The sequence below is a fragment of the Abramis brama genome (genome assembly GCF_963993115.1).
Source record: "Abramis brama genome assembly, chromosome: 3".
NCBI classification, from domain to species: domain Eukaryota; kingdom Metazoa; phylum Chordata; class Actinopteri; order Cypriniformes; family Leuciscidae; genus Abramis; species Abramis brama.
In genome coordinates, this window is record NC_139965.1 from 1244001 (window position 1) to 1316089 (window position 72089).

Consider the following 72089-nt stretch of genomic DNA (forward strand, 5'->3'; position numbering starts at 1 on the left):
ATAAACATCAAAAACAAAGCCGGCTGCAATGAATTTCTGTGCAAAACAGCTTTTACTACAAACACTTCCACACAAGAACATTTTGATAGAAAACAAAAAATATTTAAAGTTTTAAATACTGTAGACAAAATTAGAATAAATAAAATGGAAATGTCTACATACAGTCCACTATTACTACTGTAAACTTTGCAAATAGGACATCAGCCCCTTCAAGTCTTAAATGAACAATAACAAAGTGGGCTGCAGGCACGCAGGGGTTTTTTCCACTGGAGTACTCACGTCGTGAAGGATGCGTGCACAACTATCATCATGCTGTGTTAGGCAGTAGCACCCCTGCGCTGGGTGCGCCCCTCCCCCTATAACTGTTCTGTCTCGCGGAAGAGCATCTGTGTGAAACACGCATAGGAAAAAAAGAACGACAGAAAGAACGGCTCCCCTCCAGCCGCGACTCGGCTCCCATCGTTCATGTTTATGAGCCGTTCAAAAGAATCGGTTCGTTCGCGAACGTCACAACTCTATTGGCTGCGCTTCATCACTCCTCCTCTCACTGCAGCGCTACTCTCCACTACACTTCAGGCGAGGCGCCTCTCAAACAAGCCTATTGAGCTGAGACACATGTATGCGGCTGCGTCATGGTAAAAAAATAAAGTCTAGTAAAAGACGGTCTACTGTCTCCTTATATAAATATCCGAAGATAGGTACACTTCACACTAACCATATATTCATATGATGCATCATCATCCTGTCCATGCTAGCTATGTGCTAATGTATTAATACATGCACGCAGTTGTTAAGGGGATGTCGTCTCGGTCGTCTTTACTCTTTATCATCGATCATCGATCATCTATTTCGCACACTGCAGGCTATTTCTAGTCGATCCATGACGGGAAAAATCCTTCTACACGTCACTGTCAAAGCTAGATCTGTATGGATTTGTTTCATTGTTTCATATTCAGTCGCCTCGTAAAAACAGAAAACACACACACGCATGTTCACACCGCAAAGATTATTACACAAAAACACATCTAACAGAATTAAACTGAATATAAGCGTTATTCGTCATTGATGACGTCTGTTTTATTGGGATCGCGCTATTTATAGAAAGTGAAAGTAAAGGAGGAAAATCGGGAGCACGCTTCATAGATTCTGATTTTCGTCTATTTTATCGTTTATTTCGACTCTATAATTGTGTTGAACAGCTCATATTCATCTAAACCAACCGGATTACTGTGATTTAACGGACGAGTCTCTGTCTCCGGTGAGTTTGTTTCCTCGTTGAACACGACAGTGACAGTCTGATCATATTTCTCTCATATTATTCGCGTGTTTGAGGGGAAAATCCCTCAGAGTTTGTTTTATTGGAGTCTGTCTGTATTTTCACAGGAATGATGTCGATTATTATCATCGCTTTACTGGTGAATCTCCTCATAGAGACTTCTGGTAAGAACAAAACAAACAGGGTTGGATTCATTCAGATGGCTAAAATACTCCACACAGGCCTGCTATTGTAGTGTGCTGTTCTGCTCTGGTTTAGTTTTCTCTCGATTTGCCTTTTTTTTCTAAAAAATATTGAAAATTGGAATATCCAGTGGCGGATGGTGAATAATGTTCGGTCTGTGGCTATTCCTTAATTACAGCCATGAAACAATTCCAGCAAGCATGGCACCTTGATACACCTGGTTATTCATAAAATCAACTATGATGAGTTAATTTACCAGTTTCGATTAAATTTTAAACAAATCAGACAGAGGACAACTATGTACAAGAAAAATAACACTTTACAATAAGGTTTCATTAGTTAACATTAGTAAACTACTTTAGTTAACATAAACTAAGAATGAACAATACTTCTACAGCATTTATTAATCTTAGTTAATTTTAATTTCAACATTAATGCAACATGAACAAACTATGAACAACTGGATTTTTATTAACTAACATTAAGAACGATTTTAACACTTTACAATAAGGTAAATTAAATTAAATTAACCTACCTAGTTAACATGCACTAAGAATGAACAAAACTTCTACAGCATTAATTAATCTTAGTTCATTTTAATTTCAACATTTACTAAAACATTATTAAAATCAAAGGTTGTATTTGTTAACATTAGTAGTTAATGTACTGTGAACTAACATGAACAAACAATGAACAGCTGTATTTTTATTAACTAACATTAACAAATATTAATAAATACTGTAACAAATGTATTGCTCATTGTCAGTTCATGTTAGTTAATACATTATTTAATGTTAACAAATGAAGTCTTATTCAGCAGTGACGGCATGTTTTGGTCTTCACTTGATCTACAAGTTGTCAGTACCACAATACTTAAAGATATTTAGCAGTGATATTGTCAGGCTTTTTTATTTACAGCAAAGTAAGCTGATTGCCTGCACAAAATATGATAGCATTATATTATAACAATATAATATATAACGATAAAGTTTACAGTGGCTTGATAAGTAAATTAAAAACATAAAAAAGCAAAACACACCTGATGCACATTCCTTGTTCTTCATTTTCTAGAACTAGAGTTTAAGAACTTTGCTGTATTTTTGTGTAATTAATTAAGAGGAAGTACACGGCCATCTTTCTCCGATGAAGTGACTTGTTATATTGCGTTCTGCCGTCGTAAATAAAACTTCCCACCTCATAAATACGAACTTCCCAGGAGGACTTGAACGCACCAAAACCACGCGTGTGCGCTAATGCTGTGCACATGAGCATGGCCTCTGTGGTCAAACTAAGATGTAAACAACTTTGAGCGCATACATGATACCTGAGATGCAACACCACATCAGTGCTTACAAGGAATACATTAGTGCTGTCAATCGATCAATTTTTTTAATCGGATGAATCGCACACTTATCGTGAAATTAAGCATATTTATCTTGTTTAACATTAATTTGTCATAATTTGCTGTATCCGGCAGAGTAAACAATCAGACTGAATGATGATTCTCACAAAACTGTATTTTCTGCAAGTTTCAAGGACCTTTGAAGACTTCAAAAGGACACCAAATATCCATATGATTTAAGGAGTCCATATAATTATTTTATATAATAAATGTATGCACATCAAAGATCCCATGAAAAAAACATTAAACTTGACAGAATTCACGGTTTAGTATGTGTACAGAGCAACAACACTGAGCTTCTTGTCATTTTTGACGAGTCAAGCTGCGATACCGAACAGGACCACAAGGAAACACCTAAATAAACCGCCTTGACTCGAGTGAATAAACCTACGATTACTAAACACAGCAACGTACACATGACAAATCAAACATTATCCTGAGTGTGTGCGGAAACAACTGTGTCTGTGCATAAATGCAGCGTTCGATCAGTGGTCGAGAGCAAACATACAGGGTTTGTTGTTTGTGCGTCAATATAACGTGCTAAGTCAGTGATAGTCAGAAATCGGAAGGTCTCCTTAATGATGCGCCCCATGCTCCATTCATTAGTGCCTTCGGTTTGATCTATCCTGGACAGAGATTTGGGGAAACACCAGACTACACTTTAATCTACTAGGAAAAATGATTTCAGAAAACTTCAGAATAAATCAAGATGTAACATTTATTTGTCAGGTAAAATGTATTGTGCCAATTACACAAGTGATTAAAAGCCAATTCAGAAATAATAAATACATGGCATCAATTACTCAAAGATGACTCTAAAAATAAGCAATGCATTCCTGAACGAGACACACAGTGGTGTGTGAGTGATTTTTTGACTTGGAAACATTGTTTTCACATTCCACAGAGACCGCACTGGTTAAAGTTCTTAATGATATTTTAATTTCATGTGATTCTGGTGATTTTGCAGTTCTTGTGCTTCTTGATCTAACAGCTGCTTTTGACACTATTGATCATACTGTTCTTGTTGATCGTCTTAAACACTATGTTGGTGTAAGAGTTACAGCTCTAAAATGGTTAAGATCATATCTAACAAACAGGAGCTTCTCAGTCAAGATGGGCGAACATTATTCGAGTAAAGCACATTTGTTTTGTGGAGTTCCTCAGGGCTCTATTCTGGCTCCATTGTTATTTTCCCTGTATATGCTTCCTCTCGGGTCCATCTTTGAGAAACATGGTCTATCATTTCACTGTTATGCAGGCGACACACAGGTCTATCTGCCTGTCAAACGTAATTCTGCAGGATTAGAGTCTCTTATGAGCATGCCTAGAGGAGGTTAAGGCTTGGCTTTCTTTGAATTTTTTAATTTTCAATGAAAAGAAAACTGAAATTATTGTTTTTAGCCCATCTGAGTTATCAAAATCTATAAATTTGGATTTGGGTGAGATGTCCATGTACCTGAGACCCTGGGTAAAAAAATCTGGGCTTTATTCTGGATGTTGATCTAAAGTTTGACCGCCAAATAAATTCTGTCGTTAAAACCTGCTTTTACCAGCTGCGTCTGCTTGCAAAAGCTAAGCCGTTTCTCTCCTTTAAAGATCTTGAGAAATTAATTCACGTTTTTGTCTCATCTAGACTGGATTATTGCAATTCACTATATTTGGGGATTGGTCAGCAAACACTATCCCGCTTGCAATTTGTCCAAAATGCTACGGTACGGTTTTTGTGTGGTGTAAAAAAGAGGGAGCATATTACCCCTATTCTACGCTCACTACATTGGTTACCTGTGCGTTTCAGAGTAGAATTTAAAGTACTATTACTAGTCTATAAATCTTTAAATGGCTTGGCACCAATTTATCTATCTGAACTACTGACTGAATATAAACCTGCAAGATCCCGCCGCTCATCAAATCAGGCTCTATTGTGTACCCCAAAATCGAGGCTCAAGTGTAGGGGAGATCGAGCTTTTTACATCGCTGATCCAAGGCTTTGGAATACTTTACCTATTAGCTTAAGACAAGCTCCATCTCTTCTTACTTTTAAATCCAGACTTAAAACTTTTTTATTTTCAAAAGCGATTCGATTAACACTGTATCTTGTGTTGTAAATGATGTGATCTTATGTGATTTTTAAGTTCTCTTATCATGTGTTTTAATGTTGTGATTTTATGTGCTTTCTATGTTCTTGTGTGATTTTTAGGTCTTTTTCTGTCATTTTGTCTCGTTTGTGGGTTAAATGAATTTAATTACATTGTGGAAAGCACATTGGTCAAGTCAAGTCATCTTCATTTATACAGCGCTTTTAACAATGTAGATTGTTTCAGAGCAGCTTTACAGAGATAAACATATAATTTAAGGTAAGATTGTTTTGGCTTTATAGCGGTTCATAAAGTTATTTTCCAGCTAAAGTTAGTTTTGCTTGATTCGCTTCCGTCGCAACAGTCATTAGTTATTAAATTAGGGGCCGCTAAGACGACACCATTCTCTCTACACAGACTTTAAACGCGAACCTGTGAGAAACGCTCATGGCGCTCATATGCGCATTAAGAATTGGTTCTATAGTTGTGCGTTCTATGTGCGTTTGAATATATGTGTGAATAAATTATAAATTTTGATACAGAATTTTATTTTATTTTGTCCCTTCAGGGTAGGTGCGCAAATTGTTTTTTCCCGACGACACTTTATCTGTGGAGTGGTAAAGGGATCCTCCATAGGGAGAGACTAGTTGGCACTTCAGCACTGCGTTGTCATCGGGTTCAGGCGAAGGTCCTTCGTCAGATCTGGATACGGCCTGGATCCGGCAGGCTGCGGGAAAACCTCGGGATAAACAAAGACACTAAAATTAGCGTAGATGCCATTCTTCTTATGATGTAACGAGTACATCAGGATTTATGGGAAGTGTTCCCGGTTCCGGCTGACCTGATCTATGCAGCCTAACATTGAATTATAGAAGTCTGTAGTGTGTTATGTGTATGCTAGGTCAAAAAGAAGTGTCTTTAATCTGGCTTTGAACTGACAGAGTGTGTCTGCTTCCCGGACAATGGTAGGAAGATTGTTCCAAAGTTTTGGTGCTAAATAGGAAAAGGATCTACCGCCAGCAGTCGATTTTGATATTCTAGGTATTATCAACTGGCTGGAATTTTGAGATCGCAATAGACGTGAAGGACTATAATGCGTTAAGAGTAGGGTTGGGAACCGAGAACCAGTTCTTATCCAGAACCGGTACTGTTTTTGAAAAAATACCGGAACCGTGTGAAATTCCTAAGTTTCGGTTCCGAAAACGGTTCTGTTGGGCGAAGTGCTGGAAGCTTATCCTTTAATAGCGACGTCTCACCTCATATTAAAATAGTAATGAATGCACTGAAAAGCCCTCGCGCTACTCAAATACGTTTTGCGTCAGATATCAACGCATAGAGAGAGAGAGAGAATTAAAGACAGTAGAGCTGCACGATTAATCTTTAAAAGATCTCGATTCAAACACCCACGCGATCTTATTCCTAAATTACAAAAATCTCACCCCTGAACATTCTAATCTGTTTGCGCTTTCGTTTACCGAGAGACAGCAGTTGTCAATATGAAACAGCTTTACAATCACACAGATATTTCTGTTACAAATATTCAAATGATCACAGAAGTACTGAGATAAAAGTTTATAATTCGAGTATAAACACTGATGTCTACGGTAGCAACCAAAATATTGTAAATCACCTTTTGAAAGTCGCTGCCTTCAGATAACGAGTGTATCGATTACATCTGATGCTTCAAAACATTCATAAAGACGCAGTCCGTAACTTCTTTGTGTTCAGAATTTACAAAATGTATACAATGAGCGAGTGCATCATGAATGCCTTTTTTTTCAAACCGTGTTTTTGTCTTATCCTGAATTACTACGTTAAGCCTGCAATAAGCGTTTATACTCGGACTATACTTTAGACTGGCGGATCGCAGCCGCTGCGGAGTAGCCCAGTGCCTGCGTGACTCGCCATAGACATAAATAGAGAGAAGTAGCTCCAGCTACAATGTTCTTCCGCAAGACGCGTGCAGTTCTGTTTATTAACTGCTAGAGCGCTGATTTATCCACTAATGAAACAAGTAAAGTCTTTATGAATCAATCATTCAAAACGATTTTAAAACTAATCTGTTCTACACACATCTTACATGGATGTTCAAGCATATTCTACCCCTTCTGAGAGGGTATTCTCCACTGCTGGAGATACAATAAGCTAGGAGAGGTCCCAAATTATTCTAGAGAATGCAGACATTTTTATTTTCCTTCAGAATTATTTTTTTTTTTGTTGCAAAAATTGCTTAAATAATATGTTGAATTTGTTGACATTACCAGTCTGTTAAACTCATTTGACAAGTATAAGAAATAAACACAAAAAGGATTGTGGATTTTTCCCTTACTACTATTTTTTATTAGTTGTTTTAATATTTTTTATTGAATGGGAACCGGAACCGGAACCGGAATCGTTTGGCGGAACCGGAATCGGAACCGGAACCGGAAAATTTCTTACGATTCCCAACCCTAGTTAAGAGCTCGCTCAAGCACTGCGGAGCTAAACCATTTAGTGCTTTGTAAGTAATCAGCAATATTTTAAAATGTATGCGATGTTTAATAGGGAGCCAATGCAGTGTTGACAGAACTGGGCTAATATGGTCATACTTCCTGGTTCTGGTAAGAACTCGAGCTGCTGCGTTTCGGACCAGCTGTAGTTTGTTTATTAAGCGTGCAGGGCAACCACCCAGTAGAGCATTACAATAATCTAGCCTTGAGGTCATGAATGCATGAACTAATTGTTCTGCATTTGTCAATGAGAGAATATGACATAATTTAGATATATTTTTAAGATGGAAAAATGCGTTTTTACAGATACTAGACACGTGACTTTCAAATTAATGATTGGTATCAAAGAGCACACACAGGTTCCTAAACGATGACGAAGACTTGACAGAGCAGCCATCAAGTGTTAGACAGTATTCTAGATTATTACGTGAGGAAGTTTTTTGTCCAATAATTAGAAACTCTGTTTTTCAGAATTTAGAAGTGAGAAATTACGAGTCATCCAATTTTTTATATCAGCTATGCATTCCGTTAATTTTGTGAATTCGTAAGTTTCGTCAGGGTGTGAAGAAATATAGAGCTGAGTATCGTCGGCATAACAGTGAAAACTAATTCCATGATTCCTAATGATATCTCCCAAGGGTAGCATGTACAGAGTGAACAGCAGCGGTCCTAGTACTGAGCCTTGTGGTACTCCATACTGAACTTGTGATCGATAAGACATCTCTTCGTTTACTGCTACAAACTGATAACGGTCAGATAACTGTGATTTAAACCATGCTAGTGCAATTCCACTAATGCCAACATAGTTTTCTAGTCTATTTAAAGGAATGTTGTGGTCAATGGTGTCAAACGCAGCACTAAGATCGAGTAACACTAATAGAGAGATACAACCACGATCGGATGATAAGAGCAAATCATTTGTGACTCTAACGAGAGCCGTCTCGGTACTATGGTACGGTTTAAAGGGATACTCCACCGTTTTTTTCATATTAAACTATGTTATTCCCTTAACTAAGACGAGTTGATGCCTGCTTCTCTCATCTCAGTGCGTGCACTTAATCGCTCTGGCGCGCGGTGACACTCTGATAGTACTTAGCTTAGCCCAGTATATTCAATGGTATCTAACAGCAATGAATTTAGAAGTGACCAAACACATCAGCGTTTTCCCTATTTAAAAACAGTTACACGAGTAGTTATACGACCAAGTATGGTGACACAAAATAAAACGTGGCGCTTTTTTTAAGCGGGTTAAAAAGGATAACTATAATGTATGGCGGAATAGCACTTTTGGGAGTACTTCGACTGGCGCAGTAAAAAGTCACGCCTGATCCTCTTCCTCTCAGTGGGAAGAGGATCAGGCGTGACTTTTTACTGCGCCAGTCAAAGTACTCCCAAAAGTGCTATGTGCCATATTACTAGAGAGAAGAGCAGCACCATCCCAGGAGGGATGAATACCATCTCTTTTCAACAGGTCAGGTTTGCCCCAAAAACTTTTCCAATTGTCTATGAATTCTATATTATTAAGCGGACACAACCTCGACAGCTAGCCATTAAGTGAATACAATCTACTGACTATCTCATCACTCCTGCGAACAGGAAGGGGGCCAGAGCAAATTACAGTGCTTGACATCGTACTTGCGAGTTCACACACCTCTTTAATATTAATTTTGGTGATCTCCGACTGGCGGAGTCGAACATCATTAGTGCCGACGTGAATAATGATCTTAGAGAATTTACGATTAGCATTAGCCAGCACTTTTAAATTTGCTTTGATGTCAGGCGCTTTGCTTTGATGTCTCCCGGCAAACATGTGACTATGGTGGTAAATAATTAGTCAGAAATTCACTGAATGCTTACAAACTAAAATTAATGAATTTGCAGTGACAATTAAACATAAAAACAGAAAGTGTTTTATTCCCTGGCTCAGTGATGATATCAAACAATTAATGAAAGACAGAGACAATGCCCTTAAAAAAGCCATAAAATCAAAACTATCTTGTGAGAGACAAAAATTTGCTTTGTTACGGAATAATGTGACAAGACAACTACGAAAAGCAAAGGCAGACTTTTTTATCACAATTAATAAAAACTGTCATGGAAACTCAAAAGCGATTTGGGAACAGATCAATAAACTAACAGGTAAAACTTCTTCTAGTAATAATTCAATACAGCTAAAGAACAATGGCATGCTTCTGCAGGATCCATCTGTTGTGGCACAGACAATAAATGAGTATTTTGTTGATTCTGTGGATACCATAGCCAAACGCTTCCCTGTGAAATATAACAACTTACCTGTCATTAGTTCAGATTTGTTAATTGAGCCCTCACTATATCCAAAATCTGTATCCATATCCAATGTGGAAAAAGCAATTACACAGCTTAAGTCTTCAAGAGCAAAAGACGTGTATGGGATGGACACACTCATGCTAAAACAAATAGGTCAGTCAATTATGGGTCCACTAACACATATCATTAATGTGTCACTAGATCAAGGTAAATCTCCTGAGTCATAGAAACTTGCTAATGTCATTCCTATACTTAAAGGTGGTAACTCCCTAAGATGGTAAGCCATTTTTTTAGATCTTCGCAAAGCATTCGATACTGTTAACCATTCAGTTTTACTGCACAAACTTCATGCATTTAATTTTTCCTTAAAATGTATTAGCCTTATTAATTCATACCTTTTATCTCGTTCACAAAGTATAAGAATTGACCAATATAATTCTACCCCCTTACTATTATCAACTGGTGTTCCACAGGGTTCAATTATAGGTCCAATTCTTTTCACTTTATACATTAACGATTTACCATCTTTGTGTAAGAACTGTGACACTTTGATGTATGCAGATGACACAGTTATCTTGGCCTATGGAAAATCCACAGAGGAAGTTGCCTCAAAACTAACAGAGGCCATGTCATTGATCTCAATCTGACTTGAGCAATCCTGTCTGCAATTGAACATATCTAAAACAGTTACCATGTTCTTTTCAAAAAACAATATGAATATAAAATCCGAAATTTCATGGTGTTTGGTATATACATGATTATATGAGTTGTGTAGTGAGTGCTGTCGAACTGCAGGTCTCCACTCACCATCTGCCCCGCTGAGGAGGATGTCACCGGTCCTGCTCCAAACCCAGATCCCAGCCAGCCATTCACATTGCCCAGAACTGACTTCATGCTTGAGCCCACCGCAGACACTGAGCCCCAGCCCGCCACAGAGAAAGAGCCAGAGCCAACACCTGAGCCACACTGAGCCACGGAGCCCGAACCCAGACAGTCTGACCAGGTACGCAAGTCGGCTACATCGTCCATTCCTGTGGGGTTGCTTGTGGAGTATGAGGGCATTGAGGGAAACCCTGCCCACACCTCCGCTGCTGTGGATTAGTTGTGCCTGGCCTCTGGAAATTATTTAGAGGAATTGGAGGAGGTCATTTTCACTGATTGTCCCATCCCCGCTGGTCCTGCCCAGCTCAAAGTCTTCTGTGTCTCAAGAGTTCTCACCTAGCCTCTCTCTCTCCTGCCTCCTCTTCCTATAACAGCCAGTTCCACAGCCCCACCACCACTGGTTCCCTTTAGTCCCTCGGCTCCTCCTCTGACAACTCTCCACTGTCTGGATTTATCCAGGGTCTTCTGATCTCCAGCTCAGCCCTGTAAAGAGGATACCCTATCTCCGCCTCCAGCCACTGATTCTGTCACTCCACCTCGGCCTGTCGACCTATCAGCTCTACCTTGGCGAATCCCTCCCTAGGCTCCACCAGAGACCATAGTCCTTGAAGCTCCACCGGGCTCCCTCATCCCTCCCGCCTCGCCTTGTTCAGAAGTCACCCTACATGGAGGGTCTTCTGCTGCGCTTCGTCTCTTCACCCCTTCGGCTCTGTTGGGCTCCACCTCGGTCCTCAGTCCACTGGCTTCTCCTCAGTCTTCTGGCACCCTGGCTCCATCCTAGACACTATTCACTGCGGTTACACCTCGGACTCCAGGACCATTGGTGTCGCCCGGTCCCATCTGCTCTCTGTCTTTGCCTTGGTCCCCACCTCTATCAGCTCCATCTCCATCCATTGTCTCCCTGGTGTCGACAACCAAGCCTTCACCATGCCTCCCTCGACTCTGCCGTGGGCCATTGTCCTGGCTGCACTCTGGGTCCCTGGCTGGGTACTCCTGCTCCTAGCTCCTCCCTGGTTCCACCCACTATCATCAATGCACTGGTCTCTACTGGCACAAGCGCCTTTTGGTTCATGCCTTTCACCTGCCTTGTTGCCGAGCCCCCACCCTCTCTCCTCAGTTGGACTGTTACAGCACGAGGATGCGCCTTCCCATAGGGCAGGGGTTTTCACAGTCTAAGACAGTGGGCCTCCCTTTTTACACAACTTGCCCAAGAACGTGTAAACGGATGGTCAAAAAAATCAGATAAAGGTAACAAATCAGAATTGGGCATCGAGGCCTGCAGTGTATTTTCAGTATAATAACAATTTAACTTTTTTAATTTATTAATTTAAACTAATTATTAGGCTACACATTTTTACCACTCTCCGCGCCTCCCCTGGCATGCTCTGGCGCCCCCCTGGGGAGGCGCGCCCCACACTTTAAAAATCCCCTGCCATAGGGAACAGCGTACTGTATGTTCTGTTCTAGTTTGTTTTCACTCTGTTTGCTATTTCCATTTTCCTTAGATCCATAGTTAGGCTCCTTGGATGTTATTCAGTTCTGTCAGACCAGTTCTGTTTCACGCTCCCCATCTATTTATGATAGTGTTGTATTACAAATGTATTAAATGTTTAATTTAGGTTACAATACAATAGTATATAAACTGAGAATGTTTAGTATACTGAATATAACATTTGAGGTATAAATTATGATTCTTTCATGGCTCTTGGAGCCCAAGCCCCAGCCCCAGTCGCTGAATGGTTAGACTGATTGGATTAGCATCTATGCATTTGAATAGTTATGCTGATTGGATTAGGATTGGTAACATGCTAGAGTCTAGGGCGGGTTCCCTGAACCTGTATACTTCGTTTACATGCTTTGTTCCACCTTGATGTAAATCCCTCCCCTCTAAATGTATATAAACTACAATGTACACTGTTTTAGTCAGACTTGATGACTGCAGCTACCAACAGCTCGTGTTATCAATAAAGAATCCTGCTGAAGAAAGAACCAAGTCTCCTGGTCTTCGCTTCTGAGTTTCCAACAATAGATACATTTCTGAGTTTTCCTTAGTTCTCCTTAGTTCTTAGTGCGTTATCATCTGTTTACATGGTTGTGTTTGTATTATTATTGTTGTTGTTATCTCCTGCCGATCCCCTTACTGTTTCTGTTGTGGATTTATTAAAGACTTGTTTTTACTCCTGTGTTGAGTGCTTCAATACGGCTACCAGCCGTGACAGCTATAGATCAACAAATTTTCATATTTATTGAGTAAATCATATACATCAACACTTTCCATTGGATATTATAGCATTGGGTTAGAATTACACATTGTAGGTTATTTAGGATAATGTGACACTAAACTAAAACCCAAATACTATAACTATTGACAACAAGGTCATAACAAAAAGATTATTTACTTCCATGATTTTAAAAAAAAACGAAAAAAAACTGAAAACTATCTCTTAACCAAATAACAATTATATGAGCAAAGAATAAGCAAATATGTTTGGCGCACAATAAACAAATCAAACACGTTTAAAATCAGTGGAAAATCAAATGAAGAATTACAAATGCTCATTATGTAAGATATACAAACAAATACAGTTTATGCATAGAATATTTGCACTAATGCATATGCATTATTGACCAAGGCATGGTATATTACATTGGGTGTGTCTTTCTGTGTCTCTCAGTGTCGTTCACTGTTGTGGTTCCTCGTGATCAGACAGTGGCTCATGTCGGGTCCACAGTCACTCTGCCCTGCTGGATCTCTCCTCCTGAGAACGCTGAAGCTCTGGAGATCCGCTGGTACCGTCAAGAGTTCAGCAAACCTGTTCTCCTCTATCAGCATGGGAAGATCCAGGACATCCAGGAGGAATCGTTCAGGAACAGAAGCTCACTGACTCTGCGCTCAGATCTGTCTGGTGGACTGAAGGATGGAGACGTCTCTCTACGCCTGGAGAAACTCAGGATTCAGGATGAAGGTTCATTACACTGTTATGTCACTGGAGAAAAAGAATATGACAGCGGAGAGATGTTTCTCAAAGTCACTGGTGAGTCAAAAACTATATTATACAATGTATTATGTTTATGTGGATCTACAACTCATTAAATTAATAATTCACCTATTGTGTTGCATGAGTAGGCTACTATTATTCTGAAACTAATGGAATATCAATCCCAGTTTTTGCTGCATAATGCTGCCATCATTTTTCAAAGAAACTGTCAACCCAGCAATCAGGGAATGTTCTCATAACTTTCGCTAATGTTCTGGCAATGTTCTCTCAAAATAATGAACAAATTTTATTTAAATATTCTTCTAGTAACATTAATAGAATATTTGTTAAACGTTATCTGGTCTAATAATGCTAATGTAAGGTTAGCACAAAAACGTTATTTATACATTGTTTGTTGAAGGTTTTATAAATGTCCTGATAATGTTGGGAGAAAACGTTCTTAGAACAAAAACTTTTGAAAATCTTTTAAACATTTAGAATGACAACTAACTTCAAATGAATAAGGCTGTGATTGCTGTTTTAAAAGAACATCCTTGGAACGTGGGAAAGTTGTATAGCTTGTCCAATAGTTATTGTTCCTAACTTTTCTCTTAAATTTATGTAAAGGTTATGCAAGTGTTAGAATTAGAAGAAAATCATGAAATCACCACATATTGTCATTAGTATTTGATGAATGCTTTCATAATGTTGGCAGAAAACATTCTTTGAACATCATTCTTCGAATGTCCATTAAATATCAAGCTTCACTAATGGCTACACAGCAAAACCACCTTTATTTATATAGTGCTTTATACAATACAGATTGTTTCAAAGCAGCTTTACTATGGAGCTCATAATATGACAAAACGATTTGAATTTGAATTCTGTAAATTTGAATTATTTGCAAGTGTAATCTAACAAAATTGAATTTTAGGTGGTAGTTTAAATAGTTCTGAATTTGATTTTTTTTAAACGAATATTGAACATTTGAAATTTAACAAATTGAAATGTTTTTATGGCTGAATTTTATAGACATGTATTTTCAAACAGCTAGTTTTTTTGTTCTGAATTCGTATACTGCAAATATTCAGTTAAAAAAATACAGATTCAAGTTTTCAAGATGAAGAAATTCGGAACTTCAAATTCAGTTTTCTAAAATTCAAGTTCAAAAATTCAGATCTTACAGAAAGTAGGTCACAGGTCATCCACAGGGAAGAGTAAAGGATCTCAGATAAGTCGAACAGAGCATTTTGGCTGCACTGCAGTAGTTTTCTGCCGCAAACGCGGTGGTGGTTCAAGAGAATCCGTGTATCTTTCGTTCAGTCGTTTTTTATTTAATATTAAGAGTAGAAAAATGAGAAAACAGCTTGAGTATTAGATTTCTAATATTCTAGTAATAATAGTCCTCCGCTGCTGCAGTTGCACGGAGCTTACAAAACTTAACGCGTGTATTGCAACTATAGGCTACATTTAATTTTCTCATCAAACATCTAGACTAACGAATGGCTCGGTACAACAGAAGAGCTTAGAAAGGGCTTTTTCTCTGTGTAGACCAGCAGTTGGGCTGAATTTGCTATAGCCTATTTTCCGGACTGTATAGGCCAAGGGTCGGCAACCCAAAATGTTGAAAGAGCCATACTGGACCAAAAAAAAAAAAAAACATCTGTCTGGAGCCGCAAAAAATTAAAAGCCTTATATAAGCCTTATAATGAAGGCAACACATGCTGTAAGTGTCTATATTAGCTTTAATAGCCCCCTAGTATCAAAATGATAAGTAGGCAACAAATACATAATGAGCATTCATGATTAAATGTTTATTTTCCCTGCAGCGCATCCTGGAGAGAATGACGCACCACGTGACTACTCTGCTGTACGATCGTGCTTTAAGTTTAACTTCCATTATAATTTTAATGTATTATGTTTCGTTTTATTTATTCGTGTATTATTTTTACAACGTTGAAAAACTTTAACCCTTTCACACGTAAGTTTAAAATATTCTGACTGACCCCAATGTGTCACTTTATGGTTTCCATGGTGACGCGTCATTGCTTGTCACGTGACACACCGCAGCAACAACAGAGCTGAATGAATGATGATCTGCTTTTATGTCATTTTTCCTTTTGTATTCAAAATATTCACAAATTTGTTAGATATGGCATGAAATATCTGATATTCCGATTGTCAAATATATGCAAGTGGAAGTGTTTTGTTGTTTAAACACCTTTATAACGATCGCGTTAGTTGAGCTGTATGCGCGATGGGCGCCACCATCTTAGTTTGTGCCGCAGACGCAGTTCAGAGAATCGGATCTGTTGGATTTACAACACGTGAATTCATCCACTTCTCCCGAAATACATAAAAGCAAGTGGCTGGTGAACTGGGAGAAGAATAGAGTAAACTTTAAAGTTACTTACACAATGTTTATCTGATATGAATAAAACGTGTCTAATTATAATGGAAAGGATTATTATTGCCTCTTCCTTTAACATCAGTGTGTATTTTACAAACTCTAAATGTATTGTTTTTTTAGTACTTATATGTCTGAAACCTAAAATAAACATTATGTGGTTGAAAACACTGAAAAGTTGTGCTATATGACAGCTCTGAGCGCGCCTGTCTCTGGCTCAGCGCCAGCCAACGCGCGAGAGCACATTTGAATTTAGCAGTTGATCACGTCATGCACTGACCGTTCTAATCACACCGGTGTGATCGTACGTGCGAAAGGGTTAGAATGTTTGTCATGTTTTTCCTCCTACAGAAATTATATTAAAACAAAAAATATTTTTTCCATTTTCATATTTTTGAAAAAGCTCCAGGGAGCCACTAGGGCGGCGCTTAAGAGCCGCGGGTTGCCGACCCCCGGTATAGGCTAAGTCACGTTTTATCATGAAACACGTTAAATAATCTAAATGTTGACTTTCAAAAGTAGGCGCGCCAAGAAGGCTATTCTCTGTATTTTTGTTCATTTTTGGTGAGCGCCAGAAACATCTAAAGAGACCGAGACGCGCTAAAGCAGCGCATCATGTTGTTTTATTTATTTTTCAATGACATGATATTTTGTAGTCATTTTGAATGTACACAAATAAAATTTACATTTTACTGTTTCGAATGATGTCATATTATCTGTATGACTATAAATAACAGCAGTGGAACAAATCCAAGAGATGGCCACAACATAGTATCAGTTCTGGCGTTGCTTCATATCGCAGACTGTTCATTATCAAAATGAAACACAGTCAACCAAACATATAAAAAGTTATTCTGCCTAATTTAATTGGTCTGTTGTACAATATAAAGGGCAAGCTGTGCCGCACACAGTCCTACTTGTTATTCCAAACATTTACCTTGCTCTGAAGACGCTGATTTAGCCTGGACTCGACTGAAGTATGACGCCTTCTTTATATTAATAGTTAGCATCCACATGTTACATTGCAAATATGAAAACTTTTGACTGAATGAGAGATGCGCGACCGTTTCGATTTAATTAAATTTGTTTAGGCTTGGCGTTTAAAATAGGCTAAATGTTGTTTGTAATAAAGGGCACAATATAGACTGTTTTTATAGTCTATGTAGCCTATATTATTTTATTATACATGGCTACTTATTTTTCATTCTTGTTGTTTTCTGCATTCATTTGTCATACAGTAAGGGAAAGTAAAATAGGCAAAACATAGCCTACATGTTAACAGTGTTTATCATGTAAATGTTGTATTTTATTTACAGGTCTTTTACACTATTGCTGAATAGGCTAATATTAAAATGTTTTTTTTATTTTTTTATGACGCGTTTCTCTCTCAACATGATCCGGTGTGACTTGCACTCATGTGCATGCGACTTATTTTCTGGCAAATATGGTCAGTTAAAAAATGTTGCTGTAGCCTATTATTACAAAATGCATAGAGTGGAGACCATTTGGGCAAAAAAAAAAAAAGTTGCCAGAGAAAATAACACACCGTTTTGTTTAACATCAATTGATACTCAATATTAATTAAATAAATAAATATAATGTCAGAGAATGCACAAAGCGCATCCTTTTCAGATGTAAATTATAATACATTTTAACACACAAGGCCTACATCATAAAACTCAGAAGATTTTGTATTTTAATATATTATATTATAATACAAATAAAAAGGCGTCATACTTCAGTCGAGTCCCAAAATACACGTATAGGCTAAATCAGCGTCTTCACAGCAAGGGAAATGTTTGGAATAACAAGTAGGACTGTGTGTGGCACAGCTTGCCCTTTATATTGTACAGCAGACCAATTAAATTAGGCAGAATAACTTTTTATATGTTTGGTTGACTGTGTTTCATTTTGATAATGAGCAGTCTGCGATATGAAGCAACGCCAGAACTGATACTATGTTGTGTGAGAGCGCGATGCGCGAGCGCCATCTCTTGGATCTGTTCCACTGCTGGGAAATAACTTAATACTCTGTTATTTATAGTCATACAGATAATATGACATCATTCGAAACAGTAAAATGTATATTTTTATTTGTGTACATTCAAAATGACTACAAAATATCATGTCATTGAAAAATAAATAAAACAACATGATGCGCTGCTTTAGCGCGTCTCGGTCTCTTTAGATCTTTCTGGCGCTCACCAAAAATGAACCAAAATACAGAGAATAGCCTTCTTGGCGCGCCTACTTTTGAAAGTCAACATTTAGATTATTTAACGTTATAACGTTGCATTATATATGCCTGAGTCACTTTGGAATAAATCACAGCGTGTTTCATGATAAAACGTGACTTAGCCTATACACATACAGTCCAGAAAATAGGCTATAGGTTATAGCAAATTCAGCCCAACTGCTGGTCTACACAGAGAAAAAGCCCTTTCTAGGCTCTTCTGTTGTACCGAGCCATTCGTTAGTCTAGATGTTTGATGAGAAAATTAAATGTAGCCTATAGTTGCAATACACGCGGTAAGCTCCGTGCAACTGCAGCAGCGGACTATTATTACTAGAATATTAGAAATCTAATACTCAAGCTGTTTTCTCATTTTTCTACTCTTAATATTAAATAAAAAACGACTGAACGAAAGATACACGGATTCTCTTGAACCACCACCGTTTTTTTGCGGCAGAAAACTACTGCAGTGCAGCCAAAATGCTCTGTTCGACTTATCTGAGATCCTTTACTCTTCCCTGTGGATGACCTGTGACCTACTTTCTGTAAGATCTGAATTTTTGAACTTGAATTTTAGAAAACTGAATTTGAAGTTCCGAATTTCTTCATCTTGAAAACTTGAATCTGTATCGTTTTAAAATGAATATTTGCAGTATACGAATTCAGAACAAAAAAACTAGCTGTTTGAAAATACATGTCTATAAAATTCAGCCATAAAAACATTTCAATTTGTTAAATTTCAAATGTTCAATATTCGTTTAAAAAAAATCAATTTCAGAACTATTTAAACTACCACCTAAAATTAAATTTTGTTAGATTACAATTGCAAATAATTCAAATTTACACAATTCAAATTCAAATCGTTTTGTCATATTATGAGCTCCATACTTTACAGGGATTGCAGGAAAATTATGCATTTCGGCTGTTCAACTGAAGTCAGTTCAGTGTTGATTTAATTCCGTTGTAAAGATCTTCAATTATTAAATTACTTCATTTAATATATAATGCAGTTCTGCAAAAAAAAAAAAAAAAAGAAAAAAAAAGTAATCAACCAGACTATGGTAACCTTGGGATAAGGACGAGACAGACAGACTAATATTAGCATAGCAGAATATCAGCCATTCTTCTTATGATGTAACGAGTTCATCAGGTGTTATAGGAAGTGTTTCCGGTTCCGGCTGACCTAATTTATGTAGCCTAACAATCATTTAACTGATTTGATTAATAGAAATTGTTAATGTGTCTCGTGTATGCCAGGTTAAAGATATGTGTTTTAGTTTTTAGTTAAAGGATCTACCATCTGCAGTTTATTTTGATATTCTAGGTATTATCAACTGGCCAGAATTTTGAGATCGCAATAAACATGAAGGAATATAATGCATTAAGAGCTCGCCTAAGTACTGGGGAGCTAAACCATTTAGTGCTTTGAAAGTAATCAGCAATATTTTAAAATGTATACAATGTTTAATAGGGAGCCAATTCAGTGTTGACAAAACTGTGCTAATATGGTCATACTTCCTGGTTCTGGTAAGAACTCGAACTTCTGCATTTTGGACCAGCTGTAGTTTGTTTATTAATCATGTAGGGCAACCACCCGGTAGAGCATTACAATAATCTAGCCCTGAGGTCATGAACTAACTGTTCCGCATTTGTCATTGAGAGCAAATGTCGTAGTTTAGATATATTTTTAACATGGAAGAATGTGGTTTTACAGATGCTAGAAACATTGCTTTCAAATGAAAGATAAATATCAAAGACCAAACCCAGGTTCCTAACTGACAACGGAGACTTCCAGATGAAGACAAAACATTCATCAAGTGTTAGACAGTATTTTAGGTTATTATGTGCTGAGGTTTTTGGTCCAATAATTAGAAACTCTGTTTTTTTTTTTTCTTCAGAATTAAGTAGTAGGAAATTAGTAGTCATCCAATTTTTTATATCAGCTATGCATTCCATTAATTTTGTGAATTGGTTTCTTTGGGGCATGAAGAAATATAGAGTATCATCAGCATAACAGTGAAAACTAACGCCATGCCTCCTAAAAATATCTCACAAGGGTAGCATGTACATGAAAAGTAACGGTCCTAGTACTGAGCCTTGTGGTACTCCATACTGAACTTGTGATTTAACTCTTTCTGGTCTCACACAGATATCTTCATCTTTTCAGTGTTAATGCAGTACAGTGATATCACAATGGCTGGTTCTGTTTTTTGTTGTTGTTGTTTTTTCATTAATGCTCCAACTTCATAATTGTTAACTTTAAGCCTATCATGAAACTAAAGAAAAAGCAGTTGTTTAAACCACTTTAATGCAGTAATTTGACTATCATTAAAGTAGTCATGTTGATATGCTTTTTCATCAATCTATCAACAAACAAATCAACAAAAGTCAAGGGTCAAGAGATCAACTAAAGCAAACAATGATCACCATAATAGTGACGTCAGAGAAAAATTCAATAAAACAAACAAACATACAAATCTTAATTCTCAATAAGAACGTCTGTAGATGTATGACAGAAATACAGTCAAACTTTAATCCATTAATTATCTAATTAACAGCAGTTGCTTCAGTGTTGCTTTTACACTCTGTAGATTGGACCCATATAGATATTGAGTAGTGTTCATTTAACACTGAGGATTTTGCTGTGAAGAATGTTGTTGTTAATAAAGATCAAGTTGAAATAATGTTTCAGGAATATCATACTAACTTGTAAAAACAAAACAAACAAAAAAAACCAAAACAGTTCCTCTAACATAAGGAAAAAGTTCCCTTAGAAGGGAACGAGACACTACGTCGGTAACGACACATTTTAGGGACGCCCCACAGTGTAGCGCCTCTGAAGCATGAATGAAACTAAGCCAATTGTGATTGGTGTTGCGTCATGATGTAATGTGTGACGGCATACACAGAAGCTACAAAGGGACGCCGACACTCAGGGAACAAGGGTTACAGTCATAACCCGAGACGTTCCCTTTCGAGGGAACACACACTCCGTCGGTAACGACACTTTGGGGAATGAATACCCACTATGCCACAACAAAGCCCGCCTGTTACAGTGTGAGGCTGTCACAGGCACAACTTAGGACAAGATCACTCGTCCTAAGACTGGCATCAAAGGAATCCGGCATCGAAGGAAGGTCCAGACTATAGAATCTTGTAAATGTATGAGGGGTGCCCATCCAGTCGCATCACACACTTCCTGGATAGAGGCCCCTGAGAGGAGGGATGTAGAGGATGCCATGCCTCTGACTGAATGAAAAGCCTGCAGAACCGTAGGCTGTGCTGTGTTAGAAGGCACCTTAGGCACATAAACAGGCCTGGGATGCAAGATAGCCTTAACCCTTCCAGGAGCAAACTTCAGGCATGCAGGAGATATAGAAAGGGCCTGAAGATCTCCTACTCTTTTAAGAGAAGTGATTGCTAAGAGAAAATCTACCTTGAACGAAAGGTTCTTGGCCTTAGCCGACTCTAAAGGTTCAAAGGGGGCCTCGACCAGCCCTTCGAGAACCACTGCCAGGTCCCATGTGGGAACTCCTCCCACGATCCTCATCCTCTAAGCCCCACAGAGGAATCGTATGACCAGCTGATGTCTTCCCAAAGGCCCATCACCCAGAGGAGTATGGCAAGCCGCAATGGCAGCCATGTACACCTTGAATGTGGACGGGGTAAGACCAGAAGAGAAGCGATCTTGGAGGAACTCCAGCACTAAAGCCACTGGGCAGATAACTGGGTCCACCTCACGCTCTCTACACCCAATGGTGAAACACATTCCATTTTAGGCCGTACAATTTTCTCTTGGAGGGAGATCTAGAGCTGAGTATGGTCTCGACTACTCCTGCTGACAGGACAGCTTCTAGGTACTGTGCCCACTCAGGGGCCAGACCCACAGTTTCCACAGCTCTGGCCGAGGGTTGAATATTGAGCCTTCTTCCTGGCCACAACGGGGCTGCTGGAAGTATGCTGACCCCGTCCCAACCACACACTTTTCTTCGTGTTGAGCCTTAACCCCACCTCTGAATGTGGGCAAGGACGACATCTCGATGCCGAACTGCCAGCTCCTGTGACTTGTCCAGAATAAGCCAGTCGTCGATATAATTCAGCACCCGGATGGCCTGAAGCCTCTGCAAGGCTAGAGCTGCATCCATGCACTTGGTGAATATGCGAGGGGAGAGAGCTAGGCCCGATATTGGAACTCTTCGAACCTCAGGAACCACCTGTGAGATGGAAGGATAGATATGTGGAAGTATGCGTCCTTTAGATCTATCGTGACAAACTTGTCCTCGGACTGGGAATAGTAAGCATCTTGAACCTGAATCTCCTCAGAGACCAATTCAAGTGCCTTAGATCTAAAATTGGACACAACCCTCCATCCTTCTAGGGAACTATGAAGTTGCTGCTGTAGAATCCCTGTCTGGTGGAGGAACACGTTCTATTGCCTCCTTTACCAGCAGGGAGTTTACTTCCTGTTCCAATACCCGACACTGCTCTGGGTCAACTGCTGTCCACACCACCCTGCTGGATTTCTGTGGGTGGAAATCGAACCGCAGCCTGTAACCCTTTTCTATTGTACGCAGAGGCTGATTTCGGGTATCATTCAAGATTCGTTCTCAATCCCCTGAAGCGGCTCTCCAGCAGGGTTTGGTCGAAAACAATTATCGATGTGTGGACGCGAGCGCTGTGTCCCGTGTCCCGAAGCGCACTTGACGGCGGGATGCAGACATTGATTTCCTGTGGGCTTCGTGAAAGGAGGCGACCTCAATCGCTCCGCCGCGGAGGGGACAGCCCGAAGAGGTCCTATGGCAGCTAGGACCTCTTTCCCCAAGCCTTCTTAACCTGCAGGACGGTCCTCAGATCAACCTGCTTCTGAGAAGGCTTCGGCGGCAAGGGAGATATTGATTAATGGCTCCAGAAAACCTGTTGACAACAGTATTGATATTGTCGCCGAACAGCCCAGAAGGCGAAATCGGGGCATCAAGGAGGAAAGCCCTATCTTTCCCACGTGGACAGAAAAGATGAATGAGGTTTGCTCCATGATTTACACAAAGAATGGCAAACCCCGGCGGTGAGGTTGTTCCCTGTGCTGCAGGAAGCGCTCATACAACTTCACAATATGCACAGGCTCCCTCGAGATCTGCCTGAGTGTACACATCTTTTAAATGATTTTGCCATGTTTGCTGATAATATACAGGTTTGTTTGACAGAGAACACCAAATAAGACAGACAAAGACAGAGCGCTTGCTGAAGAGCAGAAAGCTAACGTCGGTTTCACACTGCACACATTAGCAGAGCGGAGGCAGCGCAGAAGCAGTGTGTATGGTGAGCTGGAGCAGCACACGCCCGTTTTGCTTTCACACTGGCAGCGTTTGTCACGCGCAGCTGAACCGTGCCGTGAACTTTGCCTGCAAGTCTTTATAAAGCACATTATGTGGATCATAAATAACTTTATGTTTCTCAACCTCCACGATGAGACGTATCGTCCATTATTGTCGTCTTTTCAGGTGCACTCTGAAGACCACCGCCTGTGACACCACGTGCGCCACGATATCCTGATATCACATGCGCAAACACATAACCTGTATTTATAAAACCGTTATGTCCGGTTGAGCGATGTATTAATTAACTTCAGATTGGATTGTGTTGGTAATAGGCACTTACCTAACGCTAAAAGATGTTTCGTGTCTCTAACAACTTTTGATCTTCTTTCTGATCTGAATGGTGTGTGGAAAACACTTGAGTTTTGTCCCAGTGTCTAGAACACAACTGAATGCTTTTTCAAGCATCTCCATACTTGAAAAACTGCGGAAAACTACTTTTAAACAGGAAATGACAAAATATTTACGTACATGTTTACAGCGGGTCTATTCGCACGGGATTAGCATTATCTGAGGTAGTTTTTCCAGACCTTTTTACTGAAGGTAAAAGCCGCCGTAATCTTTACTGACATTGTCTGTGATGATTACTGAGATGCACATTCAGACGGGACTAAAGCCACAGAGAAGCTCTGGTCATTATTACTTTACCCCACCTCTCCGTGTTAAACTAGTCCCGTCCGAATAGGGCTTTAGTTCCCCAAAGTGTTGTTCCGACGCAGTGTGATTTCCCTCGAAAGGGAACTGGATATTTTAAAGTTACCATAATCAACACAGAATGTTTGGAAAACGTTCTTAGAACAAACATTTGTTTGCTGGGAAGCAGCCTTCATTAATCCACTAGAGATGCATTTACCCAAAGAAATTAAAAATATACTTGCACAGTGTTTGTAGAACGCCTGTCTCTTCTCTTCCAGCTTTAGGATCCGCTCCTGTCCTGTTTCCACAGCCTCTGGATGATGGACGTGTGAACATCAGCTGTAAGTCCAGCGGCTGGTATCCAGAGCCGGACGTCACCTGGATGTCAGATGAGCGAACGGTTCTCCGTCCTGGAGGAGTGTCTCGCAGTCGTGGAGCAGATGAGATGTTCTCTGTCCACAGCTGGACGGCCGTCTCTCACTCGGACACTCAACTGGTCTCATGCTCAATGTCTCTCAAGACTGGAGAGTTTAGAGAAAGTAGGATTGACATACAGGCCATCATCTCTTCAGGTCAGAGAACATCTTAGAACAAACATATTTGTAGATAACAAAGGCTGTGTTCACAGACAATGCGTTTTTGAGTTCCGAAAAGTTTCGGGTGTGAGTTTGGTTAGTCAAATTAAATTTCACATTTTTCAACCATCCAATTAAAAATAAAAACCCATCCTACATTTAATTCTTAATCCTGTTTCAGAAGAAAAATAGATTATGAATGACATTTTTATGTTTAAAAAGTAAAAAAAAAAAAAAAAAATCTACTTAATCTTTGTAATGGATTTATATATTTTGAAGATATTAAGATTGATCTGGTTTGTCTTCCTCAGATCCGCCAAATCCCTCAGATCCACCAAATTCATCAGATCCACCAAATTCATCAGATCCATGGAAGGCTCTTTTCTTCACCGTTCTCATCTGTGCTCTTCTGGGTTTGACTGGGCAGATCCTGTACAAATACAGACATAAACTAACAGGTACAATCTGGTTAAAAGATTACAATTATTTCATCTTTAAAAGCTTTTTATGCGGGTATTTTATGCTTATGTGTTGATATATATTTTTGATCTTTCTTTCAGGGAAGAAAACAGGTAAAGAAGGTAATTCAACTACACATATTTCATTTTAAGATCCAAAACACATGTGAATCCACTTAACAGCAACATTTATTGTGGTTTACAAATTCTGGAGTATTTGTGGAAACAATTAATAATTAAATCTTCTAAATAAAATTCTCTCTCATTTTAGTTTGTGACGATGAAACTATGGAGCGTCTGACAAAAGAAGGTATCTGAAGAAATATCTGATATCAGCAATAATATCTGAAGCTATTCACTAAACTTCAAACAAATGCTCATGTGCATGTTTTAGCAGAAATCTTGTACCAGAACACATTTCCAGCTAATAGTAATAACTGTATATGTCCACAATTACAGCTGTAGTTTTCTTTTTCTAAAACCTTGAACTATTTGTTTCTTAATTTAGATGTGGGAGACAAAACTACAGAAGAACTGAAGAAAGATACAGGTATGTTATGATGATATCTCAGTTATATATGCATACACTGTACAGTATTTGTAAAGCTTGTTGTTTGTTCCATCCTTTGCCCTTTTCTCTCCCGCTTTGCTCCAATCTCAGACTGATAACGGTAAACAAACAAATTTTGCAGAATGACAATCTATAAATACAATCATACCATTCTTAAACATTTTGATATGATAAGGTAAATGAGGTGGTTACACACTGAAGAATCAAAAATACAAAAATGGTGTGCACATCCCAAACACCCAGATTGGGCGCAGGGGCAGGACAACTAAATAATATAGACAAAATAAAGAAGTGTGAAGTCTGCACACTGAAAATTACTGCTCCAAAAGAGTTTATTCAAGCAACGTTTCGACCCTCAGGTCTTCATCAGGCTCAACGTTAATGTAATAGTGAAGTCAACTTTAAATAGACACAGGTGATCATCTTAATTAGGCACACCCAGGAAATCATGTGACAAATACAAGTCATGTGACAAATACAGAAATACAAGTCATGTGACAAATCCAAATTACGAAAAAAAAAAAATACACACATATATATAAAAAAAAAATAAAAAAAGGAAATTTACATATATATACACATACACATATACATACACATACAAATAAAAACAAACAAACAATTGAATCACTATAAAAATGGCTTAATATCAAAATCCTCATTCAACCCTAAAGGTGACAAAGTATTTAAGGTATAAATCCAAAAATCCCTCTGTAACATACACACTGAAGCCACAGTAAACACCAAATCTCAAGGCAGATGTGATGGGAATCATTCAGTTTATGACTGTAGAATTCATAACCTCAGCAAACACTGATACAGCACTTTTCATTTCTTATTTGAAGATATAATTAGGAATAATTAAGAACATCATATAATTGATAATTAAGAACTCATTTCAAACCAACCTGATCTGAATGTATTTGTAGCAATGTTAGATGTTGCGGGAACCGGCGAACAATCAACAGATTTTAATAAATAAACAAACAAATACAAAATGAAAGTAAAGGCAACAGTCTCTCACGGACGACTGCTGCCACATAAAACAGAAACAAAACATCAAATAAAATCCAGGTCTGGCCTCTCTCGTCCTTCACCGTCGTCGCTCCTCCGTGAAAGTTACGAGAGGCCGTTCTCCCACGGCCCTCGGCCTCGTCCTGCTCGCCACAGTCTTGCAGATTTTGCACATGGAAGAATATAGCCAGTCATTTAAAAGAACATGAGTATTCAAAGGCACATGCTGAGAATATGGAAAGCTGGCATAATCTTCAGAAGAGGTTGCTATAACTAAAACAAACATTGATCAAGTCCATCAAGATTTTATGCAGATTGAAGTGCAACATTGGAAAGGTGTTGTAAGGAGAGTGATCGCCATCATCTGCGATCTTTCTGAGCGCAATCATGCTTTGAGGGGCCACACAAATGTTTTATTTGACCCACACAATGGCAATTTCTTGTCACAGGTAGAGTTAATGGCACAATTCGATCCCATTCTAAATGAACACATAAGGAGGATTCAAAACAAAGAGGTAAAGGTTCATTACCTTAGCAGTACAATACAGTACAATACATGCCTGAGTTACAGCAAATTCCTATTTAATTGCAGTAATAGCATGCTTTACCACTTAGCTAAGTGTTTGCTAGCATGTTTTAGCATGTTTCTAGTATGTTGGTAGCATGTTTAGTACCTACTGGCATTTTTTTGTATATGTTATTAGGAGTCCAGAACAGTGTTAAACGTCACTTCCTGTTGCCAGCAGGTGGCGCTATGACTGTAACTGAATATGAGCATGGTCATGTGTTCAGGACAGAACGCTTATCAAAAGTGTGATGTTTGGGGCAGATTGGACATTCCATGCCTGAGTTACAGCAACTTCCTGTTTCATGGCGAAACATCGAAATTTGTCAGGCCACCGAGGACCCGCCCTAGGTATTAGGTCATTACATGTATGTACCGAATTTCGTACACGTACGTGGAACATAGCGGGAGGCGCAATCCGTTGAACTTTTATAGGTGGCGCTATCGAGCCATTTTGCCCCGCCCAATTCTGAAACCTATATCAGATGTAAATTTTCACCAGTTCTGACGCGTGCAAAGTTTTGTGAGTTTTCGAGCATGTTTAGGCCCTCAAAAATGCGATTAACTTCCGAGAAGAATCTTTAGTTACCCTAAAGGCACCGGGGGGCGAGGCCACCGGCTTGGGCCCGTTATCGCTGCTCACAGCTATATATATAGAATGATCATTTTTATGAAGCTTGTATATTTAAGTTCAGTAATTTCACTTAAATGGCAATGAAAATTGCCTATTAATTGCCATTTAAGTGAAATTACTGAATTACATATACACACACATATATATATATATATAGTATTATTTTTTTAAGGGACAAGACACAGAGAATATTACTTGCCTGACCTAATTAGAACAGGGAATCACTAAACCGAGAGAATTATTCTGATTTTATGATACATTTAAAATATTCCACAACAAATCCTTTAAATTTAATGATATTCAGAACAGACCAAGAATAAATAATTAACTATAAACAAGCCAGAACGAAATAAAATAGAAATAAAAACGAAAGTAAGCAGTGTTGGGCTCACATTAAAATCAAAACGTTTCAACATTTGCGATGTATTTGGATGCTAAACTATTCTTTATCATAGGCTTTGTATTTCACTCACGTTCCAATATCCACGGAAAAAATCATCCTCTTCACATGCACAAAAATGTGCTTGGAAACATCACAGTGGACCATACTGTCAATGGTACGAATTGTACTACTGACTATTTAAACAGAGCAGTATAATTTTTATATGTTAGGTTGTCTATTTTATTATTATATTTTATTAAGGCTATACTGAACAGGCTGCGATGCGATGCGCTGTCGAGCCCCCCTGCCACACCTGGATATCAGCTTCAGTCCAGCCCTGATGTCCACGGGTTCTGACCTGTGTGCAAAGTTTCAAGAGTTTGAGCATGTTAAGGGCCCCAAACGTGCCGAGAAGTCATAAAAAAAAATATATATATATAGCTGCGAGCAGCGATGACGGGCCCATACAATCTATAGTAAATTGTTGATTTTGATATTTGGAATGAATGTTGGGTTAGTATGTTTCATTGACTTGACTTTTTATTGTTGTTGATTAAACTTCATTTTGTATTTTTTACTTGTTGGGACCCCAGGAAGAGTAGCCACTGCCTAGGTAGTGGCTAATGGGGATCCAAATAAACAAATAAACTTAGATCATTGATGTAAAATACCATTTACAGCAATACAGGCAATTTACTTAGGAATGTTTTTTTTGTTTTTTTTGACAGTTATAGCACCACATCTTGCCTGATCTCCACCACTTTTATTAGGTGTCCTCAAAGTGTGCCCATACATGTCTGTCAAATTTGTTGTAAATATCTCATTTTGTTTTGAAGTTTAGACACTTCTATTTATGAGAGCATAAAAATGATCCATGTGTGACACTGATTGGAATTTTGTGGTGTTTTTGTCTTGAACAAACTAACGGTTTAAAGATAATTGCAAGTTTTTTAATCGCTAAATGACAACGTTACACAAACTATAAGGCGAAACCTGGGAAACCGGGAAGGATTCAGGATTTCAACGGACTAACGGTTGGGTGCGTTTATAGCCATTTTCATGATTTTGTTCCTTGTTATAGCGCCACCAAGTGGCCAATCATCGCGTTTTTTTTTCAAGTGACCTCAGATTGAGCTCATGAACATGTGTCCCGAGTTTAGCGAAAATATCTCTTTCCGTTCACAAGTTATAACCGTTTTAGTAAAAGTGGCCCTGGTGCCATCAAACATTTTGGTTTCCCTTAGCGACCGTGAATTTAAATTAAGAATTTTTTTGATGATAGTTGATAGTCACTGTCCAGAGAATATTTCTGCAGTGAGTTCCGATCAGGCTAAAAACCTAGGAGTAGTTCGCAAAAGTAGGTTTTTCAAAAAAACACAATTTACTCTAAATTGGCGCCTAAGGGCGAGCATCTTGTCCGCCTTGAACCAAGGATTCCAACGATATAAGACACTTGAGCCTACGCCTAACGGTTGAGGAGTTATGAGCCATTTCGTACTTTTGACCACTGTAGCGCCGATCAGGGCCTTGGTGACAGGCGGTGTGAGTACTACCAGCCCCTGGTAGTATTCACGTGCTTCGTGCTTGAACCCCTAATAATAATCCTAAGGAAAACAATAGGGCCTTCGCCCTTCAGGGCTTGGGCCCTAATTAAGAACATCATAATCAGATGAACGGATGAACACTAAGAGCAGTGCGGTGTTTTCATAGGTGCTGCAATAGGGCAGGCAAGGCAGGCAATTGCCTGGGGCCCCGAAATTTGGAGGGGGCCCCCGAGGGCCGATCATTCAAACAATCAGAAATGTTTGTATTAATATAACACGCAGTGGCTCCACAACACCTCCGCATCCCCCTTAGTGGGGCCCTCTCTCTCACAAGGCTGCTTATGCTTTGCCGCCTCTGGCACCTTTTTCAAACTGCCGCGCTTACTCGTGTTTCTGTAGCCGAAAATCATAGCCAAAAATGCATGAATTCATGTATTAAACATGAAGAGGACATATCCATCTGGCAGCCAGAAGCGGGGGAAAATATGCATCAATCCTCATTTAGGTGTTCGACAAACGGACCTTAGAACTTAAATGTTGTGCATTGCTAGTGCAGCTTGTGAAAGTATTTGGAAGTCTGTGTTGGTCTCTGTGTTTTCTGTCATCATATCTGGTTTATTCATTAGACTAAGTGAGAGAGACAAAAGAAAAGGACAAGACAAGCTGTTTTTCTCTCAGAAAAACTTTTCTCTCAGGAGGTCAGGGCTGCTGTCCATACCTTTCCTGATCATTCATCTACTTCACCAAGCGACATGTTAGATTACATCTTCAAGGAGCAACTTCTAGATTTGTATGGAAACTTGAGCATTGCTCTTCGTCTGCTTCTAACACTTCCTGTCACCGTTGCCTCTGCTGAGAGACGTTTTTCAGCTTTAAAGCTGATTAAATCATACCTCAGGTCAACAATGAACCAAGAGAGGCTCTCAGCACTTAAACATTCGAAGGTCTTTGGATATGGAGGACATAATGACAGCATTTGCCGTAGCTAAGGCTCGTAAGCAGCGTTTTTAAGGTGACAATAGATTATAAATATGAAGATTTCTGTACTGTATCTTGAGAATGATATTGTATCTTGATAAAACATAAGTACTTTAATGTTGTAAACAATAAACAATTTATGTTCTGTTAGATGTGTTTTGACTACTTTTTGTATGTTGTATAATTATATCTCTAGGTAATAAAGATATATTTACAAAAAACTATTTTAGAAGGGCCTCATTGATTAATTTTGCCTGGGGCCCCCACTCAATGTTGGGTCGCCTCTGGGTGTTTTTATGAGGCTAAAATGACCTTTGACCCTGAGCCTAAGAAGCGTAACTGACAGCATTACAAGTTAATATCTTAAAGAGATTCTGCCTGAAAGAGTTCAAAGAGTTATTGAGGTTTATAGTGTCTGGAGTATTTGTGGAAGCTGAATGATAATTAATCCCTCCAATCAAATTTTCTCTCATTTTAGTTTGTGACGATGAATCTACGGAGAAACTGACAAAATAAAATATATTTTACAAGAACTGAAACCGCTGAAGTGACGCACTAATCATTAAATAAACATTAACAGGTTTGGTGACTCACAAAACACTGAGTTTAGGACTGAACTATTCACACACACACACACACACACACTCTCTCTCTCTCTCTCTCTCTCTCTCTCTCACACACATACAGTCACACACACTCTCTTACACACACACACATACACACTCTCACACATACAGCAACACGCACACACACACGTATTGTGATTCCGCTGTATATTTTACAAAGAGTTGCAGAAACACAGTGTGAACATAATCAAATATACAACTTTATTATGGGGAATAAACAATTCATAAAAGTTGATAAAAACTAATAATGTCTGTTATATATTGATGATACAGATACAGGAGTAGATTTCTTTCTCTAAAGTCTCAAATTATTTCTCATTTTAGTTGTGGGAGACACAAATATAGAAGAACTGAGGAAACATGCAGGTATGATGACATCATCTCAGTTATATATATTTCATCATCTTTAGTCATATATGCATATATTTGTAAATATGATCTCACACAAATTGAAGTGTATTAATAATTGTTGCATTATTTTCTTCACAGTTCAGATCACTATTGATCGTGGGCGTTCACATCCAGGTCTGATGATCACTGAGGACCGTAAAATAGTGAGAAATGCTCCAGGATATAATCACACTGGAGAGGGATTTCCATATCACTTGTGTGCATTTGGAGCTCAAAGATTTACATCTGGCCGTCGCTATTGGGAGGTTGATTTGGCACGAGAAGATGCACCTCCTAAAAACTACTGGTTAATTGGTGTGGCGAAACATAGAAATCTTTGTGTAAAAGAAAGATCTGCTTCAAAGAACAGATCTGCTTTAACTCAATCAAGCGGTTACTGGTTCTTGTGTTCAGACGGTCCTAATGGCTTTTACATCAGCTCTGATCCACCAGTTACTCTCCCACTGACGCCGAGACCTGAACAACTGGGAGTTCTGTTAGATTATGATCACGGTCAGCTGTCATTTTACAGTGTCAAAGAGAGGAAACATCTGCTGACCATGAGCTCCAGATTCACTAGATCAGTCGTTCCGCTGTTTAATCCAGGAGTAGGAGATCCGAGTGCACTTATAATTCTGGATTGTCCAGAACCTGTAGAATCACCTGTAGAATCAGCTGTAGAGTCCAGTGAACCTTTACTGAGTTACAGCTCAGAGCTTGACTGACCAATCCAGTGTGTTTAGACAGAAGAACGAATATGAAAAAAGTAAATCTCTTCTCAGATATACATACAAGAAAAGTGTTTAAAATGCACAAGTAGAGCATCAGGCTCATGGTTTGATTCCCAAAGATCATGAATACTGATAAAATGTACAGCTTGAACACAGCAGCATCAGTTCAGTCTTTAAGGTACGACAACTTTAGATGATGCAATATTATTACAATAATCCCATAAGATCATCAGATCAAGTGCTGCACATTCTCTGCTCACAGCAACACTATTACAGCTCGAGACACTCTTGATCTGACTGATTCAGGGATCTCGTCTTGCTCTGATACTGGCTGAACTGCAGAACAGAAAACTGAACATGAACCAACAGTGTCTGACATTCATCTAGTGTCTGAAAACAGAGATGATGAAGTGAGTTATTACAGTCTTCACATATTAAAGAGTTCTTCATCCTCTGTTACTAACACACATATATCCAGAAACACATGAACTTACTATAACTATACTTTATACTTCCCTGCATGTAATTTCCATAACCTGTGTATTAATCTGTGGTCCTGCTCTAAACTTGTGTATTATGAATATTGTTGGCTCTTACGACAAACTGCTTGTTCCTCATTTGTAAGTCACTGATAAAAGCCTCTGATAATGAATAAATGTAAATCTTCAGTCTTACAGGAGGAATACATTTTTTTACTGTATATTGATGGAGAAACATGATGTCTAAAATGTTTAATAAAATGTCTAAATGTGCCTTGACCAAATACTTTTGATATTTAAAGTCCGCATGAACCGGAAGTTGCAAACGTCTTTTCTCCAGTGTTGTGACATATTTCCCATCCATCCATCCATCCATCTTCTGCCGGGTTGCGGGGACAGCAGTCTAAGCAGAGATGCCCAGACTTCCCTCTCCCTAGACACTTCCTCCAGCTCTTCCGGGGGGACACCGAGGCGTTCCCAGGCCAGCCGGGAGACATAGTCCCTCCAGCGTGTCCTAGGTCTTCCTCGGGGTCTCCTCCCAGTGGGTCATGCCCGGAACGCCTTCCCGGGAAGGCGTCCAGGAGGCATCCGGAACAGATGCCCGAGCCACTTCAGCTGACCCCTCTCGATGTGGAGGAGCAGCGGCTCTACTCTGAGCTCCTCCCGAGTGACCGAGCTTCTCACCCTATCTCTAAGGGATCACTCAGCCACCCTGCGGAGAAAGCTAATTTCGGCCGTATTTCCGTCCCAGTGAAAGGGAATATTGAACAGAGGGCAGGGTTTTACTCTAGCGCTCCTCCTCTCCATCTCTCGCTCATAGCAGACTAACGGTTTGAGGGGAGTGGTTAAGCGTTTCCCAACCCAAGCCGTCAAACCTACGTCATCAGAGAAGGGACGCCATTCCAGACCGGAAGTAACTTTTCAGACTTTGATTAAAGATTACGACGGCAAACAATTTTTTTCTGTGTATTAACTTGCATTGATTAATTGTTCACCACAAGACTAGTAATATGCACTAACAAAGTAAATAGGGTCAATTTTGATTTCAGTTGGACTTTAACAGATGATCGCTGTACTTTGGGCTCTTACTTTTCTTTTATAAAACACTGTAACTAATATTGAAATGCACATTGATTGATGTTTGTGTTCATTTAATAAAAAACACAATGATCTGAAATGTAAAGTCTGATACAGATGGCTGAGGGCGAATGAAAACGAGAGACACAACTGCATCAATATAAAAATAATAATTTCCTGTAGTTGTAAATATTCTCAGAATCAAAATACAACTGTCACAGTCACTTATTCTCAGTTTCATTATCATGGACCTTTAGTTTGTTTTCACAAGTTCCTGTTTCCCTTTTGCTCTATTTTCCCGCCACTCGTTTGTCTCCTTGGTTACCGTCATTATGAGTTCTGTGTTTCAGCTGTGTTTGATTATCATCTCGTTTGTGTTTGCTTTATAAGTTGTACACTCACAGTCACTCTTCGTCTGGTCACGGTCCATGTTAGAGGTTGTTTTGTTTGCCTGCCTGTTTGGATTGCCTTTGAAGTGGATTATTAAAGACTCTTAAAACATCATCAATAATCACTCATCAACCTTGTGTGACAGATGACCGGACCAAACAAAGAAATTAATACTGTGTCTATCAACGACACAAGGAGGGGCAATAGAGCTTTGGATGGAGGGGCAGTTTATGTTCCAGAATAGCAGAGACCTGGAGCGATACGTGGAGTTCCTCGACAGCTTCCATCTCACCACCTGTGATGACGTCTGCCTAAAGGCGGGCATACACTGTGCGTTTTTCGTCCAATTTTGAGCCGAATTCTGACTCTTGCAACTCTTTTTCGGGTCGGGCCGATTTTCAGCTTTGTCGTGCGTCATTTGTCGTGCAGTGTACAGGGGGAAACGAGAGCCGATTAACCTCTCCCGACCGGCAATTGGATGGTCGGATGAATTTCTGGCATGTCAGAAATGTTGGTCGCTCCTCGTGACTATATCACACAGTTGAAGCAGAGCTACGAACCGATTGTCCTAAACTCAGTGTTTTTCCCTTTTCCCTCACTGTGCCTGCGTGAAAACAGAAGTTTCATCTGCAGCAAAAAAAAAAGAAAAAGAGGGTGATCTTTAAGTTCTGTAGTTGTACTCGTTACATCATGAGAAGAATGGCATCTACGCTAATTTTAGTGTCTGTGTTTATCCCGAGGTTCTATTCTAAATGCGCATGTGAACGCCATCAGCGTTTCTCACAGGTTCGCGTTTAAAGTCTGTGTAGAGAGAATGGTGTCGTCTTAGTGGCCCCTAATTTAATAACTAATGATCGTTGCGACGGAAGCGAATCAAGCAAAACTAACTTTAGCTGGAAAATAACTTTGTTAAAGAACCGCTATAAAGCCAAAACAATCTTACCTTAAATGATACGCTTAACTCTGTAAAGCTGCTTTGAAACAATCTACATTGTTAAAAGCGCTATATAAATGAAGATGACTTGACTTGACTAGTTCAATCTAGCTACAAATTACTGTTGCTTGCCTCCAGTTCGTGTTGCAAAATGGATTAACCATTACCCACGTCTTCCATGCCACCTGCGATGTACACTTTGCCTCTTTTATTAATTTGTTAAACAATGTTTTTGAAATAAAGCTGTTTTTAATTTTCATTGATGAATTATTGCAGTGTTCGGGCATATTATAGACCGTTAATAATTAACTATATGCCTATAATTCATTGTAATTGTTTTAGACAATTTTCAATGAAGAGGAAGCTTCTATGTAATATTTTATCCTCACAGCGCATTGGTTTTGCGGTGATGTGCTATGAAATTATTGCATGGCAATTTAATTATAACAGCCTATCACTTTAACAATAAAAGTAGCCTTCCCTAATAATAATAATAATAATAATATACAATAATACTACTAATAATTTAATACATAAATTGGAAATGCTAAATCATCTTGATATTGATAGCTGAAGCTTGTTTTGACAATATCTCTGGATACATGATATCATCTATAGGCGAGGGTTTATCGCGCTGATTCGCGCATATTTCACATGTATAGAAATCCTGAGCTTTGGCTTTACATCGCATGCGATCTGCTCGCTCAGTGTGAGTAGGTACCTTGCTGAAATCGCACAGACATCGCACAGTGTATAGCCGCCTTAATGGAGGGATTTCAGTGTGGTCTGGACGAAGATCTCCGTTTCGTCATGCCCTGCTGGACGCCAGAAGCTTACATCAACTTCACACTGTGGACGAATGGATCTGCGTTCACAGTGGGCGAAGCGTAAGATAACAGCAGTCTCTTCCAGCCACACCTCAGATGTTGTGCAGCCAGACCCAGAGCCCTGCCCCCCACCAACACACTAAACCGAGGAGATTTCATCTGAGCCCCAGCAGACGGAGAGCTTCAGCCTGCCGTGATGTGTGAGCCAGAGCCGTTAAAGAGAGGACAGCGCCGACCATCGTCCCGGAGCCAGAGCCTCAGACTGAGTCTGACCAGGGGTGTGAGCCAGCGGCATCTGTGGCTGAGGGAGTTCTGGTGGAATTGGACACTGAGGACTGGCTGATAAACTGGGACACTGAGGTACTGTCTCCCACCCTGAATCATTTGTCTGTTCTTCATCATCGCTGTTTAAAGACAGCACTGAGACCGTTTCATTGACTTGTTGGGAATTGGAATTACCGTTATTGATCCCGTCCAGCTTCCCTCTCTCACCCTCACCTCAGAGCTCAGCCAGTCCTATTAAAGTATTAATATTTCCTCTTTGAGCTAATTTGTTAGTTCAATGAATAACACATAATGACACACAGGATGTTGTTGTTTTTTTCAATCAAGTATTTACCTTAATACTTCACAATCACTATTTTGGTCTTTGCCAATCAAAATGAACCATATTTTCATGTCAATCTCTGAAGATCTCCAAAACACTTTTATTAATAATAAAAAATATCTAATAAATGAAATGAAATAAATCCTTCTATAACCCTATTAGAGGATCAGATTAAACCCTTAAACAGGAAAGATCAGATTGTTCACTTAAACAGGGTCAAACAAAATGCAAACCTGGATTTCTCTATGAAAATATTCAGATTAATGTTACCATGAGCAGAAGAACAGGCTGATGAAGCTTCTCTCCTCCTCCTCCAAGATCTGTATGGATTTTCCATTGTTTATTCAATCGCCTCGTAAAAACCAAGGGGGTAATCCAGCACCCGGAAGATTACCGTATGGACAGGAGGAGAAGCTCGCGGGCAATCGGGGGGACGTGGAGGCAAAAAGTCCAATAAAGTCCGATAAAGTCAAGGGAAAAGCTCATAGAGAGTCATAAAGTGTCTCCTGCTCCAGCTCATGGACAGCTCCTACTCACATTCTCCGTCTCTGTGAGATTCGGAAAGGAATGATTCAGATTTCTCTCGGCACAGCTACTAGAAGACAGACAACTGTCAGACGGGTTGCTCACGTCACATCTACATCGTCAAGCTCAGTGTGAGTCTGCAGTCGCTCAGCCATCAGGAAGAGAGTAGGCTTGTTTGAGATGAGCAAAATCTGAGCAGAACTGATCACCGGTGATCACCGCGAGATGCATGCCGGTTAGAAATGTGTCCGAGTGCGGTCCGCCTGGCTCTGATGTCATGCTGACGTATGTCAGAAATCTCTCGCAAGGCGGACGTGTCGGATTCTGCAGTCGAACTCAGTTGCTCTCCACCGACTGCGCTGATCAAAAGCATGATGGGAAACGACTTGCTGACGCCACAGCTTAATGCTCACTGGTTTAAACAACCGTGATGTATCGTTCTCTTTTAAAATGTTTGATTTTAAAACTCTGACTCATGTTTTTATGTGTGTAAATTATGTTTTAGTATTCCCAAACTCTCTGACAGTGTTATCTATGGGTTATTTGATTGTTGTCATATTTATAAAAATATATATACAAAACATGTCTGTAATTAGAGTAAAAATCATTGATAAACACGTCTTTGGTATGTAATTATAAATGGGTGTCTTGTTCATTATAATTATTTTCATATAAAAGCAACAGAACTTGAATTAGGCTACATCCAGTTTATTAGCAACACTGTGCACGAGCGTGAATCCCGCGATGTCCATCTTTGATCTCACAGGTGTCAGATCCACTGCGAGAAGAGAGATCTCTCCAAGTACTCCTCGCTGCGGTCCGCGGACTGTAGCACGGTGACGTCACGTATGTACGTCACGTATGTGTTACCACGCATGCGCCATATCGCGGTGAAAGCGCATGCGCGTTACGCGGTGACGTCACGTGTTTTGACGTCACGCGTCTTTAAAACGCATGCGCAAATTTGACTTAATGTATTAAAAAAACTAAAGTAATAATGAAAGCAACAAAAAGGAGTACATAGTTTTAACTATGCCTGATCTAAGGTAAACTTATAAGGAATTTCAGAGTATATATTGTGCAATATCTGTGTAGTATTTTATTTAAAGTTTTTCTGTTGCACTTCACTGTGTAAATTACAAAATTACTGTAAACATTAATGGCACCTTATATATTTCTTATTTTAATCATTCCTCTGTAATAGTTAATAATTGTTTATTTTTGTGCATTATATAGGCTATTATAAAACATTTACTCCAATAAAGTAGTTTGAATGAAGTTAAACCAACTACATACAGTGCATTGTCAATCTCTGTATCCCATTTTATGCATGCCAACTCAAAAAAAAAAAAAAAAACTAATAACACTGATAAATTTTATTTCAAAACAAAGATGATAATTGTATAAAATAAATATGTACACATACAGATAATCACACATATCTGTACATCAACAGACACACACACACACACACACACACACTTCAAACTCTTGCTTATGTTTGGAAAATGCACTCCAGTTCACAACACCTAATTCTAACACCTAATACAGAACAAACAATATTGAATCATTTTGAAGAAAGGCATTAACATAGTACAGAGTCATACCAGGAATTTCTTTTTTAAGTATTTTAGATGTTAGACAAAGATACTGTATGTTTGAGTGTTATTGGTTTTGTCTGTAAAGTACCTAAGAGACTTACTTTGTTTATGAACAGCATAAACTAGTTTAAAAAAAAGTTTGTCAAGAAAGGCAAACTTTAGGTTGGCTTGAGAAAGCCTAGCCTGAAAGTTTTAAATGATTTTAAAAGCTTGAATTTTTAAGGTTTTCAGTTTGAAGTTCAAAGTAGTTTTCAAGCTGAAAGTTTTGAAGGTACAATACAATACAGTCTATCAGACAAAGACAGATAGATAGACATGACAGATAGGCAGATAGAGATAGATTAGACAGATGGATAGATTGTACAGACAGACAGACAGAAATAGATGGACGGAAAGACATACTTTCTCAAGTACCTTTTACAGTACTCACAACTTAGATTTAAAGAACTTACTGTCCAGCCATACAAAGTGGGCCTCTTCTCTGAATTTGGGCTTGCTGACAACGTCCCTGAAAATCTTGCATGTCAGTGAAAGCAAAATACAATGTTTAACTCCATTACTTTTTAATTCATTTTACCACAAATTTATTTAACATAACTTACAGTACATACAATACATTCAGGAATGTAACTTTTACAGTACGATCTGATACTGAGGAACATTTCTTTCGCAGTACATGCAACAATCAACTACATGACTTCATTAATTTAAGTCTTTCTGCTCATTTTCAAGCCTTAATTTGAAAAAAAAAAAAAGCCGTTAACACAAAAGCACAATTGTTAAAACAGCATATATATATTTGCTTTAAACAACAAAACAATACAACATACATTTTAGAGGCAGGGGAGCAAAGAAAACACACATATATAAAATATATATGTATATAAAATGTATGTATACAAAGGCCTCCTTAATCACACTGTTATCATACTTTGAATATCCAAAAATTACATTTTCAAAATGCAATACAAAATTAAAGAGTACCTTTTCCTTAAAGGGGTCATATAATGGTACATGCACTTTTACAAGTTGATTGTACTGAAATGTGTGTTGGCAGTGCCTGTACACAACCATCATAAAATGATAAAAATCCATCCAGTGTTTTTTTTTTTAATCTTCTTATATGTTTCCTCCTGTCTCAAATCAAGCTGTTCGATATTGTGACGTCACAATATCGACGCCCCTCCCACGATGGGTGATTGACAGCAGCGTTTCAAACACAGACCCGCCCTCGCGCCCTCGTGAGCGAGCTGTCAATCATAGCACGCGCCGACGCGCGTTCATTGTTGATAGCTGGAGTGCTGAGCAGAATGGCGTCTAACGATTGTGGTGTTCTGTTCTTGGGTGTAATAACGAACACAGCAGTCATATTGATGATGTTTCTAAATCCGTACAGCTGAAGACGCAGTGGCTGAGTTTGTTTTCGAAGGGAATATTCCCCACGCAGCGCCATCTGGTGCTTATTTAAAATAAAGCAGTGTGTTAGAAGCTCTGGCAGATGAAGCAACCACAACACACTCCATAGTTTCAATGTTATGTGTACAAATAAAAGCCTTACATGTTTGTGTTTGATTTGTTCATTAAATAAATTCATTTTCCCATTAAAGTGTGACAATAAAATATAATATAAGCTTATATGATTCAATAAGATTTAATGTAGGCCTACTCTCTCTCTCTCTCTCTCTCTCTCTCTACACACGCACACACACACACACACACACACACACACACACACACACACACACAATGAATAAGGACATTGTCTGATAGGATCATCTGTTATTAAATGTGATTACGACACTTGTTACTGATAGTGCTTATGTAACTGTAGGAATGACAGAAAGGTGATAAAGTTTTTAAGTATTTTTATTATTTTTGGCTGTTGCTATTGCTCTAAATACAAACCCTTCACCAAACACCAACACCCTATCCCTTCCCCCCTAATCCCACCCTAAACCCAAATACCAACACCAAATTACCTAAAATCACCAAAAAGTGCAAAGATTTTACAAAAAACAAAAAGACACAACAACAAAAAATAATAGCCTAAGTAGTGAAAAATAAATTTTGCTTAAATGTAATATATTGATTAACTTTCAAAGTACAGCACTCTCCTCACAAACCCATCAACCAGACTGAGGCAACAATGACTCGTTAAATAATAGGCTTGTTTGAGATGCGCCTCGCCGGAAGTGTAGTCGAGAGTAGCGCTGCAGTGAGAGGAGGAGTGATGAAGCGCAAGCCGGACAGTTCTCTCTTCTCGCAGTGGATCTGACACCTGCGAGATCAAAGATGGATATCGCGGGATTCACGCTCGTGCACAGTGTTGCTCATAGATATCATATATAAAGGCTAGATGTCTCGTGCGCGCTGCTGGCCAATGGAGGTCGACGTCCGCACGTGGCGGCCATCTTGCCACAGGGTGCTCGCTCACTCGTTTAATGGTGCATGTACTTTTAAATAACCATAACTTGCTCAGTTTTCTACCAATTTTCAAACGGTTTGGTTTGTTATAAACGTCAGAGATGTAGTTATGACACTACATACATACACTGCATACATATGAAAAATTATAACATACATGTTCAAGCATTCGGAATTATAGCCACGTTAATAACGTTTGAAAGAAACCAAACTGTTTGTAAATCCGTCAAGATTTCAGCGAGATAAGAGGATTTGTGTGCATGCTGATCATTCACCTTAATTCACAGCTTCCCTGTGACAAGATGGCCGAACGGTGATGCCGGAAGTGACTGCGCCATAAGACATCTAGCGTTTATATATGATATCTATGGTGTTGGTAATAAACTGGATGTAATTCAAGTTCTGTTGATTTTATATGAAAATAAATCAAATGAACAAGACACCCAAAGTACTTGTTATTTAATTCCATTCCAAATACATGTTTATCAATATTTTTTTCTTTACAGATATGTGTTTTTATTTATTTAATTTTTTTATAAAAATTAAATTGCATAACCTAAAGAGATCGCACTGTCAGATAGTTTGGGAATATTCACACATAACATATACACATAAAACATGATATCAGAGTTTTAAAATCAAACATTTTAAAAGAGAACAATACATCACAGTTGTTTAAACCAGTGAGCATTAAGCTGTGTCGTCAGCAAGTCGTTTCCCATCATGCTTTTGATCAGCGCAGTCGGTGGAGAGCAACTGAGTTCGACTGCAGAATCCGACACGTCCGCCTTGCGCTCGCGAGAGATTTTTGACATACGTCAGCATGACATCAGAGCCAGGCGGACCGCACTCGGACACATTTCTAACCGGCATGCATCTCGCGGTGATCACCGGTGATCAGTTCTGCTCAGATTTTGCTCATCTCAAACAAGCCTCGTTTGTCGTTTGCAGTGGAAAGGCGGCTTTAGAAATGTGTCCGAGATTAAGATTTAATTTATTTATTTGAATGTATTGTTTTATATATTTTAGAGCATTTTATGGGATACCATATAAAATATACCTATAATTTTTTTCATAAACACAAACTCTCCTCCACCCAGTGCTATTCTATCCAGAGTTACATTTTAACACACATTGTGTGTTAAAAATATACACAACATGTGTCAAAATACCATCAACACATGCTGTGTGTTGTTTTTTAACACATCTCTTTTTAGAGTGTGTGAACTAACATGAACAAACAATTAACAGCTGTATTTTTATTATCGAACATTAACAAATGAAATCTTATTCAGCAGTGGCGGCTTGTTTTGGTCTTCACTTGATCACTAGTCCGGGTTTTGCTGAAGACTACAGTTTGTCTGGTCAGAACAATGATTATTAAATGTGCACATAGGCGTCGATTCGTCTTGAGTCATTTTGTACCCACCACTTTTTAAATAATAATAATTGGACTTTGGGTTAGATTTTTTGGCAGTTTTCAGTAGTTATGAGGAGCAATATGAGAGAGAAATTTCGTGATCATAGCGTTAGAGCTTATATAAAGCCCATGAGAACCATGGGGAGTCAACCCGCTCCGCTGCCCTGCTGAAAATGTGAAGCAGAAACGCTTAATGTCAGATAATGTCCATAATAATTGGACTTTGGGTTAGATTTTTTGACAATTTTTAGTGGTTATGAGGAGCAATATGAGAGAGAAATTTGGGGATCATTGATCGTTGTTTATAGGTACATTAAACCACGTTAAGCTTTTTCCGTACAATAGGCTCTAATGATAAATGTCAGATTACATTACGTCCATAATAATTTGACTTTTGGTTAGATTTTTTGACCGTTTTCAGTGGTTATGAGATATGAGAGAGAAATTTGGTAATCATTGTTTAGGTACATTAAACCACATCATGTTGTCAACATGGTACTTATGAAGCAGAATAGTGGGTCATATGTCTAATGCTATTTTAAAACTTAAGGCTTTCTTCTTCATAAAACAAGTCGGACATCATCACTTTTTTGTATACATTTTTATTTATTTACATTAGTAAGCTACAGGACATCGTCTTTCAAAACATGACCTGTGTCACGGAGCGCTCCGTGCTGCCTCCCTCTGGAATCATCAGATCACTATCTCCCGAATTCTAGAAACTGCACTTCCCATCATTCCAGTCACCTTATCATCTGTCATTACCATCACCTGGACATCTTCAGCTCACCTATATCTGGACTGTTCTTCCCATTGTTTAGTTGCGAAGTCTTGTTTTGCCAGTGTTATTCCTGCAGACAGTTCCGAGCATTAATTCTAAGATTCCCGTTTCCCTGGTTTGGATTTTAGCCTGTTTTCCTGGACATTTACGAACGTTTCTCTGCCTGCCCTGACCTCTGCTCACTTCTGACTACGAGTTTGGATTGCCCTTCGGTTTGTCTGCTTGTGTTGCATGTCAGCTCTATAGTGTCTTCTGGTGTGTTACAATAAAGCTTTGCACATGGATCCAACTGCCTCAGCCTCTCGTTCACAACAGCTTCGGCCCCTGAGACCCGAGCACAACAGAAGACTTCGCCACCCCCGGATCCAGCAGCTTTACATCATCTCTCTACGGAGCTCTCGAGTCAACCCTCAGTTCTCACCGTACATCAACAACAACTGGTAAAACTAACCTCCATTACTGACGAGTTAGTGAAAACCATGCAAGCCCTTACTGCTCAAGCGACAGCCACTAATCAAGCTCAAAACGCCAGTCCACCTGTTCCACCATCACCCAGCGTGAGTACCGCATCTAATAATCCTCGTTTATCTCTACCTGAGAAATTTAATGGCTCACCTGCTGCTTGCAAGGGATTTCTTCTGCAGTGTACGCTTTACATCCGCCAACAGCCACAGTTGTTTCCCTCTGATAATGCTCGTGTAGCTTTTATCTGTTCTCTTCTCACGGGACGGGCACTGGAATGGGCCACCGCACTCTGGGCAGGAGGAGAGCTTTCATTCCCGAGTTATGACGACTTCATTGCTCAGTTTCGAGAGGTTTTTGAACACGCCGTGGGAGGGAAGGATCCCGGTGAGCAATTATTATCCTTACGTCAAAGAAATTCCACGGCGGCAGATTATACTCTCTCATTTCGCACCCTCAGACGGGCAGGACCGACGATCCACTTAAACTCCTCTATCGAAAGGGCCTGCACGCGGATCTTCAGGGAGAATTAGCCTGCCGCGACAACGACAAAACTTTGAGTCAACTCATGGAGCTCGCTGTCCGTCTGGATAACCTCTCGCGAGCCCGCCGCACCTCGCTCAGAACACACTTCAACGAGTATCCCTCCGCCAGCTCCGGGCCCGAACCCATGCAAATCGGCTTCACGCGCCTTTCCACAGAGGAGCGCGAGAGGAGGCGGAGAAACAATCTCTGTTTATACTGCGCTCAAACCGGCCACCTGAGGGCGTCCTGTCCCGTGAGACCCACTCACGGCGATTTTTCTGCGGTGAGTCCCAATACTCGTTATTCTAATTCTCTCAATTTGGAGGTTTCTCTGTGTATTACTAATGAATCTCTGAAAGTTACAGCTTTAATTGACTCTGGGGCAGCTGGAAACTTCATTGATCTGGCCTTTGCTAAAGCTCATAATTTATCTCTAATTCCATGTGGATCCCGTGTGGCTGTGGCAGCGCTAGACGGGCGCCCCCTGGGGTCGGGTCAGGTCCAGTACACCACTAAACAGCTCACCCTTAACATTGGAACTAAACATACTGAATTAATTCATCTGTTCACTATCCACTCTCCTCTTCATCCGTTAATCCTAGGATTTCCCTGGCTGGAGAAGCACAATCCTCATATTTCGTGGTCTGAAAGGAGGATTATTCAGTGGTCCCCTCACTGTATTTCCCACTGTCAACCCGCTGTTCATGGTCCTGAAGCAGCCCAGAATTGTATCAAAAATCCAGATCTCCAAGGTGTTCCAGCTGTTTATCACGACCTCGCCCAGGCTTTCAGTGAGCAGGAGGCTTCTCGGCTACCACCCCATCGTGCAGGAGACTGCGCAATCGAACTGTTGCCTGGAGCGTTACCTCCCCGCGGGAGAGTATATCCATTATCCCAGCCTGAGACTGACGCAATGAAGGCTTACATAGATGAACAACTCGCTAAGGGCTTCATTACACCCTCTACTTCTCCTGTTTCAGCGGGGTTCTTTTTTGTGAAAAAAAAGGACGGAGGCCTTCGTCCTTGTATCGACTATCGTAGTCTGAACGAAGTTACTGTGAAATATCGCTACCCTCTGCCTCTGGTTCCCGCAGCCCTGGAGATGCTTCGCACCGCTAAGTTTTTTACAAAGCTGGACTTACGGAATGCCTATAATCTTATTCGGATTCGGAGGGGTGATGAGTGGAAGACGGCTTTCTCGACGACCACGGGGCACTATGAATACCGGGTAATGCCGTTTGGCCTTTCGAACTGTCCCTCTGTGTTCCAAGCTTTTGTAAATGAAGTATTCCGCGACATGCTGAGCCAGAGAGTCATAGTTTATATTGATGACATCCTTATTTATTCAAATTCCTTTGAAGACCACGTACGGGATGTGCGAGCTGTCCTCCAATGCCTCATCGACAACCAGCTGTATGCAAAGGTTCAGAAGTGTGAATTTCATCAAACCCGCATATCCTTCCTTGGCTATGTCATCAGCGCAGAGGGTGTTACCATAGATGACAGCAAGGTTACAGCCGTTGTGAACTGGCCTCGACCCACCACTGTGAAGGAGCTTCAACGTTTCCTGGGGTTTGCGAATTTCTATCGAAGGTTTATCCGAAACTTCAGCATCACTGTGGCCCCGCTAACATCCCTCCTTCAGGGGGGGGGGGAACATTTCAAGTGGTCGTCTGAGTGCACTTTGGCGTTCAATCTTCTAAAGGAAAGGTTCACCTCAGCTCCCATTCTCCACCATCCGGATCCCGAACGGGAATTCATTGTGGAGGTGGACGCCTCTAATACCGGCATCGGCGCTATTCTGTCCCAACGCCACGTTAACCCGGCTAAGATGTTTCCCTGTGCCTTTTATTCACGCAAGCTCAATCCTGCAGAACGGAATTACGAAGTGGGAGACAGAGAACTTCTGGCTATGAAAGCCGCCTTCGAGGAGTGGAGACATTGGCTTGAGGGATCTCGCCATCCATTCACCGTTCTCACTGACCATCGCAACCTGGAGTACATTAGATCAGCCAAACGTTTGAATGCCCGACAGGCCAGATGGTCTCTGTTCTTCTCCAGATTTAATTTTAAAATTACCTATCGTCCAGGATCTAAGAATGGAAAGGCTGATGCGCTCTCTCGCCAGTTCGATGGTTCCAGTGAACAGTTTGAACCCACATCAATTCTGCCATCCACACTCATTGTTGCGCCAGTTCAATGGGATATCATCTCGGAGATTACAGAAACCTTGAGGAACCATCCTGTCCCTTCCGAGTGTCCCCCTGATCGACTCTTTGTGCCTCCTGAACTCCGCTCTCGAGTTCTCCAGTGGGTTCATTGCACCCCCAGTGCAGGTCACCCCGGGATTTCTGCTACCCAGCATCTTGTCACAAACCGTTTCTGGTGGTCCTCGTTAAAAGCTGACGTCATCAAGTTCATCCACCAATGCACCGTCTGCAATACTGTCAAATCCTCACATTTGAAACCAGCCGGACTCCTTCAGCCCCTACCAGTTCCTCGACGCCCATGGTCCCACATAGCTGTGGATTTTGTCTCTGATCTTCCTTCCTCCCAGGGATACACTGCTGTCCTTTCCGTGGTTGATCGGTTCTCCAAGGCCTGTCGTTTCATCCCCCTGGCTGGTCTGCCCACCGCCCTACAGACGGCGGAGGTACTCATGCATCAAGTATTCCGTCTTTATGGTCTTCCGGAGGACATTGTCTCGGACCGTGGTCCTCAATTCACTTCTCGAGTCTGGAGAGAGCTCTGTTCCAAGTTAAATATAAATGTAAGCCTAACTTCGGGGTACCACCCTCAGGCCAACGGACAGGTCGAGCGTCTTAATCAGGACCTCACACGCTACCTCCGTACCTACTGTCATCAAAACCAACAGGACTGGAGCCGATACCTGGTTTGGGCGGAGTATGCCCAGAATTCCCTCCGTAAGCCTGCCACCGGACTAACTCCATTCCAGTGTGTGCTAGGGTTCCAACCCCCGCTGTTCCCATGGGCCGGCGAGCCCACGAATCTCCCGGCTGTTGATTCTTGGCTTCAACGTAGCGAGGAAACATGGAACTCTGCGCATGTCCACCTCCAACGAGCCGTCCGCCAGTTCCAACACCAGGCTGACCGAAGGAGGCGCGGGGGTCCCCGTTACCGCCCGGGACAGTGGGTGTGGTTATCCACCCGGGACTTCCGTTTAAAACTCCCATGCAAAAAGCTATCTCCCCAATTCATTGGTCCCTTCCAGATCCTCCGTCAGATCACACCTGTGTCTTATCGTCTTGCACTTCCCTCTACTTATCGTATCTCACCCACTTTTCATGTGTCTCTCCTCAGGCCCGCGGCAGCTCCCAGGAGAGAGGAGGCCCAGGAGGAGGTCGCTCCAGTGCAGGCTCCCCCCATTGATGTCAGCGGCGAGCAGGCATACCGGGTGCGAGAGGTCTTGGATTCCCGGCGTCGCGGCGGGGTTCTCCAGTACCTCATCGACTGGGAGGGGTACAGCCCGGAAGAACGCTCCTGGGTCAGGTCCCAAGACATTCTGGATCCCTCTTTGGTGGCTTCCTTCCATCAAGAACACCCGGATCGTCCAGCCCCGAGGCCCCGCGGGAGACCCCGCCGCCGTCCAGGTCCTCGCTTCCGGAGCCGCTCGCAGGGGGGGGGGCTCTGTCACGGAGCGCTCCGTGCTGCCTCCCTCTGGAATCATCAGATCACTATCTCCCGAATTCTAGACACTGCACTTCCCATCATTCCAGTCACCTTATCATCTGTCATTACCATCACCTGGACATCTTCAGCTCACCTATATCTGGACTGTTCTTCCCATTGTTTAGTTGCGAAGTCTTGTTTTGCCAGTGTTATTCCTGCAGACAGTTCCGAGCATTAATTCTAAGATTCCCGTTTCCCTGGTTTGGATTTTAGCCTGTTTTCCTGGACATTTACGAACGTTTCTCTGCCTGCCCTGACCTCTGCTCACTTCTGACTACGAGTTTGGATTGCCCTTCGGTTTGTCTGCTTGTGTTGCATGTCAGCTCTATAGTGTCTTCTGGTGTGTTACAATAAAGCTTTGCACATGGATCCAACTGCCTCAGCCTCTCGTTCACAACAGCCTTCGGCCCCTGAGACCCGAGCACAACAACCTGCGCGAAAGAGAAAAAAAAATATGAATGCGTCATTGTATCCAGAACTTCTGAAAATGCACTTCTGAATGTGTCTCTGTCCCCAGCACTTCTCAAACCAAACTGACGCCCATGAATGTGCATAGGCTATGTGTGGTTATGTGTGGTATAAATATGGATATAAACATGTAAAAACACAACACAATAAAGCTTATTTGGTAAAACACTGATCAATTAAAGGTAAAATATAATATTTGAATAAACTGGAATGGGTGTTCAATATAATGTGACAAATGGTGCGTTCAAGTCATGTCGTAGCGATCGTATTTACGAGTTGAACACACGTGAACGCCGCCACAATGCCGTAAATACGAGTGGAAAGCTCTGGATTTTTTAAAGCCCCGATCTACGAGTTGTCGGTACGAGTTGCCACAATACTTCAAGGTATTTAGCAGTGATATTGTCAGGCTTTTTTATTTACAGCAAAGTAAGCTGATTGCCTGCACAAAATATGATAGCATTATATTATAACAATATAATATATAACGATAAAGTTTACATTGGCTTGATAAGTGAATTAAAAACATAAAAAAGCAAAACACACCTGATGCACATTCCTTGTTCTTCATTTTCTAGAAGTAGAGTTTAAGAACTTACAAACTGTATGTTTGTGTAATTAATTAAGAAGTACACGGCCATCTTACTCCGAAGAAGTGACTTGATATATTGCGTTCTGCCGTCATAAATAAAACTTCCCACCTCATAAATACGAACTTCCCAGGAGGACTTGAACGCACCAAAACCACGCGTGCGCTAATGCTGTGCACATGAGCATGGCTTCTGCGGTCAAACTAAGATGTAAACAACTTTGAGAGCATACATGATGCCTGAGATGCAACATCACATCAGTGCTTACAAGGAATACATTAGTGCTGTCAATCGATCAATTTTTTTAATCGGATGAATCGCACACTTATCGTGAAATTAAGCATATTTATCTTGTTTAACACATTAATTTGTCATAATTTGCTGTATCCAGCAGAGTAAACAATCAGACTGAATGATGATTCTCACAAAACTGTATTTTCTGCAAGTTTCAAGGACCTTTGGAGACTTCAAAAGGACACCAAATATCCATATGATTTAAGGAGTCCATATAATTATTTTATATAATAAATGTATGCACATCAAAGATCCCATGAAAAAAACCTTAAACTTGACAGAATTCACGGTTTAGAATGTGTACAGAGCAACTACACTGAGCTTGTTTTTATTTTTGACGAGTCAAGCTGCGATACCGAACAGGACCACAAGGAAACACCTAAATAAACCGCCTTGACTCGAGTGAATAAACCTACGATTACTAAACACAGCAACGTACACATGACAAATCAAACATTATCCTGAGTGTGTGCGGAAACAACTGTGTCTGTGCATAAATGCAGCGTTCGATCAGTGGTCGAGAGCAAACATACACGGTTTGTTGTTTGTGCGTCAATATAACGTGCTAAGTCAGTGATAGTCAGAAATCGGAAGGTCTCCTTAATGATGCGCCCCATGCTCCATTCATTAGTGCCTTCGGTTTGATCTATCCTGGACAGAGATTTGCGGAAACACCAGACTACACTTTAATCTACTTGGAAAAATGATTTCAGAAAACTTCAGAATAAATCAAGATGTAACATTTATTTGTCAGGTAAAATGTATTGTGCCAATTACACAAGTGATTAAAAGCCAGTTCAGAAATAATAAATACATGGCATCAATTACTCAAAGATGACTCTAAAAATAAGCAATGCATTCCTGAACGAGACACACAGTGGTGTGTGAGTGATTTTTTGACTTGGAAACATTGTTTTCACATTCCACAGAGACCGCACTGGTTAAAGTTCTTAATGATATTTTAATTTCATGTGATTCTGGTGATTTTGCAGTTCTTGTGCTTCTTGATCTAACAGCTGCTTTTGACACTATTGATCAGAGATGGGGGACTCGAGTCATATGACTTGACTCGAGTCAGACTTAAGTCGCAAATTTTAGGACTTGAGACTTGCTTGACAAATATTAATAAAAGACTTGACTTGACTTTGACTTGATATTCATGACTTGAGACTTGACTCGGACTTGAGGTAAATGACTCGAAATAACTTGTCTTTTTAAAAATAAATATCTGTATTTGAACGCACCGCAACAATTATTATTTTGCCAAATAATACACAGATGTTTCAGAGACATTTTCATTCAATACTTTATGCACAGCTTCATACAGCGTCTGTTTGAACAAGAATAAAGTTCAACATAAGGTACTATCAATGAAGTGGAGTCTACGTTTTTTAAGCAGTTTTAATTTGATAAACATGACACAATATAACATGACACCGACATGAAAAGAGTGTTCACTGTTATAATAAACTGATTTGAGAGCTTTAGAGGAACTAAAGGTGTTCGAATAAACACGAAACACACGTGATCGTTGTCATGCGGTGAATCTGGCCAATCGTGGAACAGCTGTGTCGTCATCAGCCAATCGTGGAACAGCTGTGTCGTCATCAGCCCTCCTGCAGCCGCTCTTGAGAAGCTGCGCTGGCTGAGTTCTCCGGCTACTCTCGAGTCGCTCTCGCGGTACTTTGATGGCACACGTCACAGTCACGTGGCGTCGGCGCTGTATCAAGTCGGACAAAATTTCTAACCGGCATGCACTGCTTCAAGTCAGCCGCCGATCGGTCTGCGCAGAGCTGCATGAAGTCGAACAAGCCTATTATAATGCCGTTGTCGTAGTGATGACGCTGAAGCGCGGGATCGTTCGTGTATTTTCCGGAATCTCTGTGTGAAAGGGGCTTTGGTCACACACCCTGACGAAGGCTCATTAGCCGCAACGCATAGGTGTGCAAGTAGCCTAGCTAGCCTACTTGTCACCTGATTTTAAAATATTAAAGCCATGATGAAATAAAGGCTTTCTATATATTTTTAATAATATTCGAGTGTCTTGGATTAATGTTTTTTTTATGATCTGAATAATCCCTTACATACAAAAGCACAGCGAAAAACAAAAAAATCTTGAAAATTAAAATCGGGTTAACTGTAATTTAATAATAATTAATAACACATTGGTACAGAGTCTACCATTCTCTGGGATCTGTTTTCATGATAATCAAATGTAAAGAGTTTTATCTCTAAAAACTGATTAGCATATAACGCTAGTATATAGGGCATAGAGTAAGTAAAAATAAATCGCTAATACCACTAACAAGCACCCTCATTACCGTGTTAGTGTGAGGCTATTTTGAGCCTTGTTAGTGGCATTAACTAGCGATTTCTTTTTACTTACTCTATGCCCCATATGCTAGCGTTATAAGCTAATCTGTTTTTAGAGATAAAACTCTTTACATTCGATTATCATGAAAACAAATCCCAGAGAACGGTCGACTCGGTTCCCATGTGTTATTACACCCCAGGTTAATTTTGCGCCGGAGTTGTCCTTTAATAGCATAATAGCATGTGTACAGTGTCTAATAATTGGATAGTTTTTGGGGATGCACATAAAAGATTGTAAAAAGACACCTACACACAAAGAAAAAAAAGCATACAGACTTTCGAACCGAACCATGCATACACAAATAAACAAAACAAAAATTCAAACTTGCAAGCACAACCATGCACACATGCAAACAAACAATACACTCTTCACTCATACACACGCACACACATTCACTCACAAATATTAATGAATCAATCACACTCAATCAAATCACCTCTCTCTCTCTCACACACACACAAGAGAGAGGTTATAGGGCAACATATGTCACTTTGAGTGATTTATGGCCATTAAGCCCCGCCCCCTTTTTGACCGTGGGGATATTCCCACGCTTGCCCCGCCCCTTTCTACCCCCCTCCCTCCCACCTCCGGACAAGTCACGTGACTGTGCGAATTTTCCCACGCTTGCTCCTCCCATATGGGCGTGATCAGAACCAGGGAGATATTATAAATTAAATTATATATTAAATTATATATTTAATAATATAAAACGTTGTATAAAAGTTAAAATACACGTTTAGTGTTCTCACACATTTGTAAAATGTTAAAACATTATCTTAAAGCTATCCAAATGTGTCAGTATCAAAACATCTAAAACAACATTTTAAAATGTTAAAACATTGAAAAATCAATGTTCAGTCATTTACAGTTAAGAGAGTTTTTTCATTACAAAAAGATCATTTTTAAAAAATGTTGACCCGTAAGCATTTATCTTTTACGCATTATTTGTAAAATTTTACATTTTACATAAAATATCTTTAAAAAAAGTGTCTCAAACACATCATAATATTAAAAACAAGTATTAACCCATTTAAGCCCACCGGCAACTATAGTTGCCGCAGTACATAGTTGTCATTTTCCTTTTGTAAATATTTTTCTAGATGTTGTCCATGTTTTATTTCTCAATGAAATGCAAGCACACATCCAAATAAAGGATTTCAAGAAAAAAAAAAAGGTATTCACTTCCTCCCTGTCACATGAGGCTGTCAACTTCCTACCCCTACTTCCAGGAAGCAGGGCGAAGGCAAACCCTCCCAGAGAAAGGTCATTTTCATGTTACTAATAAGTATTTTTTGTTGACATATATATATCTACATAATCATGAAGGTCTCTAGAATCAGCCAAACAAAACAAATCTTACAAGAGATCTATAGTTTTTTGTATACTTAGTCAAAAGTCCAAGCGGCAACTATAGTTGCCGGTGGGCAAATGCCTTGTAAGTACATATATCATGGGAAAATGGGGTATACTGTGTTAATAGGTTAATAAATCAAGTTTATTGGTCTTGTTTAGTGCATAAACATAACTTAACCCTTTAAATGACATCTCTATATAGATATATTTTTTTCTTCATTCTATTTATTTGTATTTATTTATTTTCATTTAACTTTTTGATACACAATGCCCTGTTATGGCTGCACTTTGTTCTGCACTATGTTCCACAACTTTAACCCTTGTGCGATGTTCGTTTGCGGTTTACAGTCAGGCTGTTTGGGGTCTGAGAGACCCCAGGCAACAAAATGTTATTTTGTAACAATATATATATTTTAAACAAATGTAATTTTACATTTTTACTCCACAAAATGTTCAAAAAAAGAAAAGAAAAATTCTCCAAAAAGAAAAAAAAAAATTATAAAAAATTTGCCTTATAAAATACCCACATTTCTAACTTTCATTCATGGGGATAACATGGATAATTTGACATGGTTTAGTGTAAGATTTTTGGCCAAATCTTGGAAAATGCAGTTTTAAAAGTAAAAAAAAAAAAAAAATCACTTTAACCAGTAGATGGCTGCAGAGCTCTAAAAGTACTAAAAGTTTCAAACTAAAAGACATTTTTTCACATGTTTTTCCAGTTAGATTCATATCTACATATATATTGAAATCACAATTATAACAATTAAAGTTACTTTTTGTCAAAGTTTGGCAGTTTTTGTACTGAAAAAAATAAAAAAATAAAAAAATCAGTTTTTCAATAATGTTCCATTATGATTAGAATCAAACCTGATCAGGATGTTACAAAGAGAAAAGTTGGAGTTTTTAGAGTTTATCATTTATTTCAAACATCTGTTTTTCATATAATTCTACAAATTTAAAGTGTGCCACTTCATTTCTGTCTGTGTGTTCTGTGTTGTTTCTGATTTTGAGGATGAATTTTGTCCATTGATCAAATTCATTTGATTCTAATCATAATATAACATTACTGAAAAACAGATTTTTTTTTTCAGTACAAAAAGTAACTTTTATTATTATAATTGTGATTTCATTATATGTAGATATGAGTACAACTGGAAAAACTTGTGAAAAGATGTCTTTCAGTTAGTCAAAAAGCAAATAGCAAATAGTGGTGCTCTGCAGCCATCTACTGGTTAAAGTGATAAATTGTTACTTTTAGAACAGCATTTTCCAAAAGATGGGCAAACATCTTTTAAAAACACTTCAAATTATCCATGTTATCCCCATGAATGAAAGTTAGAAATGTGGGTCAAAAAGACCCTGAACAGCGCACAATGGTTAAGGCAAATGGATTTGTTGTTTGTTGTGTTTTCATATTCAAGAGATTATAAACTAGATGCAGTTTTTTTTTTTGGGTCTGCATCAAATGTTCTTCGACTTTTATACATAATAAATTTGTTTATGAATAAAGATTGATCTGTTGAAAGCAGTTATTTTGCGATAAATGCCAAATGTTCTCCTCCTATTCATATTTTACATTGAAGGGGTGCATACAATATATTTGCCCACCGGCAACTATAGTTGCCGCACATTCAAATATGATTTTCAAGAAAGAAAAAAAAAACCTGGGGAAAATAAATGCAGAACATGTTCACATAGGACACTATTAACAGGATTATATGCATGAAACCATTCAGAAAAATTTGGGCACAAATGGGTTAAAAGCTGACCTACGTATTTATATTTCCGTTTTGTTGTTGTTGAAAGGAGAACCAAAACTCTTATTGTCCATCTCCAAAGGCTTGAAGCTTTTAACTCCAAAAATGACAAAATCCGAAAAAGCAAATAGTTCTATTTTCTAACATACATTTAAAGAAAAAGCTGTACTTTCACAATAACATTGTGTTTAAAGACGTATAAACGTTGTATAAAGTTAAAATACACGTCTTTAGCGTTCATACACTGTAAAATGTTAAAACATTATCTTAAAGCTATCAAAATCTATTAGTATTAAAACATCTAAAACAACATTTTATGTTAAAACATAAATGTTAAAACATTGAAAAATCAATGTTCAGCTCCGGACCGTGGGAATTTTCCCATGATCCCCTTCCCTACAAACACCCCCACCCCTCCCCACATTTTTTAAAAATGTTGATCCATAAGCATTTAACTTTCACACATTATTTATAAAATGTTACATTTTACATAAAGTATCTTTTAAAAGTTTAAATTGCATTTTCTTAAAGATATCAAAATGTGTTAGAATTAAAACATCTAAAACAACATTAAACAAATATTAAAACATATCAAACGCATAAACACATACGTACATTTAAAAACTGACTTACGTTTTTACAATTTAACTTGTTGAAAGAAGAACAAAAGTCTCATTATCTCCAAAGATGTATCCAGTTACAATAATGTTTAAACATCATATTGTTTAACAAATAACATTATGACAATATATATTAAAACTTTTTTAAGAAATGTACAATAAAGACATGATCAGGGATGAGATCAGTGTTTTTTATTTATTAAAGAAGGCAGATGTAATTTCATTACATGAAGTGTCCATCACTTTTAAAACATTAATGAAATAAGTTAAAATTGCATTTTTCTCTAAAAGAGTTATTAAAAGTGAGTTAGCTATTTTAAGATGTTAAAATCAATAATTTACAGAAAAGTAAATGTATCCATCCATACAGTATTTGTAAAACTGTTACATAAAACACAAACTAGTTTAAAACATTGTTAAAAAGTCTTACGCTTTTTACATGCCATTTGTTGAAAGAAGAACAAGTGTATATTCCACATGAAATGTATATCCGAAATGTATATCCAAAAGGTATATCCAAGACCAAGGGTTTATCCAACAACAAGGATATATCCATGACCAGAGGTATATCCAAATATATATCCAAAAGGTATATCCAAGACCAAAGGTTTATCCAACATTAAGGGTGTATCCGGATCCATAGGTTTAGAGATTTTAATTCCAAAAGTCACAAAGTCTCGTGAGGAGCTCAATGAAGCACGTCCACACGGTTACATCCCAAAAGTTAGACTGACCTCTGTGACATCTGCCCAGTAGCCACAGGTAGACCACTCCCACAGACCGTGGGAATATTCCAGCGCTTGTCACGCCCCTTTCTACCCCCTCCCTCCCACCTCCGGACAGGTCATGTGACCGCGGGAATTTTTCCCACGATCCATAATAAAATAACTTTAACTGTAATAAAATGATACAGTCCTTTAAAATACAAAAGCTAGTATTTAAAACGCTAGGCCTATCAGAAAAATGTGAACAAGCTAGAATGTCTTTTTTACGAATACAGATTTTAAAACAAGTTCCATTTGATACATCACTCATCGTATAGGTAGACGCATGAACGAGTATAGATCATGTGTAAACACGTGTCTCAGTCCACCTAACACTAAATAATATTTATAAAAAATAATAGTTGTTTAAAGTTTAAGTTAATTCATGTTTTAGTTAAGTTATATTCACTAACTTACTGATTTATTCGCTCTTTGATAAGATAATCCACCTATCCCAGTGGAGTAAAAAAAAAATGATTCTGTTCAAAACTATGTGCTTTTAACTTTAAAACGTAAACGGTAGGCAAACATTTTCCACACATTTAAACAATGTTTCAAACGTGAGCATTTAACATATCGAACAACATCAGTTAAAAAATACGTAAAACGAATAGTTTTTAAGCAAACTTTTTAACAATACGACTTCCTACTAAGTTTTGTTTAGTTTTTAGCTAAAATATATCCTTCACTGTCCACAAAACACCCATGCGCACGGAAAGCATAACATGAATGTGAAATCCGATCTACGTTAGTAAAAAATCCAATAATCAAAACAATGTTTTAAATTGTGTGCGTTTTATTTAATTTAGTTATTAATCCAGTATTAGATCTTTCTAGCCTAATATTGTTTGATGTGTTAAGCCTAGATAACAAGACATATTACATACATGTCGTGTTCGTGAAAAGTAATATTTATGTAATCTTTGTGAGATCACATCCACGAACACAGAACTTGGTGCTTGGTGATACACTTTACTAAAAGAAAATATTATGGAAGTATACCCTTTTAACTAACATTTCAACATCCTGCACAAATTAAAGAAACATATGAGCTAAGGAGGTAAGGATGTACATTAATCCCGAATAAACAGATAATGGAATGTTCACAATATACAGTATACTAGTTATACTTCTACTTAGCGTGTGTGTAAATAGTTGTGCTTAAATCTTTGGGTGTATTTTTTACACATCAACATATTTGTCACACCGTAAGTACCATATGGCCTTGTAAAGCTATACGGGAATCACACGCGTCCAAAACATTTGTGTAAGATTCAAAAGATCAAATCATTAGGGGAGACAACAAACAGACTCCATTGTGAAAAGTGACCGTTCACCACAGCGTCCGAGCCGAAATGACATATACATTAGAGGGCCACGATGGGGTCCAGACTCCTCCCACTAACACACCTCTCAAAGCTGAGAGGTCAATCCCGATTTAAGGACGTCCGCAAAATGACGTCACTCACAGGGTGATTTCCCCATCCCTCCCACAGCATGGCATCCGCATCAAACAACAACCGCTAAAAAATACATAAAACGAATAGTTTTTTAAGCAAAACTTTTTAACATTACAATTCACTATAAACTTTTGTTTAGTTCTTAGCTAAAATATATATCTTTCACTGTCCCGCAAAGCATCCATGTGCTCGGAAAGCAAAACATGATTGAGAAATCGGTCTGTGAACCCAAGTCTCCGCCCACCTAAAAACTTCGCCAAAGCAAATACACATGTGTAGAGGTATAGTTACAGATTTAAATCTTGGTAAAAAGGTTTAATCAAAACAACATCTTAAATTTTTGTACATTTAATTTAATTTAGTTATTAATCCGGTATTAGATCTTTCTAGCCTAATATTGTTTGATGTGTTATGCCTAGATAATGAAACATGTCCATACATGTTGTGTTCGAGAAAAGTAATATTGATGTAATCTTTGTGAGATCATACCCACAAACGCAGAACTTTGTGCTGGATGTTCCACTTTACTAAAAGAAAATATTATGGAAGTCATTTTCAAACTGTAATTATACCATATTTTATGTATTAATAGTACGGTTCCATGTTGCTTTAAAGTTTGTTTGTTATTAACTAATACCTTTTAACTAACATTTCAACGTCCTGCACAAATTAAAGAAACATATGAGCTAAGGAGGTAAGGATGTACATTAATCCCGAATAAACAGATAATGGAATGTCCACAATCTACAGTATATTAGTTATTCTCATACTTGCATGTGTGTAAATAGTTGTGCTTAAATTAAATCAACAACTTTATACAGAATCACACGTGTCCAAAACATCCATGTAAGATTCAAAAGACCCAAACCTCTAAGAAAAGAGGCTTGAAAACCATAGTTTATTATAAATTCACAAAAGCATGCAAATGATGACCCTGTTTTACATTTTGTATGTTGGACTGTATGTTTTAGGTGAAGACTTTTCATTGAGAGCTGTCTATAGAAATAAATGACAATTAAGAATTTAAGTGATAGTCTTTCTGTTTGACTAAATTGATACTTCATTTAGTGCAACTTTTCCCTCTATGAATTACACAAAGTGCATGCTGTTTTACACTTAAACTATTACAACAGAATCACATCTGACTATTGCACTGAGAGAGGCATATTCATCCAAGCTCGAGACTGTTAAACAAAGTTCCACACTTTGGTAAAACCTAGATTCTAGAGGTCAACTGGGTTAAAAGTAAATGCATCATGAGTCATTTAAAACAAATACAGAAAAGCCACTATAGTGATCAGTTTTAGCGTTTGAATTGACATTTTACATATTACACTGTTTACATCTTGTTTTTGTACTGTTTTTGCAAAAAGTGTATAGTCACAGAGCGTGGTCAAACATGTTCATATAGGAATGTATGAAAAACATGAACAAATATTGCATAAAGAGAATTAAATGACGGTCCTTCTAGTATGAGAGTGTTTAAGACTAAACAAATCATATTTATTTTAGAACATCTTTCTGCTATGTCTACGAAACATTGACGTGAAAGATGAGTATTACACTTCAAACTCGTCTAACTATTACACTTATTTTGTTATTATTACACAGTTATTTTGTGTGTGTCACTAAACAGCATGGTTAAGCTAATGAATTACAGTTGATACGTGGTATTTTTACGTGAAAGGAGGGAAAGGAATATTTAACATATAAAAATAAAAATATTTTAACCTATAGTCAATTTCAATTGTTTGATAAATCATATAACAATCAACAGTTATATGTGAAACAATTAGAGTTGGTTAGAATTAGTCGCATTAGAGCAGGATTCTTGTTTATATTGAACATTGTTATTGTACCGCATGTTTAACAACGGTATTGTTGTCAGGCTCATCAAAGCTCACACAGTTTTCACCGGAGCATACCGACTCTGAAATAAGACCAAGTATTAGCAAGTAACATTTTGGACACCTTTGTTTTTAGGCATCTTTGCATTTCTTCTGAAACACCCTGTTTTAAAATTGTTTAACAATTTTTAACATCACTAGCGCAACACTTATCGTATTGTCGGGTGTGATTGTAATGTTTTGTATGGCGTGTTCTTTACACTTTCCCCCGGATATTTGTTTCCTACAGTTAGCTGTAATGTTAGTGAACTCTAGGTCTTCTCTTTGTTCATATACGACAGTATTCACATGAATTGACTTGATTTGATAAAATTATGGTTTAAACCATCATCTTCACGTGAGACATTTACATTATATTATTATACCGTCCTAGTTTTTAAATAGCGCTAAAATGTATATTTTACATTTTAACCCTTTATGCGGATATAAAATGTCGCACAAGGTTCTCTGACATATCTTATCGTGTAAAACATCTATGTAGATCTAGATATGTTTTTAAAAATACCGGGAAACAAAGACAAGGACGCATCTTTCTATAGCGACCCTTAAAATCTGTGCATACAACAAAACACATGTATGTGTACAATGATTTATCAGAAAATTACTTTTGTTTGAAGAAAAACTTAAATTAGCTGGTGCTTGATAACTATTGAACCTATTAATCACCCATGAATTCGGTAATGCGATATTGATATCACGTTTTAATTTTAACTCAATACATTTGAATGTGCTAAAGGTCTATGAACTTTAACATCTTAATAGCTGGTAAAATTAACTTAAAGCCTAGGCAAAATGAAATACAACCTAACTACTTTCTACATGCTTGTTACAGATCTTATGGCGTACAATTCACCCATGCATACTGTATGTTTAAAAATATATGTATATTTTTATATATACATATTTTGGTGTAATTATAGACATCTCCCCGGTGGCATATGCATAACTTCTCCATGACGCTACTTCTGATTCAATGTGACATTATATGTAATCCTATACAGCTGTTTACGGGTCATGATGACAACTCCTCCAGCGGGGCGGAGTGAGCTGTTGTCCTGATAAATATTTCAGGACTTCGCACACAACCCGGACAAAACCTCCTGTCGTCCTCTCACCCTGCCTTTTCCCCGCTTCGCAACGTAGCCATCCTACAGCCCTGCGACACCCGTAACATCGACCACCACGGCATCCGTTTCAGGCCAAACGGAGGAGCGGATGGGTTACTTAAACCTGGATATGTCTCACCAGGATATGTCTTACCAGCGACCTCCGGCTTGTCACAATCCTGACATGCGTCGGGAACAGGAACGCCTTAACACCTTTCAGAATTGGACTCTTGCACCAGTAAGTCCAGCCGAGCTTGCCAAAAGTGGTTTCTACCACCTTGGCCAGGGCGACAGAGTGGCTTGCTTCAGTTGTGGAGGCCAGCTTAGCAACTGGGAACCGGGAGATCGGGCAGTATCAGAGCACCAGAGGCATTACCCCAACTGCCGCTTCGTTCGAGGTGACCGTGCAGATAATGTACCTTTATCTAGCCTTTCCAATATATCGGCAATGCAACAGTGTGAAGAAAGGTTGCTCACATTTGTCTACTGGCCCTCAAGAATAACTGTTCGACCAGACCAATTGGCTAAGGCTGGTTTTTACTATGTTGGTCGTCGTGATGACGTGAAGTGCTTTTGTTGTGATGGTGGACTCAGATGTTGGGAGCCTGGTGATGATCCATGGGTAGAACATGCCAAGTGGTTTCCAAGATGTGAATACCTGTTGCAAGAAAAGGGCCAAGAGTTTGTTCATCAGATTCAAGCAAGATTTCCAAGAATATTTGAACAGCTATTGACTAATGGAGACAGCGACTCAAGAGAATTTGTTGATCCAGCTGTTGTACACCTGGGTCCTGGAGAAGACTGTTCAGAAGATGCAGTGATGATGAACAATCCTGTGGTGAAGTCTGCTTTAGAGATGGGATTTGAGCGTGGCCTGGTGAAGCAAACTGTGCAGAGCAAAATTCTCCCAAGTGGAGAAAATTACAGAACCGTTCAAGAGTTGGTGTCTGATTTACTAAGTGCAGAAGATGAGAAGTGAGAGGAGGAGCGAGAAAGTAAGTTTCTTACTTTTCTTAAGAAACATCATCTTGCCATGTCACAGCAGCTAAAAAGTGTGCAGAGCTTAATGGACCATCTTCTAGAGGAGAACGTCATCTCACAGAAAGAGTATGACATTATTCGTAACTGCACTACAGTCAAGCAGCAGACAGGGCAGCTCATTGAGTTAGTCCTGTCGAAAGGAAATGCAGCAGCAGAGGTCTTCTGCAACTGGATCAAGAAGAATGATGTCTGCCTGCTGAGAGAACTTATGGCCCAGACCAATGAAGCTGCATCACCGAGTCAAGATCTTTCAGACTTGCCTATGGAGGAACAGTTAAGAAGACTTCAAGAGGAGCGCACATGCAAAGTTTGCATGGATAAGGAAGTGAACATTGTCTTCATCCCCTGTGGTCACCTAGTTGTGTGCAAAGAATGTGCGCCTTCTCTGCGCAAGTGCCCCATATGTAGAGGCTTGGTCAAAGGCGCTGTCCGTACTTTCATATCATAAAGTGAAGATATTAATCATCCAAGTAACAACAGTTTTGGATGTGCAAATTTACACCAACTCTAATTGTTTCACATATAACTGTTGATTGTTAAATGATTTATCTAACAATTGAAATTGACTATAGGTTAAAATATTTTTATTTTTATATGTTAAATATTCCTTTCCCTCCTTTCACGTAAAAATACCACGTATCAACTGTAATTCATTAGCTTAACCATGTTGTTTAGTGACACACACAAAATAACGGTGTAATAATAACAAAATAAGTGTAATAGTTAGACGAGTTTGAAGTGTAATACTCATCTTTCACGTCAATGTTTCGTAGACATAGCAGAAAGATGTTCTAAAATAAATATGATATGTTTAGTCTTAAACACTCTCATACTAGAAGGACCGTCATTTAATTCTCTTTATGCAATATTTGTTCATGTTTTTCATACATTCCTATATGAACATGTTTGACCACGCTCTGTGACTATACACTTTTTGCAAAAACAGTACAAAAACAAGATGTAAACAGTGTAATATGTAAAATGTCAATTCAAACGCTAAAACTGATCACTATAGTGGCTTTTCTGTATTTGTTTTAAATGACTCATGATGCATTTACTTTTAACCCAGTTGACCTCTAGAATCTAGGTTTTACCAAAGTGTGGAACTTTGTTTAACAGTCTCGAGCTTGGATGAATATGCCTCTCTCAGTGCAATAGTCAGATGTGATTCTGTTGTAATAGTTTAAGTGTAAAACAGCATGCACTTTGTGTAATTCATAGAGGGAAAAGTTGCACTAAATGAAGTATCAATTTAGTCAAACAGAAAGACTATCACTTAAATTCTTAATTGTCATTTATTTCTATAGACAGCTCTCAATGAAAAGTCTTCACCTAAAACATACAGTCCAACATACAAAATGTACAACAGGGTCATCATTTGCATGCTTTTGTGAATTTATAATAAACTATGGTTTTCAAGCCTCTTTTCTTAGAGGTTTGGGTCTTTTGAATCTTACATGGATGTTTTGGACACGTGTGATTCTGTATAAAGTTGTTGATTTAAGCACAACTATTTACACACATGCAAGTATGAGAATAACTAATATACTGTAGATTGTAGACATTCCATTATCTGTTTATTCTGGATTAATGTACATCCTTACCTCCTTAGCTCATATGTTTCTTTAATTTGTGGAGGATGTTGAAGTGTTAGTTAAAAAAAAGGTATTAGTTAATAACAAACAAACAAAACTTTAAAGCAACATGGAACCGTACTATTAATACATAAAATATGGTATAATTACAGTTTGAAAATGACTTCCATAATATTTTCTTTTAGTAAAGTGGAACATCCAACACAAAGTTCTGCGTTTGTGGGTATGATCTCACAAAGATTACATCAATATTACTTTTCTCGAACACAACATGTATGGACATGTTTCATTATCTAGGCATAACACATCAAACAATATTAGGCTAGAAAGATCTAATACCGGATTAATAACTAAATTAAATTAAATGTACAAAAATTTAAAATGTTGTTTTGATTAAACCTTTTTACCAAGATTTAAATCTGTAACTATACCTCTACACATGTGTATTTGCTTTGGCGAAGTTTTTAGGTGGGCGGAGACTTGGGTTCACAGACCGATTTCTCAATCATGTTTTGCTTTCCGAGCACATGGATGCTTTGCGGGACAGTGAAAGATATATATTTTAGCTAAGAACTAAACAAAAGTTTATAGTGAATTGTAATGTTAAAAAGTTTTGCTTAAAAACTATTCGTTTTATGTATTTTTAGCGGTTGTTGTTTGATGCGGATGCCATGCTGTGGGAGGGATGGGGAAATCACCCCGTGAGTGACGTCATTTTTAGGGACATCCTTAAATCGAGATTGACCTCTCAGCTTTGAGAGGGGGTGTGTTAGGGGTGTGGTCTGTGCCCGTCTTGGACCGCTCATGTATATGTCATTTCGGCTCGGACTCTGAAGTGACCAGTCGTGTTTTCTGTTTGGGAGGTGAAAAGGGGCTGTTGGGTTTTCCCACGGGACACCTGTTGTGGGAGGGGGTAGGGGCGGGGTTTGCGTGGGTCTCTGTGCAGCTCTCACAGAGTGTCAATCCTGACAAATCTCTGGTGGACATTCTTTTACACTGCTCCAGCACAAGGAAACACTTTTAAACTCTGAGTCTTTAACAATTGGTTATGTAAAAACGTAAGGCTTTTTAAACTAGTTTGTGTTTTATGTAAAAGTTTTACAAATACTCTATGGAAGTTAGATCTTTTTTTTTTTTTGTAAATGAAAAAACTCTCTTAAGTTGTTTTTACTTTTCTGTATATGACTGAACGTTGTATTTTTAATGTTTTAACATCTTAAAATAACACTAAAATTGAGAAAATGCAATTTTAACTTATTTCACTGTTGTTTTAACGTTTAATATGTAATGAGTGTAATTAATGCACGTATATCTTCTTTAATGAAAACACTGTGATGTCACGTCACATCTTTGTCATCCGGAGGCCTCCAATGAGACATAAGTAAAAAAGATCTAATACTGAATTAATAACTAAATTAAATAAAACGTAAAAAATTTAAACCATTGTTTTGATTAAGTATTTTTTACCAACATAGACTTGGGTTCACAGACCGGATTTCACATTCATGTTATGCTTTCCGAGCACATGGATGCTTTGTGGACAGTGAAAGATATATTTTAGCTAAGAACTAAACAAAAGTTTAGTGTGATTTGTAATGTTAAAAAGTTTTGCTTAAAAACTATTCGTTTTACTTATTTTTTAACTGATGTTGTTCGATATGTTAAATGCTTACGTTTGAAACATTGTTTAAAAACATAATTTACCATTTATTTTTCCGGTATCTTTAAAACTCATTTGTGAAAAACATTCTACCCTATAACTTGTTTTAATAAATTACCTTTAAACTTTAAACAACTATTATTTTTATAAATGTTATTTAGTGTAATTATAAATAAATCTAGTGTAAGGTGGCCGGAGACTCGGCTTCACACACTGGCTATTCATTCATGTTTCTACCGTCGATGAGTGATATCATATGGAACTTGTTTTAAAATGATTGCACATTACTTTTTGTTGATGTTGTTTTGAACGTTTTTCTAAATCTGTATGTGAAGGACCACATTCTAACTTTTTCAGATAATGTCGTAAAACGTACGAATACTAAACCATTGCATTTTAACTTTATACATATATTGTTTTTAAAGAGTTTTAAATGAATGTGGAAAACAAAGCTTTTCTTTAATTAAAAACAACTCACTGATCTGTTACCCAATACATAGTTGGCTTGGGAGAGGTCTTGGTGTGGGAGTGGTCTAGGGGCGGGAGTGGTCTAGGGGTGGGAGTGGTCTAGGGGTGGGAGATGTCTAGGGGTGGGAGGTGTCTTGGTGTGGGAGGGGTCTAGGGTGGGAGTGGTCTACCTGTGGCTACTGGGCAGATGTCACAGAGGTCAGTCTAACTTTTGGGATGTAACCGTGTGGAAGCTTTTTGCTGAACTCTTCCCGAGGACATTGTAACTTTTGGAAATAAAATCTCTAAACCTATGGATCCGGATACACCCTTAATGTTGGATAAACCTTTGGTCTAGGATATACCTTTTGGATATATATTTGGATATACCTCTGGTCATGGATATATCCTTGTTGTTGGATAAACCCTTGGTCTTGGATATACCTTTTGGATATACATTTCGGATATACATTTCATGTGGAATATACACTTGTTCTTCTTTCAACAAATGGTATGTAAAAAGCGTAAGACTTTTTAACAATGTTTTTAAACTAGTTTGTGTTTTATGTAACAGTTTTACAAATACTGTGTGGATGGATGCACTTACTTTTCTGTAAATTATTGATTTTTAACATCTTAAAATAACACTAACTCATTTTTAATAACTCTTTTAGAGAAAAAAATGCAATTTTAACTTATTTCATTAATGTTTTAAAAGTGATGGACACTATGGACACTAGTAATGAAATTACATCTGTCTTCTTTGATAAATAAAAAAACAGTGATCTCATCTCTGATTATGTCTTTATTGTACATTTCTTAAAAAGTTTTAATATACATCGTCATAATGTTATTTGTTAAACAATATGATGTTTAAACATTATTGTAAACGGATAAATCTTTGGAGATAATAAGAGTTTTGGTTCTCTTTCAACAAGTGAAATTGTAAAAACGTTTTTAAAATGTACGCATGTGTTTATGCGTTTGATGTGTTTTAATATTTGTTTAATGTCTTAAAATAACACTAACTCGTTTTTTAATAACTCTTTTAGAGAAAAAATGCAATTTTAACTTATTTCATTAATGTTTTAAAAGTGATGGACACTATGGACACTAATAATGAAATTACATCTGTCTTCTTTGATAAATAAAAAACAGTGATCTCATCTCTGATTATGTCTTTATTGTACATTTCTTAAAAAGTTTTAATATACATCGTCATAATGTTATTTGTTAAACAGTATGATGTTTAAACATTATTGTAACCGGATAAATCTTTGGAGATAATAAGAGTTTTGGTTCTCTTTCAACAACTGAAATTGTAAAAGCGTAAGACTTTTTAACAATGTTTTTAAACTAGTTTGTGTTTTATGTAACAGTTTTACAAATACTGTGTGGATGGATACATTTACTTTTCTGTAAATTATTGATTTTTTAACATCTTAAAATAACACTAACTCATTTTTAATAACTCTTTTAGAGAAAAATGCAATTTTAACTTTTTCATTAATGTTTTAACATTTTACAAATGTATTTTAACGTTATATGTTTTATACACCTTTAAACACTATGTAATTGTGAAAGTACAACTTTTCTTCAAATGTATTAGAAAATAGAACTATTTGCATGATATAATTTTAGTACATGTTGTTTTAACGTTTTAATGTGGATCGTGGGAAAAATTTCCCACGGTCACATGACCTGTCCAGAAGTGGGGTGGGTGGGGGGGTGTTTGTGGGGAAGGGTACCGTGGGAAAATTCTCACGGTCACATGACCTGTCCGGAGGTGGGAGGGAGGGGGGTAGAAAGGGGCGGGGCAAGCGTGGGAATATTCCCACGGGCAAAAAGGGGGCGGGGCTTAAGGGCCATAAATCACTCAAAGTGACATATGTAGCCCTTTAACCTCTCTCTAACATGAGACAACTGAAAGAAAACACAATAAAACCCAACAGCAAATGGGTGGTAATATGGATATCCAGAAACACGTGAACTTGCTATAACTAGCCTATACTTTATACTTCCCTGCATGTAATTTCCATAACCTGTGTATTAATCTGTGGTCCTACTCTAAACTTGTGTATTATGAATATTGTTGGCTCTTATGACAAACTGATGTTCCCATCCGAATGCTCAGTCTTACAGGAGGAATAAAAGTCTTCATGCCTTTAAGATCAAGGGTCACAAAATGTAATGTTCCTAATATTTGGGTCATTCTACGAAAATGGTGGCTTTCCTGTCCCGGCCTCAACCACCAAGAAAAACACTTAAAAGTGTCAGATAATGACACAAAATATATGTTTTTTGTTTTAATTGAAGTGTTTTATTGTTAATAAAACATATGTAAGACAGTTATATTGCAAACCATTTTTTATATATATTGTAGAACACGGTCAGTACCATGAAATTGGCTTGTCCCTCGGGTCAGGAGTCGTGGTTTAGTGACATATTTTGAGTTAAAAAATATATTTTTCTCCCCCTTTAAATGTCATAATACAAAGGGAAGTAGTATAGTTATTTATTGGACTACTTAAAAAACTAAAATATCAACTAAATATTATAAATAATTTACAGGGAATACCTGTCCCTCAATTTCATGTTGCTGGTGTTACAATTTATAAAAAACACCACTTTGAAAAAAATCAACATCCTTGCCAACTTCTTTCTGGGTCAAACGTTCATTGTAGGCGTGGCTGTTTTGAAAAGCACATGGTGAGTGTGCACTCTCTCTTCATCTTTTAGCAATTTGATAAATAATTTGATAATTTCATGCGAGGACTTAAGATGTGTCACTGGTGTTCTACAGTTTATAGTAAGGGGAAAGGAAATTTTATTAATATAATTTTTCAAATTGCATGATTAAGTGATTTATTTACAATTTAAGAAGTGTGGTTTGAGCTACTGTGGCCGCCATCTTAGATATGCCATTTTGTCTGCAGATTTGTCACTGGTGTTATCGTCACTGGTGTTACTGTTGCTGCTGGTAACACCAGTGACATGACGATAACACCAGTGACAATCAATAACACCACTAACTTTTTTCTCAACATAAGGTTTCATAAAAGCCTCAACAATTATATTAATTAAGACCTGTTAGCATTTCATAATAAATGTATAAAAAATTGTTTGAAATAATCTTATGTTTTGTCATTGGTTTCACTTTGCGTCACTGGTGTTACATTGCGTCACTGGTGTTACCGCCACATGGCATATTGGTTTTCTGGCATTCTATGTTCACAGTTTCATAGAATATGGTTTTTGTATCTACCTAACTGTTGCTGCATTCATTAGTAAGCATTTTAAGGATATGATCATTCAATTTTGATCACTCAACCTCAATTATTTCTAATGTTACAACAAAAAACACAATGGTACAAATAGAAAAATGTCACACAATAGAACTTTACACGTGCCTGTTTAAAGTAAATTATTACTAATCAAGACAGTTTCTTAATATTACATTAACTTTTTCTGTCTTTGATCATGTATGCAAATTAAATAGTCAAATTACATTCTGGGAAGCCTGAATTGTCATCTAAAATATAGGTAACACCAGTGACAAAAAAGCAGCACAAGCATTTTTTAATGTAATGTAGTAAAAATATAAAAATACATTAAGCTGTCATTTAAGTTGATTTATAATGTTAAGAGGTTAACTATTATCTGACTATAAGTTTTGGTATAAAAAAAAAGAATTACATTTTTAAAAAGTTCTCTGTTCAAAAAGCCACCATTTTCATTTCTTTATACTGTATATTAATGGAGCAACATGATGCATAACATGTTTAATTAAACGTACAGTATGGAATTTTTCGCCACTAGGGGTCGCTAACCTCTTTACAATAACAAAGGCGTAGTTTGATGACGCAACATTTGCTAAGAATTATGGATCTTGTTGTCAACGTCAAGCCGACCGATCTAATAATGTTTATGGATGACTGAATACAGATGCTTTTATCATGACTGTGATATGAAGCAGTTCGAGATTGCTAAAAGACAGCTATCAGCTCCACAAGCGACGCGATCCCGCGGATATAACAGTTAAAAGGAATATGGACATTTCATTCTACCGAACTACACGCAAGTGCAGAATTACAACTCACAGGTCAGTTTATTAGACAAATTAAACTTGTGAGGTAACGCAGCGCTGTTTCACTTGGTCTAACATTACACTATCACACTAAACTGCATTTGAATGTGTTGAAATGTATGTGTTAGTCTGTCTGTATGAGACTAGCAGTAAACTAGATCAACATTAGAATAACATACAGATCATATTCTGACATTTTATCATTGTTGAACTATATAACATTGATTAGTTTTATGTAAATGTGCTCACCTGTTTAATAAAGTACTTGTAAGTTAGGAAAGGTCGAAGTCTCGGACGTGGAGCTCTCGTTTATATACTGTCTATGGGAGCTCTCGGCATTGAAGGATTAAAATTTAAGAATATGTTTTTAGATCTGCTGATCCTATTTCCCTACATAACATCACATAAAAAACTAAGGTGAACTATACTGTATTGGGCATTCAAGGTGAACATGAGGGCATCCATTTACTGATTAGATTTAACAGTTTCCTTTGAAGAGGTTTTGTTAGTCTTTGATCTTTCTACTAAGAGTTGAACTATGTGTGAATGTTTACCTAGTCTTGGTTCTCGTGACCATGTGTTGTTTATACAATTTGGGGGTACCATTATCTCAGTTGGGGGTAATTGCCTCTATTGTCTTTAGATGATTAGATTCAGTAGTCATCTCTAAGGCTGTGTGTAAGTTCAGCACCTTTAAGGACAGCCCACTGAATGGCCTATAAGATACCATGTAAAGTTCCCTCAGTCAGATCATGTTGGAGGTTTCTACAGCCGCATACAGTGGAGTTCTCAATAAAGAACAACTTCTGTTGAACGCGATCCCAACTGTCTCACTGGTCTCTGCTTCGATCAAAGAAAACTTTACAACAGATGGTGCCGTGATCCGGATGGAGAAGAAGGAAACTCAAAGAACTGAATCTTAAAACTTCAAGCTTCCTCCAGATTGAAAACTTCAAGCTCAAAGATCTCAACAAAGCTGACTGAGTTCCAGACGAATGTTTTCTGCACAACCAAAGACTCGGTGAGTTTCACTCCATTCAAAGAACCAATGCAGACCAGTACAAATGTTTTCCTCTGCGCCGTTCAGAGAAGTAGTTAACAAACAGCTGTAGAGTTTGGTTAACTAAAGATAAGCCTCTAAAAAGTTTTCTTTTAGAGATGAAATTGATCCTCTGTTGTTGGCAGGGAAGATTAACAGTTACATGTTAATATTGTTTGTACCTTTGTAAGCTAGAGAAGATTTAGCCTCATGTGCTAATAAGATTGTACCCTCTGTTTGCAAGACAGTAGAGAGAAGTTTTTTTTTAGTGTTTGTTTGTGGTAACAGAAATTCACAAAATGTTTAGGAAAAGTACTAGGCAGATTACACCTTTTTGGACAGATAGTGAATTCAAGTCTTTGTTATCAGAGCACATGGACTCCATCGTGACTGAGCCAGTCAGATTGAATTTAACAAAGAAATTTGGCATTGATCCAGAGAAAGTGTGGTCAATTGAAGATTGCAAGAAAGTGTTGAGTGCATGTATCAGGAAGAAAAATCTGAAAGGCATTATCTGTTGTCACAGAGAATTTAGCTTATCCATTGCACAAGAACAATCTCGTTGTATTGCTACGTTAAACGATCAGAACAAACAATTGCAGACTCACATGTCCTGTCTCAAGACAAAGGTGGGCCATAACAAAGCCTCAACCAAATGTGATTTAGAAGACCAACAGTCAGATGAAAGCTATCCTGATTTACAGTCTTTTGATAGTATAGAGGACAATGTCAATGCAGATGTAAATGCAGTTGAAGTGTGCGTAGCTAGACAAAAGGCTCAGGGAAAAGGTGTTGATACAGTTTCATTTGCAACCCCCATATTGCAGCCACCAGCAGTCAAAACATCTCTAGGACCCAAAGATATCGAGAGACTATCCCAGAGTTTACCCTCAGCACGCACAAATTTTTCTGAATTTAGGAAAGCATTGATCAGTAAAATGCGTCTTCATGACATGTCGTTGGCAGAAGTTACACAGCTGATATCCCAAATTCTAACTGAATCTGAATTCAACAGTTTTGAGTCTGCTGTTACTTCCGAACTGCAACATGTCAGTAAAGGCGATTTGAGAGAAGGTGTTTTGAAAATCCTAAAGA

At 38.5% G+C, this 72089-nt stretch overlaps 1 protein-coding gene across 3 annotated transcripts; it reads left to right on the forward strand.

The window, feature by feature from the left end:
• Positions 1-527: 527 nt before the first annotated feature.
• On the forward strand, positions 528-34378 carry LOC311079259 (butyrophilin subfamily 1 member A1-like). Of its 3 annotated transcripts, XM_084108516.1 has the most exons (11): positions 528-635; positions 1200-1258; positions 1384-1440; positions 13269-13628; positions 24498-24791; positions 25106-25252; positions 25355-25375; positions 25524-25562; positions 25761-25802; positions 31891-31932; positions 32056-34378. In XM_084108516.1, the coding sequence occupies exons 3-11, from the start codon at positions 1386-1388 to the stop codon at positions 32679-32681; spliced, it is 1626 nt and encodes a 541-aa protein (XP_083964642.1). In that variant the 5' UTR covers positions 528-635; positions 1200-1258; positions 1384-1385; the 3' UTR covers positions 32682-34378. The 3 variants fall into 3 exon arrangements, with proteins under 3 accessions (XP_083964642.1, XP_083964643.1, XP_083964644.1); XM_084108517.1 differs by lacking the exons at positions 31891-31932; positions 32056-34378 and adding an exon at positions 29147-31091 and having other exon boundaries at positions 542-1258; XM_084108518.1 differs by lacking the exons at positions 31891-31932; positions 32056-34378 and adding an exon at positions 30589-31091 and having other exon boundaries at positions 542-1258.
• The last annotated feature ends 37711 nt before the right edge of the window (positions 34379-72089 follow it).

Coding starts and splice junctions, on each gene's coding strand:
- LOC311079259 (XM_084108516.1), top strand. CDS start 1,386: ATGATGTCGATTATTATCATCGCTTTACTGGTGAATCTCCTCATAGAG. Junction 25,253..25,354: donor ATACAGACATAAACTAACAG/GTACAATCTGGT, acceptor TCTTTCTTTCAG/GGAAGAAAACAGGTAAAGAA. Junction 31,933..32,055: donor AGAACTGAGGAAACATGCAG/GTATGATGACAT, acceptor TTTTCTTCACAG/TTCAGATCACTATTGATCGT.